Source organism: Gossypium hirsutum, chromosome D01 (genome assembly GCF_007990345.1).
Source record: "Gossypium hirsutum isolate 1008001.06 chromosome D01, Gossypium_hirsutum_v2.1, whole genome shotgun sequence".
In the NCBI taxonomy this organism is placed as follows: Eukaryota; Viridiplantae; Streptophyta; class Magnoliopsida; order Malvales; family Malvaceae; genus Gossypium; species Gossypium hirsutum.
The window spans coordinates 17,429,819-17,501,907 of NC_053437.1; the positions used below are offsets into that span (position 1 = coordinate 17,429,819).

The 72,089-nt window shown below is 32.0% G+C and overlaps 3 protein-coding genes and 1 long non-coding RNA gene across 5 annotated transcripts; 2 read left to right on the forward strand and 2 right to left on the reverse strand.

The window, feature by feature from the left end:
• The first annotated feature begins 308 nt into the window (after nucleotides 1-308).
• On the forward strand, nucleotides 309-3,971 carry LOC121213888 (tubulin beta chain). The gene is made up of 3 exons (XM_041087231.1): nucleotides 309-920; nucleotides 2,704-2,973; nucleotides 3,068-3,971. Exons 1-3 carry the CDS (start codon nucleotides 518-520, stop codon nucleotides 3,751-3,753), a joined length of 1,359 nt encoding a protein of 452 aa, XP_040943165.1. The 5' UTR covers nucleotides 309-517; the 3' UTR covers nucleotides 3,754-3,971.
• A 2,598-nt stretch (nucleotides 3,972-6,569) lies between these two features.
• LOC107917953 (probable alkaline/neutral invertase B) lies at nucleotides 6,570-8,535 on the forward strand. The gene is made up of 4 exons (XM_016847394.2): nucleotides 6,570-6,935; nucleotides 7,015-7,446; nucleotides 7,534-8,092; nucleotides 8,173-8,535. The coding sequence occupies exons 1-4, from the start codon at nucleotides 6,570-6,572 to the stop codon at nucleotides 8,466-8,468; spliced, it is 1,653 nt and encodes a 550-aa protein (XP_016702883.2). The 3' UTR covers nucleotides 8,469-8,535.
• A 2,801-nt stretch (nucleotides 8,536-11,336) lies between these two features.
• LOC121213889 (uncharacterized) lies at nucleotides 11,337-13,002 on the reverse strand. Its single transcript, XR_005909401.1, has 4 exons — nucleotides 12,920-13,002; nucleotides 12,372-12,459; nucleotides 12,150-12,209; nucleotides 11,337-11,549 (listed from the first exon to the last, which is right to left on the reverse strand). It is a non-coding gene; the product is annotated as an uncharacterized lncRNA (long non-coding RNA).
• A 30,197-nt stretch (nucleotides 13,003-43,199) lies between these two features.
• LOC107917172 (uncharacterized) lies at nucleotides 43,200-45,226 on the reverse strand. Of its 2 annotated transcripts, XM_041087232.1 has the most exons (4): nucleotides 44,631-45,202; nucleotides 44,444-44,544; nucleotides 43,461-44,173; nucleotides 43,200-43,307 (listed from the first exon to the last, which is right to left on the reverse strand). In XM_041087232.1, exons 1-3 carry the CDS (start codon nucleotides 45,128-45,130, stop codon nucleotides 43,494-43,496), a joined length of 1,281 nt encoding a protein of 426 aa, XP_040943166.1. In that variant the 5' UTR covers nucleotides 45,131-45,202; the 3' UTR covers nucleotides 43,200-43,307; nucleotides 43,461-43,493. The 2 variants fall into 2 exon arrangements, with proteins under 2 accessions (XP_040943166.1, XP_016702037.2); XM_016846548.2 differs by having other exon boundaries at nucleotides 43,200-44,173; nucleotides 44,631-45,226.
• Nucleotides 45,227-72,089: the final 26,863 nt, after the last annotated feature.

The window sequence follows — 72,089 nt, forward strand, 5'->3', positions numbered from 1 at the left end:
ATACTTTAATTTTCATATTAGTCCTTAAACATTTTTATATCTAAAGTCATCCTTAAACTATTAATTTGGTCTCATTTTACTTAAAAAATTAAACAAGATTCAAAAAGAATGTTCCACATGTCACATTTTTATTGGTTGATATCATATTTTGGTAAATTGGGACAGAATTGATAGTTTAGGACCATTTTGGGAAAAAAGCTCTAAAGATTAATAAGAAAATTAGGATATAATTTAGGGGCAATTTACTAATAAAGCCAAAAAATATATACACGTTGTAATAAAAACGCCAATTTTGGAAAAACGCGCCCAACGTCCCTAACTAACGTAACGCATCCTTCATTTGGATGGGCGGTTAGTTGGTGTCCGTACATTCTCTCTCTCAATTCAAATGTCATCCTCTCTTCTTATATTATTACCATTTCCACCTTAACCTTATACTACCCATTTCACTTTATTTCCTTCCATTTTCCTCTGCCAACCCAAACAAAACCTCTCTAATTCCCTTTCCTTTTCGACGATGAGAGAAATCCTTCACGTTCAAGGAGGCCAATGTGGGAACCAAATTGGATCCAAGTTTTGGGAAGTGATCTGCGGGGAACACGGCGTTGATCCTACTGGAAGGTACAATGCTGATGGTGAATCATCCGATAACCACCTGGAGCGGATCAATGTGTATTATAACGAGTCTTCCGGTGGAAGGTACGTTCCTCGTGCGGTTCTCATGGATCTTGAACCCGGTACTATGGATAGTATCAGATCTGGTCCCTACGGCCAGATCTTTAGGCCTGATAATTTCGTCTTTGGACAATCTGGCGCTGGAAACAATTGGGCCAAGGGTCATTACACTGAAGGTGCCGAGTTGATTGATGCTGTTCTTGATGTTGTTCGTCAAGAGGCTGAGAATTGTGATTGCTTGCAAGGTATACGCATTATTCCCCTACTTTTACATTTTCATACTAATCGAAATCTATTTTCCAAAGATTCTTTTCTTAGAAATTTGGATTTGATTTTCGTAGAATTGATTCTAGCAGTATTCTTTTAATTGCAGTTTACTTGATCCATTCCATCATAATTACTCTTCCTTTTTTACCTCAGTGCTTGAAACTTTTTATCTATTTTATTGCCATAGCACTATTGCGATAATGATATAGAATTGCTTTTGATGTTTATCGTTTGATTTCCTTACGACGATGACCATATCAAGCTGAAATCATCTCAATTTCAGTTTCACCTATCCCAACAATCTGTAAACAATAGCAAAATCTTCAAAATTATAAAAGACAATTTACTTTGAAAATTACATGAAATGACTGCTTATTTGTTCCATTATCAACCTTCTCTTTAGTTGGCTAATGGTTAGGAGTAATATTTAGTTAACCAAACTGCGGTGTTATTAGTAAGCTTCTTTTTGTCTGGTGTGGAGGCAAAAGAGGCCATAGTTCTTAATCTACCTTTTGTTACATATATAAATATACATATATAAGCAGAATTATTTATCTGTAGTTTTTTTTATTTTCTTTTCATGTTACGACTTTGATTGCCCAACAACATTTCATTTTGTCTTTAATACTACCGACAACTTTGGTGGAGCCTTGATAAACCTTTTAATGCATTTGGTGGAGCATTGGGGATCCTTACCAACTCACCGTCATATGAATGCAGTCTTTACATTATTATTATTATGGCTTGGCCAATATTTTTACATCTGAATCTTGAAGAACAAGAAAAATGAAAGTATCTAAATGAGCATGGAGAATCATAACTAACATGCATAAATGCACACACCATGTGACTGTTGTATCAATCAAATGGTAAATTGTAACATTGGCATGAGTATCAGATCTCGTGTTATGCAAAATTTTGAAGAGTAGTAAGTTTAAAATATAAAGAGATAACCATCTTTCTAGATCTAGATCTATCTGAAAGGGACAAATGTTGTCATTATCTGATAATGGTTTGACTGCTGTGAAAGATTTGGTTTGTTGCTATTATAACTGTAGTAACATTAGATCATGATAATGGTGGATTATTGAATTAATCCATATTAAGGGCCGTTGTTGATTCCGTTTAGGGTTTTAAAAGTGTTTTTCATCGCAGAAGCAATGAATAACACCTAGTATTTTGGGTTAAAATTGCGGTGGAAATATGTTTTTTCATTCAAATGTAAAAATTGATATTTAAGTGTTTTAGACTTATGGCTTTTACTTTTGAAAAATTATGAAAATACTTTTATTTATATAAATTATTTAAATGATATATAAAAAATTAGATTAATTTATATTTAATGTATCAATATTTAAATTATTTAAATAATTTACATATCATTATATTAAATTATTTAAATATCATTTATCATTATATTAAATTTTTAAATATAATTTATTATTATATTTGTTTTTAAAATATTTTATATATCATTAATTTAAAAAATAATTTATATTAATTAATTAATTAAAAGATATTTAAAATTTATACTTTATATATTACCATGTTAAATTATTTCAATATCATATACCTTAAATAAACTTTTAAAAACAATAGTTTGGAGCGTGATACTTTTATCTTTCGGGTAAATTCTTTCGCTTTTAGATAAGGGTTAGTTTAAAAAGTCACTTAGTGTTCATATTATCGGCTAAATAACATGAAAATTTTCCCTTTGAATTGTCTGATGAAGCGAACTTGTTTATATTACTTCTGGAACAGGCTTTCAGGTATGCCATTCGCTTGGAGGAGGCACAGGCTCAGGCATGGGAACTCTCCTGATATCGAAAATCAGAGAGGAATATCCTGACAGGATGATGATGACATTCTCTGTTTTCCCTTCACCTAAAGTCTCCGATACAGTTGTGGAGCCGTATAATGCCACCCTCTCTGTGCATCAATTGGTTGAGAATGCTGATGAATGCATGGTTCTTGACAACGAGGCACTTTATGATATTTGCTTCAGGACATTGAAGCTCACTACTCCAAGCTGTGAGTGATAACATATTCATCTTGATGAATGGCTTGCTATAAAGGTGAAACGATTTAAATTAGTGAAGCTAACTGTGAACTTTTAATCTTGCAGTTGGGGATCTGAACCACTTGATATCTGGAACAATGAGTGGTGTAACATGCTGCCTAAGGTTCCCTGGACAGCTGAACTCAGACCTCCGGAAGTTGGCTGTGAACCTGATCCCATTCCCACGTCTTCACTTCTTTATGGTCGGGTTTGCACCACTTACATCCCGTGGTTCCCAGCAATACATTTCGCTCACTGTTCCGGAGTTGACACAGCAGATGTGGGATGCCAAGAACATGATGTGTGCTGCTGACCCTCGCCATGGTCGCTACCTAACAGCCTCAGCTATGTTCCGAGGCAAGATGAGCACCAAAGAGGTTGATGAACAGATGATCAACGTTCAGAACAAGAATTCATCTTACTTCGTGGAGTGGATTCCCAATAATGTGAAGTCCAGTGTTTGTGATATTCCACCAAAGAACCTAAGGATGGCATCGACTTTTGTGGGGAACTCAACATCAATCCAGGAGATGTTTAGGAGGGTAAGTGAACAATTCACAGCAATGTTCCGTCGCAAGGCGTTTTTGCATTGGTACACTGGTGAAGGGATGGATGAGATGGAGTTCACAGAAGCAGAAAGCAATATGAATGACTTGGTTGCAGAGTATCAGCAATACCAGGATGCGGCCGTGGATGATGAAGGGGAGTACGAGGATGATGTCGATGGTGTGGAGGACGATTATGAGTCCTAAATGAAACTCCAACGATAGACCTTTTCTAGCTTGTATTGTAATAATACTATTACTACTACGTGGCTGATAGTGTTTGTATAACTTTTCTGGTTTGCTCGTATATTGTATTTCTCACGATGATGGCTTGTATTGTAATAATACTATTACTACTACGTGGCTGATAGTGTTTGTATAACTTTTCTGGTTTGCTCGTATATTGATGATGATGATGATGATGATGATGATGTTTCTTTTTGCTTCTTTCCGACTCAAATAAAGAAAATTTATCAATTTAAACCTTTCATTCTTCAATTCAACACCCACTATAATCCCCATTTTAAATATTGCTTTATATATATATATTAATTTATTAACAAATTATTATAACACATCTATAAGTTTATTTATTAATTAATGTAAATTTTCATATTTTAAATAAATATTTAAAAAATTATGAAAAATTCAAAATATGAAAATAAAAAATATATATAAAATTTGATGTTATTTAAACCGGACTGGATCAGCCAGTTGGATTGAGAACTGATTAGGGTATCGATTTGATGACAGGTAAATAATCATTAACCATAAACCAGTACGAATTTATTGAACCGAGCTAAAAAATCAATTGAACCTAACATTCTAATCGATTTCGAACTGGTCTAACCAATTGGTTCCCAGAATGACCACTTCGTCCAGTTCAAAGCAAATAAATTATTAAAAAAAATTGGTTCAATTGCTAGTTTAATTGATTTTTAGCGTAGTTTAATTAGCCCATACCTGTTTTTGGGTCAATCTAATTTTAAAATTTTTAAACTTTTTTAGTTCTCAACATTTACATTTTTTTGTCAATTTCGTTCACACCCTTTAAAAGAACGTAAATTTATTTTGAAAATTTAAAATTTATTTTTTCTTCTTTTAAAGAAAAAAATAAAAATATATTCTTTAAAAAATAAAAAATATTTAAAATAAAAAATAAAAATATTTTTCAAAAAAATATTTTAAAAATATAAAAATTAAATTTTATCTAAATTGGACCGGATCAATTGGATTAAGAAACAACTAGGTATCGATTCAATGAGAAGTAAAAAACTAATTGACCGACGAATCAATACGAACTTGTTGAACTGAGCTAAAAAATCAATTGAATTCGTAGTTGAACCAAATTTTATACTTTTTAATATTTTATTTTTTATTTTTAATAATTTATTTGCTTTGAACCAGTTAGATCAGTTGTTCTAGGAATCAATTGGTCAGGCTAGTTGAAATCAGTTCAACAACTATTTTATTATATTTTTTAACTCAGTTCAACCCATCTAAACCAATTTGCATGTCAACTAGAGGTGCTCATGGGCCGGGTCGGGCTTAGAAAAAAATTTGGCCCGTGTCCTAGGTCTGGGCCCGGCCCGAAATATGGGCCTAAAATTTTGTCCAGGCCCGGCCTGGGAAGAAAATCATAAACCCGAGCCCGGCCCGGCCCGACCCATTTTTTAAATAAACACCAAAAAATTTAAAAAAATAAAAAAGTATTTTAAAAATAAAAAATAAATATTTTTATTATATTCGGGCCGGGCCGAGCCCGGGCCAAAAAAGTGTTGCTCGAGGCTCGGCCCGTTTTCTAAACGGGCCTCATTTTTTTGCCCAAACCTATATTTCGGGCCTATATTTTTACCCGAACCCTCTCATATTTCGGGCGGGCCGGGCCAGGCCGCCCAACCCATGAGCAGCTCTAGTGCAACCAATTTTTACCTATTGTTAGACTAATAACCCAGTCGGTTCTCCATCCAACTAGTTGGTCTGATCCAGTTTAGATGATAATGAAATTTGAGATTTTTTTGTATTTTTAAAATAATATTTATTTTTTTATTTTTTTAATTTGAAGTGTTTTTATATGTTTTTATAATTTTTTTATGTTTTTATTTAAAAATATGAAAAAAGTAATTTTTAAATTTTTTATGTACTTTTAAAGGGTAAGGACCAAATTGATAAAAGAATGTTAATGTTAAAGGTTAAATTTTTTTTTAGCTTCAACAATTTAAAATTGACAGTAAAATTAGATGGTGGGACCAAAATTTTTAAATAAAAAATACAAGAACTCAATGTCTGAAAATTAAAATATATGAAATAAAATTTTAAATTTAAAAAATTATGAAGTAAAAGAATATTGAGATTAAATGAGAGCTGAAGATATGTATTATATAGATATAAAATTGCATGTACATGTTTATAATAAAATGTAGGGAATTTTATAAATAAATCTTACATGCCAACATTTAACAAGGACAGCACCATCGAATTATATTGAATCTTTAAATTATTACATAAATTTTGTTTAATGTTTTCACATTTATGAACTAACCTAAAAATATATGTCAACTCAACAGTTGATAGCTTGAAACAGAGGCCACGTGTCAGTCGGGGGTCTATTCTCTGTATCTACGACTCCATTAATATACCTTCCAAACAGATGAATGCTGCCAAGGTTATGCGTTCGTTTATAACAAAGTCCAGTGTTTCTTTTTTATCTCGATTTTTCCACATGCAAAACAGTTTTATCAACTTTGATTTCTTTAATTTAGATACGAGAGTTTTAAATAGAAAAAGAAAGATTCTTAGGGGGAATATCCCAAGCTTCCATCTGAGCTTCCAAGATATTTGTGGTTGTTCCATAGCAGAGGTACACCAGTTCAGCAGGTCACCTGGCAATAGCAGGTGCTTTCGACTTCCTGCACTTCCGAGGTTTAAGCTTCGCTTATATGTTCTTCACTCTAAATGATCCTTCGCATTGGGCTGTTTTTTGTTTCATTTTCATCCTTCACATTGATCCTAATTCATTAACAATGTGTCCACTACGCATCAATGGCTCTCCAAATGGAAACGTCAAAACGTTGGGGTCAGCCGGAACCATATTCGAGGCTGAAGATTCCGATATCCTCCTGAGGATTATGGAAAGACCCAGAGCGATAAATGTATCCTTTGAAGAAAGGCCTTCCAATGAACTTTTGAGTAACCACTTTGAATGCCTGTCTCCACATGGTAGAAGGTCAGGGTTTAACTCCCCTAGATCATATACAAGCTTTGAGGCTCACGCCATGGTAGGTGAGGCATGGGAGAATATGAAGCGCTCCATTGTTTACTATCGTAGACAACCTGTTGGAACTGTTGCTGCAATGGACCATTCTGTTGAAGAACTCAATTATGATCAGGTTTTTATTTTATTAAAAACTTTGTTGTAGGGAATTAAGCTGAATTTTGTTCATAACTAAAAGAAACTCTGTTTTGCAGGTTTTTGTTAGAGATTTTGTTCCAAGTGCTTTGGCTTTTTTGATGAATGGGGAGGAAGAGGTAGTGAAGAATTTTCTTCTGAAAACTCTTCATTTACAGTCGTGGGAGAAAATGATAGACCAGTTCAAGCTAGGAGAAGGAGTAATGCCAGCAAGTTTCAAAGTGATCCACAACCCCGTGAGGAACAGGGAGATCTTAATAGCAGACTTCGGTGAGAGTGCGATAGGGAGAGTAGCGCCTGTTGATTCTGGGTTTTGGTGGATTATATTGCTTCGTGCATATACAAGGCATACGGGAGACTCATCATTGGCCGAAATGCCGGAGTGCCAAAGGGGTATGCGACTTATACTCACTTTGTGTCTTTCAGAAGCCTTTGATACTTTCCCAACTCTTCTCTGTGCCGATGGATGCTGCATGATTGACCGCAGAATGGTTGGTTTGTTTTTCTTACCCTCACTTTATATCTAATTTATATGGGTTTCAAGACCGAATTTATATCTAATTTCAGTGCAAATCCAGGGTGTTTATGGCTATCCAATCGAGATCCAAGCGCTGTTCTTCATGGCCCTAAGATGTGCATTGCTTTTATTAAAACAAGACCAAGAGGGGAAAGAATTCATAGAACGTATAGTTAAACGCCTCCATGCTTTAAGCTTTCACATGAGGAATTACTTTTGGCTGGATTTGAAGCAGCTAAATGACATATACCGCTATAAAACAGAGGAATACTCTCATACAGCGGTGAACAAGTTCAATGTGATGCCTGATTCACTTCCAGACTGGGTGTTCGATTTTATGCCAACTCGAGGTGGCTACTTCATTGGAAATGTCAGCCCTGCAAGAATGGATTTCCGTTGGTTCTGTTTAGGCAATTGTGTGGCGATTTTGTCATCTTTGGCAACTCCAGAGCAAGCTTCAGCCATAATGGATCTTATCGAGTCGCGTTGGGATGAGTTGGTGGGAGAAATGCCATTGAAGATATGTTATCCAGCTCTTGAAAGCCATGAATGGAGAATCGTAACGGGATGTGACCCCAAGAATACCAGATGGAGTTATCACAATGGAGGATCCTGGCCTGGTAATGAAGTTTCTTGTTACAAACAATAATGGTATATTTTGAATTGCATTATGATTTGGTCAGAAGCTTTGTATTTGCAGTGCTTCTATGGCTGCTCACAGCCGCTTGTATAAAGACAGGGCGCCCACAAATTGCGAGACGTGCCATAGAACTTGCTGAAAACCGGTTGTCGAAAGACCACTGGCCTGAGTACTATGATGGAAAGACGGGGCGATATATCGGGAAGCAAGCTCGTAAGTTTCAGACATGGTCAATTTCAGGGTATTTGGTAGCCAAAATGATGCTGGAAGACCCATCTCATCTGGGTATGATTTCACTGGAGGAAGACAAACAGATGAAGCCCCTCATGAAAAGATCTACTTCCTGGACTTGTTGATACTTGCTTGTTTCTTTAAAATATGCTCTCACTTACTCTAATAAAATTTGAAATTCAGATCCATTAGAACAAGGTTAAAAATTGAATTCTAGAATTTGGTTTGATTATCTTTTTTCTTTAAAAAAATTTATCATTTATCTCTTTTTCTTTTAAGTATTTATTTTTTAAATACTTTATTATGGGTAATTATTTGATACATACTCCGTGAAAATTTTTTTATTCCATAAGTAAATTTGAGATTTTGTCATATGTCTTATTTATTTTATATTTTCTTTTTAAATATAACTTAAGGACACATGATAAAATTGCAACCCACTTGTGGAGTTAAAACTTTCCACCGCCAATGTACTAAATAATTATAATTTTACTATAATCTATAGGACACTTGTCAACCCCTTGACTTTTCTTGTATAGATCATACTAACTCGGTTAGGGGTTTTATAACAAGTATAAATAATACTAGAAATTCTATCACATGCGTATGCGTGCATAAACTATGTATTTAAAATATAAATGTACTTTTAAAATAACATATAATAAATAATGAAGCATATGATTCGAAACTAAATAATAATTAAAAATTTTATCACAAGCGTATGCGTGTGGAAATTACTACTCAAAACATAAATAAGTGTTTAATAATAACATATAATAAATGATGAAATATATGATTTGAAACAAATTAAGAATAGCATATGAAATATGCATGATATTAAAATAGAAAAAGTAGATTAATTTCTGAATAAAATGAAATTTAAGCACGTAAATACACCATATTAATAATACTAAATGTACTACAATTATTTATCATGATGTTGTCATTAATCCTGAGTTAGTATCGAGTTGTCTCGTAACACCAACTCAATCAACAACATTATCAATATAGAAATTATATCACATACATATGCGTGTGGAACCATATTTAGAATATAAAGATGAATTTAAAAATGATAAATATGGTTTTACTAACCCCAAAGTTGAAACGAATAAGAAAAATCAATATAAAATTTTGGTTGAGTAGTAAATTTTAAGTTTTATTAATCCAATAAATAATATGGGTTCAAATACCACCTAAAATAAAAGACTAAACTACACTCAAATAATATAATTGATTTAAAATATGAACGAACATCAAGGTAATTTTTTCAATCGTATTGGTGTCTTAATTATTTATGACACCAACTCAAGAAAAAATTTAAATAATAATATAAATATTTAATAATATTATTAATAATTTAAGTTAAGTGAACTAAATTTTCAAAAACCTTTTAACCGATACTGGATTCAATGATCAACAAATTCAAGTGTATTAATCAAACTTTGCATACCACTTAATTGTCCCTCTCTTTGGAGAGAGATTTTCCAAGTAAAATAAGCCCAATTAACCCATTGAAATGTTTGGGGTCCTATTTAGCCTCTTGCAAATCGAAACAAATGAAAATATTTCCTTTCAAAGTTAAATTATGAACCCGAAATTTAGTTTGTTCAATGAAACCTAAACTATCTCCTTTATTTGTAATAAATAATAATTAATTTTTATATGGGGTTCAACCTATTGTGCAAAATATTTTAGACTAATATTATAGTCGAGCAAATAGCTTTGTAATACATTCCTTGTAGGTATACTACACCGAATTAATATTGGTAATTAGGCTACTTAATGGATAATTACGATACTTTCCCATATATCTATTCCATATATATAGCTTTCTAATACATCTTCCCTATATGTATGAGAAATTATTTTATGGATCCTTCTCACCACATCATTCATGGTCCATTTTCAATTATTTAATGACATTCAATAATTTTTCCATGTCATTGATACATAATTTTAGTAATTTTTTTACCCTAAACCTTGAACCTCAAATCTTGAACCTTGAACCCTAAACATCAAACCCCGAACTCAGAATCCAAAACTTAAACCCAAACCTTAAACTTTAAACCTTAAACCTTGTTCAGGGTTTAAGGTCAGGGTTACAGGTTTAGGGTTTAAGGTTCAGGATTCTAAGTTTTGAGTTTGGGGTTCAAGATTTAGGGTTTAGAGTGTAACACCTCTCATTTGTCCCCGTCGTCGAAATCGAGTTACAGGATGCTACAATATAAAATGGAACAATTAGAAACAATTAACAACCAAAATTCAATTTCTTTAATCACTTTAATCATGTAATACCATTTAAAACTTTTCTTGAGTCTTATATGAGCTTACGTGAGCTCTAGAGTTGACTCGAGAACAAACAAGGATCAAACTATAACATTTTCAAAAGATAAAGGCAATCATGAAAAACAGGGGTCACATAGTGGACAAATGGGAACCGTGTGATTCTAACACTTCCTATATATTAGTGGACAAATGGTCGTGTCACCAACTCGTGTGTGACACATGACCGTGTGGACAAAATTTGACCACTTTGTTCCCTATTCAAAACCATTCAAGCTTTTAACCTATATGCACATAATTGTACACTCATACCAGCATCAAAACCTTTCCAAAACATGCACCAAACATTTATTTAACTAAACACAAAACCATTCAAACCATTCTACATGAAATTGACACTTTGCTTAATATAAAAACCTATGTATTCATCAACTAAACAAACATAGCTTATCATTCATATTTACGTTTCAAACTTAACCAATTCATAATCAAAATATACCATTCATGCTTCATCTTTTAATACAAATAATGCCAAAGTAACCACTTCCCTGTATAATACATATATCAATCAATTAAACACCAAATTAACATGCCTCATTTGACACCACCAAGCATTTCACCTATTTGAGCATCTTATGCCATACCAGACAACCACATCAATATCACCACATAAACTTAATCAACTACATTAAAAAATAGCCATTCAATAAGCTCCAAACTTAACTTACTATATTGCCAATATGCAAACACACTTTTATGCGTCATACTTCAACATTTAACTTCCAAAATAACATATATACAATATGACTCCTATTTACATGCCACATAAATGAGTTTTGAACAATTAAAATACTATCGAGATAGAAGTTCGATAGTGTGAGCTTTGGAGCAATCCGATAGTCGAGTTTCGCAAAAGACAACTACAAAACAGAAACATAACTGAGTAAGCATTTCAATGCTTAGTAAGTTCATAGATTAGAACATTAACTCACCTTGATATATATTAACAAAATGAAATAGCTAGATACATAATTTTCTTGTTTTCACAATTCACAAATATACGGTGAGTTTATCATTTGCAATTCATATAACATTTCAATCGAATCAATATAACACATACTAGTACCATTCACTTCCATTTATCAAACATATCCACAATTGTATCAATTCAATCAATGTAACATTTTCCATTCACAACATATACATATCAACAATCATATAAGTTCTCATCTGTACCATTAAACCTAATGAACTATAATAAACAGATACAAATACACGGGTAACCATCGAAACACACTTGATTGCTCAAATGAGCTAAACCACCAAGACACATTTGGGCACCAAAGCGCTAAGCCTATAGGCTACACATCCCTTCAAAACAGACATGGATCTCCATAGAGATAATCAACAACAATAGTCTCTGCAGAGACAAACTCGGTAATCTGCAACAAATGCTGGATTCTGATAACAGTAACTTTCTACGTACATTAATCCATTCAATATCATTTCTTTCACATTACCTGTTCGACGCACGAATAACCCTATTGTCATTCCAATAGTATCCTATCCTATCATTCATCCTGGCACAATTACAGAATAATATCATTTATTACAATTCAGTCTATTCTTCACCTTTTTGTACCAATTCGTATATAACATCAAAGTATATTCAAATAACACATATATAAATTTCAATCACAAACATCTCACTTACATATATATACTACATCATATGAACTTACCTGGAAAACGATATTAAACAAGGTGTCAATGACTAGTTTGCAATTTTCCCTTTTCCTCGATTAAGTTCCAATTGATTCGATTCTTAATCTATATGACAATTCATTTCAAAATATTAGTGCTAATTACCTTATAATATTTTATTTAATGCATATGATATCCTATTATAATTTTTAAAATTTTCCTAAAGTTTTGCAGTTTTTTCAATTTAGTCCTTAAAACCAAAACTATCATATCTTTCACATTTGGCCTCGTTTCACAATCCGATTCAAATACATCCTTTTATAGTCTCTAAAATCAATAATTATAGAAATTTTATGTGAATTTTGAAAAGTTTACAAGTTAGTCCCTATACTCAAAACTAACAACTTTTACTTTACAAATTAGTCCTTAATCATATCTAAGCTTAAAATCAAACCACTTAAAACCAAAAAAATTAAAAAACATCAATGGTAACATTTCAAAACTTTAATAGTTCCTCAATTAATCCCTGGGTTAGCTAAATCGAGCTACAACAATCTTAAAAGCATAAAATTTATGAAAAACTGACCTGAATTTACATACCATGAAAGGCCGAATGTTAATGGAATTTTTGAAGCTTTCATTCCTTTGCTTACATTGTGAAAACGGTGAAGATGGATGAGAATGAAGGTACTTTCTCTTTCCATCCACCTATTGTTTTGTTTATTAATTCTTAACTTTTATTTAATCAACATAATAATTAACAAAACTAAGCTAAAAACACATGCTCAACCGACTATGTCTTATAAAAATGGCTAATTTGCCACTTAAAACCTCTATGTTATACTATTTAATCATTTCAAATAATAAAAATCAATAATGGTTAATTTTTACGATTGTTATAACTTAGTCCTTATACTTTAATTACTAACCGTTTGTTAAAAGTCACCAGCCAAAAATCAATATAATTCTACAATAGACTAGTAAATATTAATAAATAATATTTATTTACTCGACCATCGAAAAATGGGGTTCCAGAACTGCTATTTTTGGTACCACTAAAAATTAGGATATTACATAGGGTTTGAGTTTAGGGTTTGAGGTTCGAGGTTTGAGTTTGAGGTTCGGAATTCGAGATTTGGGTTTATGGTTTGGGGTTTGGGGTTCAAGGTTTAGGATTCAAGGTTCTGGGTTTGGGATAAAAAATTACCAAAATTATGTATCAATGACTTGAAAAAATTTGTTGAAATGTCATTAAATAATTGGAAAGGAATCATAGATGATGTGGTAGAAAATGTCAATAAAGTAATTTCTCCTATTTGTATACATATTAACCATGTATTTAGGCTATTTTAACGAGTTAATATTTAAAAAAAAAAACCTTACTTTAATGGATGATGCAATTTTAACAAACAAAAATATATTGTTGTAACAACATAAATTTATCATTTTATTTAATTTGCATAATTTTTCTAATATGTAAATTTATAGGTTAATATTTTTCATTTAAATGTTAATGTGACATGAGTGACACATATAAAAAGGAAACTATTACTTCCCTTATTTGTGTCAATATACTACTTTAAAATACATATATATGATAATTTTACTATAATAAAATTTTTAATTGAGTTGGTTTTATAAGTCAACCAATTTTTAATTAAGTGGAGAAACTATAAAAAATATATTATTTTTACAAAACAAGTCATATTATTACGTAAGTATTTTGTTTTTTTTAATATTTTTATAAAAGTTATATGCCATAAGTCTTAATACTCTTCACAAATTTAAAATTTAGTCCATGTATTTTTATTTTCAGGAATTTGGTTTATTTTCTTTTCAAATTTCAAAATTCAAGTCCAATAATTAACATCATTAAGATTTTTGGTAAAATTTGTTGGTGTTACATTTTGAAATAAAAAAAATACTCACTTGATAACCATGGAACTAGAAATGACATTATAATGAACGTAAATTTAACAAAATAATTTTAACAATATTAATAGTTGGACTTGAATTTTGAAACCTGAAAAGTAAAGGTAAAAAAAGGGATTATATTACTAGAAATAAAAGTACATGGACTAAATTCTAAATTTACAAAGAGTACAAAGACTTATGGCACATTTTAACCTTTTATAAATGGTTGAATACCTAATTTGGTACATGAGTTTGACACTTTTTTTTCCCTAATATGATACCTGTGTTATTTTTTGGTTCGATTTGATACCTGTATTTGAAATATATATTTTGATACCTAAAGGTAACAATGTGAACTTTTTAGTCTTTAATTCGGGGTTTAGAGTTGATTTGATGAAAATACATAATTAACTAATAATATTAGCAATTAAATTTCATCAAATCAACCCCATAACTCAAGTTAAATCACATCCATGAAACTATATTTGACAAATTAAATGCAAAGTTAAACAAATTTACAATTAACACTGAATTTATTTATTAACAAAATCATAAAAAAAATCAAACCTAAAAACATTAGCAATTAACATTCATGAAATCAACTTAAAACCCCAAATTAAACAATAAAAGGTTACATTGCTACTTTTGGATACAAAAAAATATAACTTTTGTCAAACACAGGTACTAGATTGGACCAACAAACAACACAAGTACCACATTAGAAAAAAAATGTCAAACTTGGGCACCAAATGATATATTAAGCCATTATAAATCAATAAAAATTTACGTACAATGATATTTGAACTAAGGACACTATAAAATATCAAACCTTCAACTTTATCATTTTTTTAAACATATATAGCAACATTTTATTTTTATGTAAAATTTTAATTGTTACATAATTTCTTTTCACTCGTATTGTGATTGTGCTTAGAATAATAATAATTAAACAATAATTAGTATAGATATACCAATAAGTGTCAGTGCAGTGGAACGGTGCATTGAACTCCCAATTAGTGAATACATATTCAAATATTTAAGACGATATTATTCCAAACATGAATAGAACAAACCCGAAACATACAAAAGATAATATATATATATATATATATATATATATATATATGAGAATAAAACAATCATAAAATGTTTCATTTCAGTCTTTCTTCAAGGTTTGCTTTTCCTTTAATTCTGCCTTCAGTTATTTTTAAAACTTAATCAATTTAAGAAGCTAGCTTAAGTAGTTAAGCATCAAACTAGTTGAATCTGCTTTCTTTCTTTAACAATGTTGAACTAATTTTAATAATAATAATTATAATATCATCTCTAAAATTAAAATTATATATATCTAAAATTTTTACCTTTTTCAATGCGATGCAATATTGATAGCTTTCGGACGTTGAAATTCTCTATCCATATGTATAAATTTATGCAGCAGGTTGTAGGGACTGAGCCATCCTTGATTAAAATAAAATAATTCATTTTAATTATTGGCAAAATTAGTTGAAAATAATTCTAAATCATAAGGGTGCCTATCTGTTTGATAATTATATCATTTGCAGGAGCAACACCAAAACTAGAATTAAGCAAAAGATCAAATTAATTACTTATTCTATTTAAGTATTGAATGAAACTAATGGTAGCTCTCTTCAACAACTTTAATTAGGACTAACCATGCCCACCTTACCCTCACTACTTGATTTTTATTTACCCTTTTAAATTCTATCTTTTATTTAATTATGTATTTCACCCCTTTTTTTTATGAAAAATTAAAAATTAATCATATAATCATCACCGTCGCGTAAACTATCAACGGCACCTTGTCATGTCAGATATTGTGATTGGCCTAAAACTTGGTCGGGATGCATGCTTGAATTTTCGGATTGATGTATGACATCCTTTCAAACTATAGTACAAAATTATAAATTTTATTATCTATAAAATATTAAATTTCGAATCCTCATGTAAATATTATATAATTGAAAAATTCAAAAACTAACATTGACATTCAATTGTTGATCTACTAGTAGCCGGATATCTTCGATTTCGTTCGCTAGTCCCATATGACTCTTGTGATTGTTCCACCTATTCAAATAATATGTTATTTCAAAAATATGATAATGAAAAAAATATTATGCTAACTGTATTATCAAATGAATTTCACCTTATCACGAGTGGAAAGTATAAGGGGCGTCGACTCAGGGATGTAAAAATAGTAGTTGATACCATGCCTGTGACTGCAGAAAGAATATGCAACTATCGATTTTAATTTTTTGTGGTTGTGTTGCCCGACACATCTCTCGATACAACGTGGCAAACATACTTGGTCCCCAATTGAGGCGCGTCACTTCTTTCAAGTCGACGAGTTGTAGTAACGACCTTAAATGTACCAGAGTTTGAGATTTATCAAGCATTAGAACACTCCTGATTAACCTCAGGATGTATGCTTAGGCATATTGTTCTTTTTTAAGGGCACTCGCGGAGTTGTTGAGATAATTTAAATTTTGTTCTAATCATTTCATCTCTATCTGGCTAGCAAAAAACCTCTCAAACATCTTACCTAATAGTTGCTCGCAAATATTGCTCCGACCGCCAATGACTGGCTTACCTATTGATAAATCAAGTTGTATTATTATTTTAATTATATTATCATATTGACAAAATTAGTTGAAAGTATTTCGAAATCATAAGGCTCCCTATATGTTTGATACCAAAACTAGAATTAAGCAAAGGATCAAATTAATCACTTATTCTATAAGTATTGAATGAAACTAATGGTAGCTCTCTTCAACAACTTTGATTAGGACTAACCATGCCCACCTTACCCTCGTTTCTTAATTACTCAAACTTGATTTTTATTTACCTTATTAAATCTCATCTTTTATTTAATTATGTATTTCACCCATTTATTTAATGAAAAATTAAAAAATTAATCACTTTAAATTATAAAATATAATCATTGTACTTTATAAAAGATAAATATTAATCCAATTAGATAATATTATTAAATTTTCCTATTAAATCGTTGTCTTAAAAATTAATTGTTCGACGATTTATATGCAAAAAAAATTAACAATAATTAACTGTTTAAAAATTTATATCAATAAATTAATAAAAAGATAGCAATTCAAGTTCATTTGTTTACTAGCAATTGAATTAACTAACATTGGCTTTCAATTGTTGATCTACCAGTAGCTGGATATCTTCGATCTGGTCCGCTAGTCCCACATGACTCGTGTGATTGTTCCACCTATTTAAATAATATGTTATTTCAAAAATATGATAATGAAAAAAAATATTATGCTAACTGTATTATCAAATGAATTTTACCTTATTACGAGTGTAAAGTATAAGGGGCATCGACTCGGGGACGTAAAAATGGTAGTCGATACCATGCCTGTGACTGCAAAAGGAGTATGCAACTATCGATTTTAATTTTTTGCGGTTGTATTGCCTGACACATCTCTCGATACAACATGGCAAACATAGTTGATCCTCAATTGAGTCGAGTCGGGTCGCGTCGCTTCTTTCAAGTCGACGAGTTGTAGTAGCAACCTTAAATGTATCATAGTTTGAGATTTATTAGGCATTAGAACATCCCCAATTAACCTCAAGATGTATGCTCAGGCGTGTTGTTATTTTTTAAGGGCACTCGTGGAGTTGTCGAGATAATTGAAATTTTTTTCCAACCATTTCATCTCTATCTGGCTAGCAAAAAACCTCTCAGGCATCTTACCTAATAGTTACTCGCAAATGTTGCTCCAAACGCCAATGACTGGCTTATCTACCGATAAACTGAGTTGTATTATTATTTTAGTTATATTATCATATTGGCAAAATTAGTTGAAAATAATTCTAAATCATAAGGCTGCCTATCTGTTTAATAATTATATCATTTGCAGAAGCAATACCAAAACTAGAATTAAGCAAAGGATCAAATTATTCACTTATTCTATTTAAGTATTGAATAAAACTAATGGTAGCTCTCTTCAACAACTTTGATTAGGCTAACCATGCCCACCTTACCCTCATTACTTAATTACTCAAACTTGATTTTTATTTACCTTCTTAAATTCCATCTTTTATTTAATTATGTAACTTGAAATTTTCTTTCTTATTCGTTGATGTAAATGTCTATCTTTGTATAACATATTTTCTGATGGCGTACATTGTAAGGTTACTTTTACATTTCACCTGTGCACAAATGACTATCATGGCTACTATAGATTTTCTTGTAAAAATACAATGTATGACTATTATTTCGGCTCAATAAAATTTCAGACTTTTCTAATTTATCTTTTAGACTATTGAATATATTGTGAGATGTTACTTTAATAACTTCAGCATAAGTGTACACACCAGTTGGTTTTTTTTTGTATGCATAACAGCCCAGCGCGTCACTTCCTTGGCGTAGCCTTGGCATCGTCTCTCAGCATACATTCCTTTACAGACCTAAAAACAGAAACAAATTTTATAAGTTCGTAAGAACTTAGTGAGCTAAACCTTAAGATACCTTTTTCATTCATTCTACATTGCATATGATGTTTTGCGTATCCTTTTTTCAAAACCATTTCTTGACCTTTTTCATTCATTCATTCATTCATTCTACATTTCTTGACCTTTTTTCTTCTTTAGCGAATACAATATCGAGGCTTCCATATTTCTTTCTTTAGAACCATTTTCCTTCTCTTGTGTGTATTATACTTAGCATCTCTTTTACTTTTATATTCTTTCTTAAATATTATCTTTGCATAATCCTTACCCTCTTCACTTACCTTATTATCAGACTTAATAACTTCTTTCATACTCACTAGTATTATCATTATCTTCGGGCAAGGTAGAATGCACCCAATACTTAACTCAGAATTCACTCATATCTTCCTTACTTTAGTGCACTCTCTATTCTTAGTCTTTACTCATATCTTTGCCTTGCCGCGTACTTTGGCATACACTAGCCTTTCTGTTCATCCCTTGTAACTATACGAGGCTCATCATTCTTTTGGTGTCCACCTAAAAATGTTGTCTTTAGATGGTCATCATGAGATCCGTTCTTCAGATTCCACCACGAAGGCGTTCCTTTCCAAAGATAGCTACAAAGGCTTTCCTTTTAGAGTCTCGCCACGAAGACATCCTTTTAACAGAGTTTGCCACAAGGTATTCATTTGGTGTCCGCCCAAAGGCATTGTCTTCAGATGGTCATCATGAGAACCGTTCTTCAGATTATGTCACGAAGGCATTCATTTCCAAAGATAGGTACAAAAGTTTTCCTTTTAGAGTCTCGCCATGAAGACATCCTTTTTAACAGAGATAGCCACAAGGCATTCCTTTAACTGAGATAGTCACCAAGGCATCCTTTTAACAGAGAAAACCGAAAAGGCATCCTTTTAACAGAGATAGCCATAAAGGCTTCTTTTTCAGAGATCGCCACAAAGACTTCCTTTTAATAGAGATAGCCACAAAGGCATCATTTTAATAGAGATAGCCACAAAGTCATCTTTTTAACTGAGATAGCCACAAAGGCATCCTTTTAACAGAGATAGCCATAAAGACATCCTTTTTTAGAGATCTCCATAAAGACATCTTTTTAACAGAGATAGCCATAAAGGTATCCTTTTTCAAAGATCACCACAAAGGCTTTCTTTTTCAAATTGTAATCAAGTCATTTATAACAAAGAAAAATGACTCACAGTCGCGTTTACTTTTCATCTATAACATAATGTTGATGAGAGGATATCATTTATCCTTTGTTTGGGCTATGAATTCCACTATTGTGGAATAATGCTATATACTGTAGAAGTCGTATTCCCAACGCACCAGCTTTTTGTTCCTTATCTATTTGAACTCAGACTTTTACTTACATCAAAGTATACCAGTCTCGCATACATAGTCCACCATCCACTCGGGATTAAGGTATGACTCACTATGAATGTCACTAGTGAATAAGTTCGCAAATGGATCTAGGATCTATTCTACTTAGGTCCTGTCTGATATACTGTTAGTCCAGTCAATCACATTCATGTCTATCTTTTAGGAGTCATCTGCTATGATACTCAAACCAAAGCATCTACCTAATTGGACTTGATAGACGACATATTAGTCTTTCAATTGGTTTCCTTGTTTTTGATTAGACAAAGGACATGTTTAGGTTATCTACTAATTCAAGCCCTCTTTCCGTATTATGATATGACTGTGTAATACTGCTTAATATTAGTTAAACGTTAGATAATTATTAAGCCAAAATTTTCTTCTTGATGCGTCACAAGACTGACTAAAAAATTTGACTAACGCAAGTGCACCTATCAATTAATAGTATAGTTACGGTAAGTAAATATATCGTTCCCACGAAGACTATAAGTACTAGTATTTATGTCTTTATATTATTTAATCGAATAATTTGAGTGATTGATTTAAAAATGAAAAATAACTAATTTAATTAACTAACGAACACGACAAATAATAAATCAGGAAAATAATCAATTAACAATCAAGAAGGGAAACAATACCCAGGAAAGAATTTGCCTAGATTTTATCTGTCACTACCAATCTAAATTACGCAAATTATTTACTTAGCACCTTGATCCGTAAAAATTCCTAAATTTTACTAATATCTCTTTCGAGCATAAGAGCAACTGACTCTAGGTTGATTAATTGAAATTTCCTTCTTATTAAAACCCTTATTATCACATTAATTCATGCTATGGATTCCCCTATTAGATTTGACTCTAATCCGATAGATTTATGTCGTCCTATTTCTTGGATTGCATGCAACTCCACTCAATTAAGCAAGATCTAATATTAAACATAGTCTATTCAACCACTGATTTAAATGGATTAATAATTTAGAAATATCAAACCAAGAATTAAGCATACATAATTGAAAATAAGAAACTAAGTATTTATTGCGTAAAATAAAAATCAAACGACAGAATCCATCATAGGCTCCATCTCCCCTAGGTATTTAGAAAATTAGTTCATACCTGAAAATAAAAACATCCAAGAGACAATATAACCTAAAGAAATAAAGAAACTCATGATAACTTCCTAAGAAATCAATTGGGAATCTTCAATCTTAACGGAAATCTGCTTCAAAGTTGACTTCACACTGCACCAGAACAGGTTTTTAGCGGCGTTTTTTTAGGCCTTTAGCTGCGCTTTTTAGCGGAAGCGCCGCAAAAAATGCCGCTAACGACAACGTCGCTAACGTTTGTGGCGTTTATAGAAAAAAATGCCGCTAAAGGTCATATTCTTTAGCGGCGCTTCAAAAAAACTCCGCTAAAGGTCATGTTCTTTAGCGGCGCTTAAAAAAAAGACGCCACTAAAGATCATGAAAAAAGACGCCGCTAAAGATCATGTTCTTTAGCAGCGCTTAAAAAAAGATGCCGCTAAAGATCAAGATCATGTTCTTTAGCGGCGCTTAAATAAAAACGTCGCTAAAGATCATGTTCTTTAGCGGCGCTTGATTCACAAACGACGCGAAAAGAAATGTTCTTTAGCGGCGCTTTCTTCACAAACGCCGCTATAGAGCATGACTTTTAGCGGCGCTTTTATAAAAAACGCCACTAATTTTGGGATTTTTGTAAAATAAAATTTCCTATTTTTTTCAGCCCTCCTGCAACAACAAATCAAAAGCAACCAGATCTAAACCAGCCAAAAACAATAGATTTATATAAACGAATAAAATAATATTAATATCAATAAATAAAAGTGAATTCATACTTTTCTTTACAAAAATGTTAAAAGTTAAAATGATAAAAATATTTATACAATATACACTAAGACGGCAGAAGTTGCGACTGCTGAAACATCTTCATCATAATCTGAAGCTGCTGTTGAAGTTCGTCGTACTTTTTGCTCTGCTCTGCTTCTCTCGATGCCGCATCTGCTTTAAGTCGTAGCTGGAGTTCTTCATATTTCTTTTGAACCTCTGTTTCTCTCGCTGCAGCCTCTGCTTCTCTCGCTGTAGCCTCTGCTTCCCTCGCTGTATCCTTTACTTCCCTCACTGCCGCCTCTGCTTTAAGTTGCAGTTGGAGTTCTTCATATTTCCTTTGAACCTCAAATGCGGTCGCTTGCATCTGAGCCATCTGGTCTTTTAACCTCTGAACATCAGCTTGAGCCTGACTCCCTGACGTCATGTATTGCTGCGAGCTGGATCCAAAATATTGGGTTGGGCTAACAAAAGATCCTTGAAATTGAACCCGACCATACCTTTCAGGACCCAAAACTTCAGTAATAATCCGGTTATCAATGTCTTCAGGATGAACAGAACTATCACTAGAAGCAATCACTTCATACTCCACATTTTTATCCTTTAGTTTTTCCTAATAAATAAATCACATAGTTAGGAATGCAATATATATTAAAAAAACAAATGCAACATAACAATAGTCGCATTACAAGCAATGAATTAAACCATTAGAAAATAAACACTATAAATAACTAAAACAAGTCAAATCGTATTAAGTAAACGTACCATAATTTCACCAGCTTTAGGAGTCATAACAGATCCATCTTTCTTCATATGTGTTATTTCAAAAAGTTGAAGGCGTCTAACTTTTTGACCGGACGACCGTTCTTACAATATAGTAGTAAAAATATTATTTAATGGAAAGTTATACATATTTGAGAATATTAAAAAATTAAAAATACCTCCGCCTCAACTACACAAGCAAAACTTCTCGACCCGGCTGTGTGAGTGAATTTTTGTTTCTGCCTGCTGCTTTTTCCAACTCGTTCACGATCCTACGTTATAAAATTTTTAGTACGTAAATAATAAATACTATAAACCAAAATAATTACAATAGTTTGGAAGTACGTCGTACCTCACCTTTCTTCGAATGCCAAAATCTAACCGCATCTTCCCATTGGTACCTCAGCATACCCGGCAGGACATTTTGCAATTTTTCATCGAGGGTTGTTTTTGTCTTATAATAATATTTCTTCAAAGTGCTTTTATGGTCTCTCCATATTTTTCCCAATGCCTTCTTTACATAAGCATCCGAGACCTCTAAAGCAAACCTCGCCTACAAAAAACACAAGTTAATAAAGTAAATATAAATGAAACTATTTCCCAAGCATTATAGATGACATTAACATTTTGTTACCTTAATATTATCGATGGCTTGGTTTTTGTTGCTACTGGGCATTTGATGCCATGACTCGTAGTTGATTGACAACATATTCGCATTTCGTGCTAAAATGCCCGTGTATCCTGCTAAAAGTCGAGCTTTTGATCCAACAGGCTGACCAAAACTATTTCTGCATACCTTGACACGCTCGACTGGATCTAACTCGTATAAATCTCTAAGTAGCGTACGTCCTCGACCTCTGCGTGTCCCACCATTTTCAGCTGCAAGTGGTATATTATAATATAAGAATTTGAGAAATAAATCAATTATAAGTCAACACGTATGTAAATTAAATGTAAAATTACTTTGAACTTCTGTAGGATCCTCAGGTGTAATCGGAACATTTGAAGATCCAATTACTGTCTATTGTTCAGTACTATTTGTTTCTGTCGAGTTTGGATCATTTTGAACAATGCTTCCCCTTGGAATTTTTCTTCTAGGTATTTTATCTGCAATACACATAAAATAGTTGAAAACTTAATAACTAATTACAACAATAACAGCACATATAAAATAGTTGAAATATATAATAAGACCAAGATTTAAATTATGATATTACATATAATTAAACAATCGTAAAATCTTACTACATCATTATTCGTAAATATCTTCATCTGTATCCTGACGAACCCATTGAAATTGTGCACTAGTACTAGGGACATTATCGTTTAAGTTTTGTTCTGGAAAGGGCAAAGTTTCTGATCTGTCGTTGATGTTATCTCTACTTCCACTGCCCATGTTAAACAAGTCTCTAGGGATGTTACGGAGTACAACGTACCAACCCTCATCAGTTGGATCTTTTGAGTAAAAAACTTGTTTGACTTGAGATGAGAATACATACGGCTCATCTATCAGTTGTTGTCCTGTGTGAATCAATCGGGCGAAGTTCACCATTGTAAAACCAAATTGATCTTACTTAATTCCACGAGCAGTATTAACATCGGCCCAATCACCTCGAAATAAGACAAATTTCCATTTGCCGTAGTAATCCAACTCAATTATATCAGTAAGAAGTCCGAAATATTCCAAATTTTCCTCGACAGGATTATTGTCCCTAGCACTAGCATAACTTGTAATTGGGGAATTAACAACTATTCCACAATTTTGCGTTCTTCTCAACCTCTCGCGATATTTTGTATGAAATCTGAATCCGTTGATGAGGAACACATTATATCTTTTAACCACTCGATTTGGAATTTAACTTCGTCGTTTACGTTCTTCCCACTCCAAACATATTGAATGGAAAGTAAATTGAGTAATTAAAAATTTTATGAGAAAACATTATTATTTGTAAGCGGAAGATCCAACTACATACCGTTTGGCTTAACCATTCATAAAAAGATTCTGTAAACAACTTATTGATATCTCGATGTTGTGTTCTTCGAGAGCGCGAACGAGATCTCAATATTTGTTTGTACTCACTATGTTAAAAATGTTCACTTTGTTAGAAGATAAATAATTTGTAGTTTGATAAATATTTATCAAATTAGTAGAACTTACTTCCGTAAAGGTTTCATTGATTCGTGGTGAAACAGAACATATCGATGTGCTTGCACCCACGATAAATGATCTGATTCTGCAATTTCAACTTTGCCGATTGGTTCTCCAAAACTTTGGAACAAATAAGTATCGGTGAAGTTATAGTCCGTGAGTCCAGCATTCCTATTTGGTCTGTTCAACCTTGTTTCAACATCTTCCAAATATCTTGAGCAGAAGGTCATACATTCCTCTGTCAAGTAGCCTTCAGCAATCGATCCTTCTAGATATCACTTGTTACGGTAGTAAGACTTTAATTTGGATAGGAACCTAAACACGATATACAACATTATCAAAAGTTGTTACTAAAGGCATAGAGGTGAATGAAGGAAAATTTTAAAAATTTTAATTAACACCTTTCTATGGGATACATCCATCGATAGAAAACGGGTCCACCAAGAATTGCTTCGTGCAGGAGATGGATTAACAAGTGAACCATAATGGTGAAGAAGGAAGGTGAGAAGATTTTTTTTATGTTGCATAAAGTCAAAGTGGCTCGATCCTGTACCTTTTGAAGTTCTTGAACATCCAAAACTTTTCCATAAATAGCTTTCATTATATTGGATAGTTCAATTATACAAGACGTCACCTTCTTGGACATACAACATTGTAGAGCAACTGGCAGTAAATCTTGCATCAAGATGTGATAGTCATGTGATTTTAGCGAATATAATCTTTGATCTTTAACACTAACACATCGAGATATATTTGATGCATACGCATCTGGAACCTTAATATCCTTCAACACCATGCAAAATAGTTCTTTCTCCGTATTGGACATTGAGAAAATAGAAGGCGGCAACTGATATTTCCCATTCGAAAGTGGATTCGGATGAAGATCAGGTCGAATTCCCATCTAAACTAAATCAAGTCGACTCTGAAGATTGTCTTTTGATTTTCTGTCTACATTCAAAATTGTACCGACAATATTCTTGCAGACAATTTTCTTAATATGCATAACATCAAGATTGTGTCGTAATAGGTGGTGCTCCCAATAAGGCAACTCAAAAAAAATACTTTATTTTTTCCACAAGTCCGCCTCATTAGGATCATCCTCTTCATCAGAGTCATCATCAGCTTCATCATTTGATCTTTTATTCCTTTGCGTGTTTGTCGGTTGGTTCATCTTCCCATAACTGAAATTCATATCTTCCAACATTAACAAGATTTCAAATCCACTTGTCTGCGAAGGAGCTTCTCTAAACTCTTCAGTACCGTCAAATGCTGAACTCTAAAATCTAAATCTATGATTTTCCGGTAACCACCAACGGTTCCCCATGTAAGAAAACTTATTCCCATTGTATAACCATTGCGAACATGTTTGTGCAGCACAACAAGGACACGCATAATGACCCTTGGTACTCCAACTGGATAAATTGGCATAAGCGGGGAAGTCATTAATGGTCTACATCAAAGCTGCACGTAAATTAAAGTTCTCCTTTCTCAGCACATCGTATGTCTCGACACCAACCCATAATTGTTTTAACTCTTCAGTAAGTGGCTGTAAATAAATGTCGATATCATTCTCGGGCTCTTTCTCTCCAGGGATAATCATAGATAAGATAAAGGAAGATTGCTTCATGCAAATCCACGGAGGCAGATTGTAAGGAACAATCACTACTGGCCAAGTACTGTACGCAGTACTCATGATCTTGTAAGGATTAAATCCATCAGATGCTAAGCCAAGCCTCACACTCCTAGGATCGCTTGTAAAGCTTGGAAATTTATTGTCAAATGATTTCCAAGCTAAAAAATCTGTCGGATGCCTTAATAATCCATCATCCGTTCGTCCATCATGGTGCCACGTCATAGACTCCGCTGTCTTCGACGACATGAAAATCCTTTGAAGCTTTGGTATCAGCGGAAAATACCGCAAAATCTTAACCGAATTCTTTCTTAGTTGTGCACCATTTTCATCATCGTTCCTATCTTCTGTGTTTCTATTTATCCAACGTGATTGGCCGCACATATGATAGCACTGTTGGTTTCTCCGATCGCCCCAATATAACATGCAGTCATTCGGGCAACTATGGATTTTGGTGTACCCAAGACCTAAATATTTTATCATTTTCTTCATATCTTTGCATGATTGAGAGATTTTTGCAAACGGAAACATCTCTCTCAAAAACGCTAACAGCATTGTCAAAGAGTTCCCGGTCCACCATCCCAAACATTTTAACTGAAAAAGACGAATATAGAAAGACAATTTTGAGAATTTTGATCCCTCATACAGTTCTTCGTTCATGTCATTAAGAAGCGCGTAGAACTTCGCCGCTTCTCCATTCGGCTCTTCATGATATACACTTCTTCCGGGTTCGGTAAAAGCATTTCCATCGAGATTACAATCATCAGATGCCACAAAGTTGATTGGGAACGACTGTAAACCATGATTGTGAATATTAAATGCTTCCCACAACATCCCTTCCATGTCATCCCCTCTAACAGACTGATGGTAAGTAGTACTATCATAAGATACATCTATCCTTGAAGAGGAAGTACTAGGCGGGCATTCTCCATGAAAAAGCCATTGTTTATAACCTCGAACAAACCCATCAACAATTAGATGCTCGTATACAACTTCACGATAATGCCAGTTTATGTTGACACACTTCTTACACGGGCAAAGAATCATGTTCTCTTGGCTTGCATATTGAAATGCAAAATTTAGAAAATTCTGTACTCGATTTCGATAACCGTCGCTTACCCTTGACAAATTCATCCAAGACCGGTCCATTTCTTATTTCTTGAAGTCTGATTTTCACCAGAAATCACAAGGGTAAGTTGTTCAGTGGTAAGTATAAATGAGTTATGTAAGTATATCATATGATATATAATTATGTATTAAGTAAATAATGTAAGTTATGTACGTGTATAAGTTATGTAAGTTATGTATTAAGTAAGCTATGTAAGTTGTCAAAGTAATGTATGTTATGTAAGTTGTAAGTTATTATGTATTATGTAAGTTATGTAAGTTATTTAAGTTATGTAAGTTAAATGTATTATGTAGGTTATGTAAGTTGTGTAAGATATTTAAGTTATGTAAGTTTTGCATTATGTAAGTTATGTAAGTTATGTAAGTTAAATGTATTATGTAGGTTATGTAAGTTGTGTAAGATATTTAAGTTATGTGAGTTTTGTATTATGTAAGTTATGTATGCTATGTATTATGTAAGTTGTTATGTTATTACGTAAGTTATGCAAGTTTATATATAAGCTTGTAGATAAGTTATGTAACTTAATATGTAAGTAATGTATTATGTAAGTTAATATAAATTTTTTTTATAAGTGATGTATTATGTAAGTTATGTATTATGTAAGTTTACATATAAGTTTATGTGATAGTTATGTGAGTTTATATAAATATTAATAAGTTATATAAGTTCTTGTACATACAAATTTTGGTTATGTAAGATATGTATGATGTAAGTATATCACTTTTATGTATCTTATTTATAATTATTTTTAAAATTATAATATATTTTAACAAGTTATGTAAGTAATTTAATATATACTTAAATCTTAGTAAGTAATGTATTTAAGTAACATATTTAAGTAATAAATTTAAACAAATTTTAGTAAGTAATGTATTTAAGTAACATATTTAAGTAATAAATTTAACCAAATTTTAGTAAGTAATGTATTTAAGTAATATATTCAAGTAATATATTAAAGTAAATTTTAGTAAAAAATATGTTCTAGTAAGTAATGTAAGTCATGTAAAATATACTTAAAAATTGTTATTTAAGTAATGTAAGATATAAATTATGTAAGTCATGTAAAATATTTAAGTAATGTAAGTTATGTAAGTTGTAAGTTTTGTAAGTTGTGTATTATGTGAGTTATGCAATTTATGTAGGCTATATATTATGTAAGTTATTAAGTAAGTTTTGCAAGTTTAATTATATATAAGTTTCTATATAATTAAGTTTATTTTACTTACAACATTATATAGTCATTTATTTTACTTACTTATATAATTAAGTTTATATATAAGTTTCTTTATAATTAAGTTTATTTTACTTACAACATTATATAGTTATTTATAAAATTTTTCTGACACTTACATAATGGCCCAAGTGTAAAATGAAACTTATCATTCAAAATTGGGTCGAGCTCAAAGCCCATGATAACTAATCTAGTCCAAGTGTTGGATGAATTTTTTGATGGGCCTAATTCAACCAGTCGACTACTTTAAGACTTTTAATCTTTTCAAGCTTTTTATTTAAATTTAATAAGTTTGCATTTTAGTTTAATTCACATATTTTATCATGTGTTTTAATTAAGTGTTTCATATGTCATTGTGTGTTTAAGTTAATAAGTATGTTTACTATTATTGTCATATGCGTGAAAGTCACTTTATCATGATGTTAAGTTTTGTGTCAAGTGTGTTTGTTATTTGTGTAAGTCACTTGTCATGTTAAGAGTCTAGTTTTAGCTTAAGTGAATTGGTTGAGTCTTTGCCGAATTCATGAGTGTGATTATTTGCAATGTTCTAATTCCTATTTATATGTGTTTGTAAGAGGCATGTGCAATATGTATTATTATCATGACTACGAGGAAATATAGCCATATAATAGCCATATAATTAAGTTTATTTTACTTGCAAATATTTCCATGACTACTGAACATATACAAATTTTTATTATCTTTATGCTTTTGTATTATATAGTATTATTATCATCATATAAGGTATCAATATCCTATTTCCTACTCCCAATTATCGAAAAAATGATTTTCAAGTAAATTAAAAAAATAGAAAAGAGCAGTGTACTAAATAAAGAGAATAGAAAGAATAGCAAAACAAAAAAGAGCAGTGTACCGGTTTGAAGGGTTAGTGTTGCTGCAAACTAACAACACCCAATTACTTCATGCATTGTTTGGGGACGGTCGCAAAAGAAGACAATATCAATGTAAGTTTACAAGCAAGCAGACCAGGCATAAAGTCAAAAAAAATTTATAATTTTTTCCCACACTAAAAATATAACTTACTGGTGGTTACGGGAGCAGAGAGCAACGGTGACGGTGACGGTGACGGTGATGCAGTAGATGAGACGGCAATGGTGATGAAGTAGGCGACGGTCACCGTCACGGCGAAGGTGGTCGGGTTTGGGGGGATTAGGAGCTGAGGAAGCTAGGGATTTTAGCTTTAGGATTGGGGGAAAGTGAAGAAGAATCGAGTTTTTGCCTGGCTAAAAAGGCTGGAAAGAAAACGACGCTGTTTCCACAGATAAATGAACCCACTGCCAGCGGCGTTTATAAACAAGCGCCACAAAATGTCCATAGAAACGAAGTCGTTTCAAGAACAGACAGCCTTATTTCTGGCGTTTTGGCATAAAACGCCACTCACAACATTGAAAAACGACGACGTTTTTAATGGTTTTGCGGCGTTTCTAGATAAGCGCCACTAAATAACCCAAAAACGATGACGTTTCCCAAACAGTTATGACAAAATTAACCCATTTACGGCGTTTATTCCAAAGCGCCACAAAATAAAAGTAGAAACGATGTCGTTCCGCAGCCAGTTAGTCAAACTTGTGGCGTTTAGGCATAAGCGCCACTAAATTAACAGTGACTAAACGAAGAACTTTGCGGCGTTTACACAAAAGCGCCACTAAATTAACCGTGCAAACAAAGTCGTTTCCCAAAAAATTATGACAAGTTTCTGACGTTTTGGCACAAAACGCCACTAAGAATATGGAAAAACGACGACGTATTCATGACTAAATGAACCTATATGCAGCGTTTATAACCTTGCGCCACTAAGTAACCGTAGAAACGACGTCGTTTTCCACGAAATAAAAATGAAACGCAGTCGTTTTCCTGATAATTAGGATAATTTTGCGGCATTTTTTCGTAAAATGCCACTAAGAACATGGAAATTTTGAAAAAATTAAGTTAATTATATCAATATTTTTTTATATTTTTATATTTTTATTTTTAATAAATATAAATATTTATGTATATATGTCGTATTAAATAAAAAAAATTGATGTTAATTATATCAAAAACATGTGTTAATATTTTACAAGCTATGGATCAAATTAAACTTCACGTATACAATTGAACATTAAATCATTATTCATGTACGCTTTTGGGATTTAACCCATTTTGATATATATTTATATTTTTAAATTGATAATTTATATATATCTTATTTAGATTCAAAAAATATAAAAAACTTAAATTTAACCCTAAACCCTAAATTAACCATAATTAATCCTAAACTATATTTTCAAGAATTCGTGTTGCTAATGTGAGTGTGTAGTACAAAACATATATTTTATATTATTATATTAAATAATATGGGTGTAGTACAAAATGGCATGTCCTACTAAAATCCAAATGTTCTTCAATTTTAAATTAGTATCCTCAAACCCTAATTAAACCCTAAACTCAAACTCTAACACATTAACCCTTAATCCAAAATAAAAAATTATACAATACCATAAACCCTAAAACTATAAACAATAGACATTAAATCTTAAATTCAAAATCCTAAACCCTAAAATAAAATACATTTTGCAGCGTTAACCAAAAAAGTCATTAAACCCTAAATTGCCTAAACCCCAAAACCATGCATTGTAAACCTTAAATTATAAACTGCAAATCGTTAACCACAAGCATCAAGCCCTAAAACACTAATTAACCTCTTAACATGACTAAAGTGGCCTAAACCCTAAACCCCAAACCCAAACTTTTAAACCCTAAACCCAAAACACCAAGACCTATATCATAAACCCTAAACTCAAAACTCTAATATTCACAAAATAATAAACATTATATAATGATTAACCCTAAAACCCAAAACTATATACAATAAACTTTTTAACTTATAATAATCACTAAACCTTAATCACCAAACTCTCAAACCCTAAACCAAAAACACTAAACCTATATCATAAATTGTAAACCCTAAATTGTAATCCAAAAATAATAAACATTATATAATGAACCCTAATACCCTAAACCTAAACCAAATATGAAAAACTAAATATATAATAAACTACATTATATAGTAACCCAGCGACACTTCCCAAAACGTGCCGCTAATAATATGTTTTACCGGCGTTTTCCCGTAAGCGCCACTACTACTAATATACATCAAGACCAAAGCGCTGCGTTTTTGTTAAGATATTTTACGGTGCTTTTCACCAAGCACCGCTAATACTATGCGTTAGCGGCGTTTTCCCATAAGCGCCACTAATTCTAATATACCTCAAGACCAAACTCTGCGTTTTGGTTAAGATATTTTGTGGCGCTTTTGACTATTCGCCGCTAATACTATGCGTTAGCGGCGTTTTCCCATAAGCGCCACTAATTCTAATATACCTCAAAACCAAACTCTGCACTTTGGTTAAGATATTTTGCGGCGCTTCTGACGACGCGCCGCTAATACTATGCGTTAGCGACGTTTTCCAATAAGCGCCGCTAATTCTAATATATCTCAAGACCAAACTCTGCATTTTGGTTAAGATATGTTGCGGCGCTTTTGACGACGTGCCGCTAATACTATGCTTTAGCGGCGTTTTCCAATAAGCGTCACTAATTCTAATATACCTCAAGACCAAACTCTGCATTTTGGTTAAGATATGTTGCGGCGCTTTTGACAACGCGCCGCTAATACTTTCCTTTAGCGGCGTTTTCCAATAAGCGCCACTAATTCTAATATACCTCAAGACCAAACTCTGCGTTTTGGTTTATATATTTTGCGGCGCTTTTCACAAATCGCCGCTAATACTTGCTTTAGCGGCATTTTTTTCGTATGCGCCACTAATTCTAATATACATAAAGACCAAAAAGATGTGTTTTCGTTAAGACTTTTTGCGGCGCTGTTCATGATCGCCGCTAGTACTTTCTTTAACGGCGTTTTCCCATAATCGCCACTAATTCTAGTATACATCTAGACCAAAACGCTGCGTTTTGATTAAGAGATTTTGCGGCGGTTGATTGTAAACGCCGCTAATGATGTTCTTTTACGGCGTTTATTTAGAAAACGCCACTGTATGTCCGACTTTTAGTGGCGTTTTCTGAGGATCGCCGCTAATGCTAGATCTTTAGCGGCGTTTTATGCTTTGCGCCGCTAATGCTCGATTTTTAACGGCGTTTGTCATCCAAACGCCACAAAAGATGCAGCTAAAAGCCTATTTTGGTGTAGTGTCAATTGTGTTTTTCAAGTTGTTTTCTTGAATATTCTCTGACGACTCCCTCCTATCTTCTTATTTTTGTCATATATATGTCTTAGAATGCTTGAAAAACCTAAAAATTGTGATTTTATATTATTCGATGCACAATTCGACGAAATTGACATGGCCTACCACACACTCGTGTGGGTCACACGACCGTGTGGTCTACTCGTTTGGAATGGTTCAGGTCATGTGGCTCATGTAGCTTACTTCAACGATCCAATTTTTGCTTGTTTTATGCTCCTTTTTCTCCCAAGTGCTCTATTAAGCATTAAAACATGAATTTAAAGGATTAGAAGTATAAAATTAAAAAGTAACATCGGATAATAATCCAAAAACGTATTAAGAATGAGGTTAAAATATGTTACTTTTAGCTCTTATCACTTCTATTTTGCTTTGCATGCAAAAATCGTTAAGGACAATATACGAAGAATATTAATGTAATCAATGGATATTTTATTAGACCAATTTGTTCGAAAAATACAAGTATACATAGACGAAAATACTACACTTAGGGCACTAGATCCAACAGTAGCATCATTCCACAACAGTGGAATTCATAACCCAATTAAAGGGTAAATAATGTCTTCTTATTGGCATTCCATGATAGATGAAAGTAACATGGCCATGGGCCATTTATCTTATTGATAAATGATTTAATTACTATTTGTTAGTAATTTGCTTTTCATGAAAGAAAATGTAATGGTTACTATGAAATATAATAGATCATATTGGGAAAAAGATTTATCCCAAAGAGATTAAGGATATCCTATAAGGGTAACACACTTATGACAAATTCATTGGACTTGATAAGTATCTTTTGTAATGTTATATAATAAAGAAGAGCTCAGTTATTATACTTTAGGGGAATGACTTTATGAAACACATACACTAGCATATTTTAAAAAAAAATTAGCATAATTTTTTTGGGTAAACTACACCAACTGTCCCTAAACTTTGTTTAAAATTATATTTCTGTTACCAAACTTTCAAAAGATATAAAATAGTCACTAATGTGGTCAAATTGTTATATTTTTTTCACTTAGTTGATAACTTCCAACGTTGCACCTTAATTCAAAGGGTTAATAACCAATTTGTTAACCGGGTTATAGTTGAAAAATTATTTTGATATTTTTGAAATTTTCTTAACAATAAAAAATTTAAAAATCTTAGACTAAAAATTATTAGAAAATCTAAAAAAATAATTAAAAAAGAATAATTCTTTGAAAAATATATAAATATGTATAAATCTAAAAAATTCTTAAAATTAAACCTAAAATTTTTTTAAACTAATATTTCTTGCAAATTTTTATTATATAAAAAATCTTAAAAATTTCAAACTAAATTCCAATTGTTTTCCACCGTTGATGAACACCTTCAATCACATCAACTTCATGATGTTTTACCTTAAATTGTTTTGAAAATTTTATTTTGTATTTTTTCTCAAAGTACTAAAAGCCCTAGAAAAATACATCTCCATGCAAGATTCAAATACCACTATTAGACTGGTTGTTTCTACTCGAGTTTTCAATAAACAAAATATAAGTTGTAGGATTCTTCTGATAATTACGAAAAAAAAGATTAAAAAATTAAGAAAGAAAAGGGCAAGAGAGAGAGCAAAATGTTTGTATGAGTTTTTTGGTAAGTTTCGATTTTTTGAAAGTTGAGATTTTTTTCTTTTAATTTATAATACAAAGTATCCTACTTCTTTTCTAAACTCATCATTTCTTTTTTGAAATTCCATTTACTAAATTGATTGAGTATTTGAGTAACTTTCAGTTTTGAAATTTTGAATTTTTTAAATTTATAATACAAAGTGTTCTTCTTATTCTTCTTCTCTAAACCCACCATGTCTTCTCTCAAATTTTAAGTCAAGATTTTATTTTCAGCTATAAATAAAACATATATATGTATTTTTAATGATGTGGGAAGAGCGGAGCCGAGTCCAATGTGCATGGAAAAAGAGAAGAAAAAAAGCAAAGAAAGATGAAAATGAAGAGAGTGTAAAACAACAAAGCAAATGAAAAATGAGTAGGATTAAAGTAAATGGGTATTTAATGTTTTTTTTGTGTGTGTGTGTGTGACCGTTCAAAAACTTTGATTTTTGATAAGATTGGATTTGGAAAAATTAGCTTCAAAATTCTCGATTATTCATCGCTGCAATTGATTTCTTATATGAATTGTTTATTTATTTTTAAGAATTTTTTAAAAAATTTACAATTATTGTTAAAAAATTTTAAAAATATCAAAATGATTTTTTTAACTATAGCTCAGGGACCAAATTAGCTATTAACCTTTGAATTAAGGTGCAACGTTACTCTTTAAACAGAAGTTAACAGCCGAGTGACAAAAAATGTAACAATTTGATAACGTTAGTGACTATTATGTAACTTTTGAAAGTTGAATGACCATAATGTAATTTTAAATAAAATTAAGGGAAACTGATGTAGTTTACCCAAAAATAATTTCGAACAGATGCGATTTTTTAAACACGTGAAATATTTGGACAATTCTCGTGAAATCTTAAGGCACAATGATTGGTACATTATTGAATGTTTTGTGATATCATTCCACCGCAAATACATATGGTGATCACCTCTTTCTATCCACCACCCTTCCAAACATCAGTTCTATCTTACTGTGATTTTACTAATGACCCATCTCATTCTTGTTTTGGTGGCAGTTTTTTGCATCCGTCTCTTCAAATTTGCATATAACAGCATATGGATCCCTTTCAGAATCCAAAACCATTTCAAGAAGCAAGGAGTAACCGGTCCCGGCTACCGTCCCATCTTCGGAAACATGCCTGAGATCCGCCGTCTGTTCGAAGAAGCAATATCGAAGCCATCTCCACTTCAAGACGGCGACCACGATGTCCTTCCGCGGGTGGCTCCCTTCTACGACAAGTGTTCCAACATGTATGGGAAACCATTTTTTTATTGGTCTGGTTCACAACCCAGGCTAGCAATATCTGACCCGGATCTGATCAAGGAGGTCACCATGAACACAGGAGGCGGCTCATTTGATAAAACCGGGTTCGATCCTAAGGGCAGGATTCTCTTCGGACAGGGACTTATTGCTTTGTTTGGTCAACAATGGGCACTTCACAAGAGGATTTTAAACCATCCCTTTCGCATGGAAAGAGTCCAGGTAAAACCAAACAGAATTCAACCTGAACAATGATATTTGGTAATCCACTTGATTTATATATAAAAATATTATGCGTAATACTCGGTGTATTTTGCATATATTATAAGATATTTAAAATTATATTTTTAATATATTGTTTTATATTTATAAATCACTTATCAACACCTTAATTCTACTCGTGGAATAAAAAAACTTCAATTATACTATACCAAATATTTTCCATAAAATATTTATAAAAATATAATTTAAGTAGAGTTTGGAAATTGAAAATTAAATTTGGATTTTAAAATTTTAATTTTAAAATTTATGATTATAAAGTAATTATTTCCAAATTCTTTATTTGAGAATTAAAGGTAAATATACTAAGGAAGCCCTTGTGAGTAAATTACATTTCAAGACGTGTAAATTAGTCCATTCGTTAAATTTATCTGTTAAATAATGATGTTAAACATTAAATCCATGTTGAAAATTATTTTTATGGGTAAATTCTAAAAGTTGTCATCCAACTATGTCTTTTGTTCTATTTTGGTCACCTAACTATTTTTTTTTCAATTTGGTTACTGAACTTTTCAAAATTAAATATTTTAATCACTCTGAGTTGATGTGAGTTTTTTTTATTGGTCTAGTAATAAAATTAGGTCTCTAATATTTACACGTTCTATCAATTTGATCCTAAATATAAAAAAAATCAACAAATTTAGCCCTCAATGTTTACAAAATGTCATTTTAGTTCTAATTTTAAAAAAGTCAATAAATTTAGCCCTCAGCATTTGCAAAAGTTGTCAATTTAGTCTTAACTCTAAAATAAAAAAAACATTTAAAAGAAACCATTTTTAAAATTTATAACTCATCGAGTAACGCATATGAGAGCTGAATTATTAGAAAATGCCCATTTTTTTCAAAATAACGGAAATAGATCACTTTTTTTTAAAATTGACGGATATGGGCTGATTTTACTAAAACACGCCCAATTGGTGCTATTTTCAGGAAAAACTCAAAAAAGCGTGTCTAGCTGGAAACGTTTTTCCCCTCTTACCACTAAAACGCTTCCAACTTGCCACATCAACACTAAAATTGGCAAGACCATTTTTTTTTGTGTCACCTATTAAGGTGGAAATAAAACTTGCAAAACATGTCTTTATACCCAAAGTCTCATTTCCCTTGTTTTCTTAAGCAATGTGAGGTATGAGATATGTGTAGATATAGACTTATAAATAGGTTTTTGTAGCTTATTCCTAGAAAATGTGGGATTGTTTCCTTAAATTGTGATATATAGACTCATGAATATGTTTAATTATAAAAATTAAATTTAAGATAATTGTTCAATATAAATTGTGATTTTTTTTTCTTGAAGACATATAGATTATGAAATTTAAGTTGTCAAAATGTGAATTGATTTTTTCTTAAAATATATTTCTTAAAAATTATAAAGTGATTAACAATAAACTCGATGTCTTTTTTAATGTTTAACTATTGTATTTAACTTTCAATAATTTTTTTTTTGCCATTAAAAACTGTTTTGACAATTGCTGGCCAAGGAAAGATGTGATTTTGTGAAAGGCATAATGACTTATTTGGCCTTCTAATTATAAAATTATTTTTAAAAAATAAAAATCATTAAAATTATTAAAAATTATAAAATATATAAATATATTTTTTAAATTAAAAAATGATGATGTGTCATCTACGTGGCAATTCATGTGTATGCCACATTAGCAAAGTTAACAAACGTCAACTTTTTCATCTATTTTTGGAGTGATTTAACAAAAAAATGCAAGTTCAAGAGTTAAAAAGATGAAAAATAAAAGGGAAGACTAAAATAACTTTTTTTTTTTTATAAAGTTGGAGGGGTGAAAGAAATTATTATTATTATTTTTCAATTTGTTAGAGAAAATGTAGGCAATAAATAAATAATTAAATCTAAGGATGGAAAAAAGTTAAGAAGAGGAAATAAGATATTGATGGGTAGAAAGAAAGGTAGGATAAGATTTTTGAGATTTTTGCTTTAAGGTTATTATTCTATTCATAATTGAATAAGAAATGAAGAAAAGATTTCTTATCTAATCGCTTTGGGTTGAATGAAGGAAAAAAACATGAATTTTAGGTTGTAATATAAAGAATTAGACAAATTTTGATGAAGCATATGAAGGAGTAGGCTATATTAGATTGGGGGTTGGGTGGGAAAAGGAAAGAAAAGAGAAGGGTGTTTTGTTGGGATAAAATTAATAATTTAAATTAGGAAAAATAAATGCTTTTCTTTCAAACTTCAATTTTTTTATTTACCTCAATTTGGGGGAAAGTTTGTGAAAAGAAAATAAAACAAAATCTCAAGCTGTAGAATGTCTTTTTTGTCCTTTATTTCTTTTATAAATAGTTTTATGGAAATGTTATAATTATAAAAAATCATTATACTTAACTATTTTCTATTTTTTTCATTGTTTATCCAAACAAAAATTGTTAAATTTATGTAACTTTACTTTCTTTTATTATTTTTAACTAGTTTTTTTTACCCTTTTTTTTCATTAATTTTAACCCTTTTTTTTACTCGTGCAATGCACAAGCTCATCGTATGAATTAATTAGAATATATTAAACTATTTTTAATAAAATTTTATAAAAATATATAATAACATAAATTGTTTCTTTCATTACTTTGGATTAGACCTGTTCATGGTTGACCGCGCAAAAAGTGAAAGGGTTTGAGTAAAAATATAGGTCCGAAAAATAGGTTTGGACAAAAAAATAAGACCCATTTAGAAAATGGGTCCGGCATCGGGTAATATTTTTTTGGCCCGAGCCCAGCCTAGCCTGAATATACAAAAAAAAACTGTTGCTTTTTTTTTTACTGTTCTTGCTTCTTTTTTTTTTTTTACTTTTTTTTCCTATTTTTTTGTTTTGTTTTCACTATTTTGCTACCATTCCGCTACCATGTTATTACTATTTTGTTGTTATTGTTTGGATATTGTATAAATTTTATTTTATTGTTAATTTTGTTACTATTTTAGAGGCATTTGCTTGTTAAGTTGCACCTATCTTAATGTTATTTAAATATACATATTATTTTTTAATTTATTTTCAATTTGTTGGGAAACATTTATTTTAATATTTTTAATATTTTTGATGTATTATATTTTTAAATATATATAAAATAATATAAAAAAATTAATACGGGCGGGTCGGGTTCAAGTTTCAACAATTTTATCCGAGCCGAGCTTATGCAAAATTTTAGGCCTATTTTTCAGGTCGGGCCTAACAAACGGGCTCAGAACTAAAAGTTTTCATATATGCTTGTGTTCTTTCTTTTATGTATGTATACTAGATTGCATACTCGTGTAATGCACAACATGTAAATGGGTGACAAATGCCTTAGAACTAGACCTGCTCATGGGTCGAGCCACCTGCCCAGGCTCGAGGGCCCACCCAAAAAATGAGAGGGTTTGGACAAAAATATGAGGCACGAAAAATGAGCTTGAGTAAAATTTAAAACCTGTTTTTTACATGGATCGGGCATTAGGCGAGATTTTTTGTTCAAGCTCGGTCCAACCAGGCCCGAATATATTATGTTATAAAAATATTATATTAATTAAATATGTTAAATAATAATTATATATTTTTATTTTTATTTATATTAAATAACTAACTCAATAACAATTAAACTCATTACCCAAAAGGCCAAAACCTAAAAAAAAAAAACCTTATCCAATTAAATAACCCAACCCAAAATATAAAATTTTAAAAATATATTTAATACAATAAAATATTTATTATATTTATTTGTGTTTTTTAAATATAATAAATATTTTATTATATTTATAGTAGTGTTTTTAATATAAATACTTTTAAAGTATTTTTAATATGTTAAAAAATTATTTTAACGCTTTTAGTGCATTTAGTATATTATATTTTAAAAAATATCATATATATAATAAACAAAAAAATAAAACAAGATTACTTCTTTTTCCATTTCTAACTCGATGAATTCGATAAAAAATAAAATGTTATATTTATATATGATTCCAAAATCAATTTAAATTAAATTATATATGATGTGATTGATAGTGAGGTATCTAATATGTTAATTAAATTAGATTAATAAGTATATATTCTTGATATCAAATATATTGTGGATGGAAAAAATGGTATGCAATACAACTTAAAAGTTAATAAAGTAAACGATGATTTACATAACAAAATTTTTAAAAAAATCGTTGGCATCGTCAAGCCAAATTTGTGCCACAACCCGATGGGTGTTGGTTGCAAGGCGATTTTCTTCGTACAAGTTGAGGTTTCGGCTCCTCATCTTCTTCCTCTTCGTCTTCAACTCGAGCTCCATCTTCAGCTTCATCTCCTTCCTCCGTGGTTGTGTGCGGTGTCGTCCTAGGTTGCCATTGTATGTCCTTCGTTTTACTAATAGATGGTTGCGAAGATTAGCCACCTCAGTAGAACAATGACACCGGGGGTGTTTACGACACTAGCCGCGGATAAGTGTATAGTGTCGCATAACTTGGTTACGGATAAAATATTGGAATGGTCAAAGATGGCAGATACGTCGGTGTTGTTGTCGGCATTGGCATGTAATATGGTGTTGGGGATGGAGGTGGTGCAAAAAACATACCTGCAGAAGGTGTTGATACAGGGAACGGTGGTGCATAGTGTGGTGCTTGTGTAAAAATAACAGGGTTAGTGAATACACTAGAATAATATGAAGGACACTGGTGGGGAGGTGGTGCAACCATCGGTGCCTCGTGTTGGGTTAGAGCTGATGATGACTTCGTCGCAGCATGTACTTTTGACCTAGGATTCTGGCAGGGTCGTCTTGGCCACCTTGTACGATGTTGCCTAGTTTTTTGCTCCTCTAACAGTATATATGGCTTGCCATGATGTCTAAACCATGACATGTAGTTTGGAGAGGTCGCCAATTCTGATACGAGAATTGGTTTACGCATAGGTATGAAATCATACATATGCTCCAAAATGTTGATATATTGCTCGTAGAATTTAGGTCAATCTTCGTTGGTTCTCCCTCGTAAGTCAATACCATGCCCATGACTACAGAAGGAGTATGTAACCACTGATTTTAATTTTTTGTGGTTGTGTTGCTTGACACATCTCTCGATACAACATGTCAAACACAGTTAATCCCCAATTGAGTCGTGTCGCTTCTTTCAAGTTGACGAGTTATAGTAGCGACCCTAAATGTACTAGAGTTTGAGATTTATCAAGCATTAGAACACCCCTGATTAACCTCGGGATTTATGCTTAGGCGTATTGTTCTTTTTTAAGGGCACTCGCAGAGTTGTCGAGATAATTGAAACTTTGTTCCAACCATTTCATCTCTATCTGGCTAGCAAAAAACCTCTCTGGCATCTTACCTAATAGTTGCTTGCAAATATTGCTCCAACTGCCAATGACTGGCTTATCCATTGATAAACCGAGTTGTATTTTTATTCTAATTGTATTAACATATTGGCAAAATTAGTTGAAAATAATTCTAAATCATAAGGCTACCTATCTGTTTGATAATTATGTCATTTGGAGAAGCAATACCAAAACTAGAATTAAGCAAAGGATCAAATTAATTACTTATTCTATTTAAGTATTGAATGAAACTAATGGTAGCTCTCTTCAACAACTTTGATTAGGACCCTTACCCTCACTGCTTGATTTTTATTTACCTTCTTAAATTCCATCTTTTATTTAATTATGTATTTCACCCAAAAATTTAAAAATTAATCACTTTAATTTATAAAATATAATCATTATACTTTGTAAAAGATAATATATTAATCCAATTAGATAATACTATTAAAATCATTGTCTTAAAAATTAATTATTCCACGATTTATATGCAAAAAATTTAACAACAATTAAGGGTTAAAAAATTTAAATCAAGCAATTCAAGTTCAGTAACAATTGTGAATATTAATTTATAAAAAAAGATTACACACTTAAATCCTTCCCCACCGCCCCTGATTTCAAATGGGTTTTATCATAAATATTTTAAAAATGATGACACGAGTCCAATATTAAAGAATAGTTTAGGGAGATTTCAGTAATTAAAGTTTTATAGGAAAATTACAAAAAGCACATAAAACAAGAAGAACGCCGCCATTTCTTCATTCACCTCGTTTTCTCAATCCTTTGCAATTCTTCCAAGACAATCTCACGTGCCTCTTAATTATGCTGCTCTTCTCAATTATCTCAGGTTTATACATGGGAAATCATTACTCAAATAAAGTTATAAAGGACAATTGTTGAATTTTTTAATATTTTTTTAAAACCAAATATGTGACAATTTTTTGAAAAAAAATTATTTATCGGTATATATTATATAATAATTCTAATTTATTTTTGGTACCTTCAACCCATAAAAAATGCAGAGTGGGTAGGTTAGTGAATTAAGGCTGTGAAAGGAGACGATTCAATGGCTGCATTTTACCATTATTTAGTTCTATCAATTTTAGTCCCTTTTTAAATAATTTTTATACTTTTAGTTCTGATCTATTGATTTAGTTAAATTTAATTATTAGTCCTATACTATGCGTTTAACTGTAGATTTAATCTACATTCTTCAATTGAATCATTGTAAGTTCTTAAACTTTTCAATTTTTAAAATTTTAATCTTAAAATAAATAAAAATTGTTAATCCATTAACTAAAATCTTAGAGAGTAATATGTAAAAATAATAAACTAACGTGACATTACATATATGATAATATATTTAACACATCAAAATTTAAAAATAGCAAAATTTAAAAATTTAATGTCACAAAAAAAAACTTAATGAATTTGACGGAAGATTAAAATTTTAAATTTAAAATAGTCAAATCATAAAATATAGAGACTCAGTAGCAGAAGAGGAGGAAAATTTTGGCGTTGCTTTGTCTATTTATTACACAGAAATATTTAATTTGGCGCAACAGGAATCAGCTGCCACGCATGCGGTTAAGCAGTTGAGCTAACAAACATTATAATTCAATTCCAAAAAAAAAGGGGGGTTTGATCCCGTGTGCCACAACGTAAGATCAAAGTTTATGTACACTGTTAATGAGCATCGTTTGATTAGACTAAGGTTTTATTTGGAAGGGCGATTGACTGCGGTGCGGTGCGTTTAACTTACTTTTTGTCTCACGCTACAGTATCGCTACAGTATCTAATCTCACCGCCACCACTATTTTTACACTAACCGCAGCTAAACACACCGCCCATCCAAACTCACCCTAATTCTATGAAAGTAAAGATATTTTGAGTTTTCATATCAGTCCACATTCAAGTGCTTTGTAAATGACTACGAAACAAGGAAGGATAGCCCTTGCATTAAAGACAACTAGCTCCTCCAGATTGGAGTAAACCCCGGCGTACGCAGCTACAGAGTCGTACGAACCAGCCGAGGAAGATACGCCGCTGCTATTCTCGTCCTCCAACGGCGGCGCTTCATCCGCCACTCGCTTCACCCTTCCCGCGATCACACGGCAAACCAGCATGGCCCTACGTCCGTCCGTACGCTTAATTGAGTCGTGGGCCCTACCGCTACTGGCCGTTGTGACGACACCCTTGAATTCTGCGGCTGGCGCGGTCCCTCCGCCTTTGTTTTGGAACCCTTGTCTGATAATGGTGCAGACGCCGCAGCCGGGGATGGAGCCGCACAAGCTGGAGGAGCCGCGCGCGCCGAGGGAGCAGGACAAGGTTGTGCAATGGAAACGGAGGAGTTCGTTGCCGTCAGCGGCACACCTGGGGTTCTTTCTGGTGCTATTAATGGCGCGCGTTTTCACTGCGTCGCGGCAGTCCTCGAACCGTTGGATGGTGCGTTGGTTGTTGTGGACTTTCAATATCCGTTCGATCTTACAGATCGGATTGTCCTTCTTTAGCCAGCTGGATTTGAAAATAATTTCCACAATGTTCCGGCCCGAATCTTCTGGACCCAACTCCGAAACTAAACCAACAAAAGACTGGGATCAAATTAAAAGAAAATAATAAACATTAATTTCACTTGTCGGTGGGGTACGGTCCTCACAAAACCCTGCAAATTTAGCGTTACCATTACACACTACTTGCCACGTCATATGCCTCAGTCATTTCCGAAATGGGTGGTGGGCAATTTAACCCACTGATTTGTCCAAGTTGCAAAGTTTTCATTTTAATTTCTGTAACTTTGGATAAACAATTTTAATGACTTAAGTAATAGGTATAGAAATTACAGTACCTGCATGGCGAACTGCTTGATGAAGTTCCAAGCTTTCAATTTTTGGGAACACCTCTCCGCACTGTGAGCAGGCACAGATACTTGTTCTTGACGATGGATACCTGCAATTTTTCACATTTTCTAAATTAAGTTCTGGAAAATGAGAAAAAAATTTCAAATTATTTTATTCTATATTTATATAGTATACCTGCTGGGGTCAACGATCGTATGACATTCATAACACCCAGAAAGCTTCCTGAATTGAATAGCTCTTGAAGAAGACGAGGTGGTGGTGCTGTTATTGGATCTTGTTGACCCCGACAAGGACCGCGACGACGACCCATTAACAGCTTTGCGTCTGAGCAGCGCAGTTTCTTGACCTATTGTGCTACTCTCAGGTGAGTTATCAGCTCTGTGAACAACCCTCGTGTTGCCATGAACGACGTCCCTGAAGCTGCAGATGGAGCTACAAGAGGAACCCAGCTTTGAGTAGCCATGTTGATGATGATGAGGCGGCGCCGGGTTATTGTTCTTCGAAGGGTCGTGGACTTTGGACCCTTCCATCTGTTTGCAAGTGAGCAAGTTCTTGATTTGATCCCAAGAAGACGTGGTGGGTTGCTTTTGCTTTTTCACTTGCTTTCTCCGGCGCTTCGGCTGTTGTTTCATGGGCTCCGCCGCCGCCTCCGGCAAGAAAGTCAGCAGAGCCATAATAAATAATAATACAAGTGTAGATTCAGCTCTTTCTCTTTTCTTATAACTTTTGTGGGCAAATGGGGTGGGATCTGAGAGTGGTAATAAGGAGGAAAATTGAGGAGGGTGGGAGTGGGGTCGCTGCATATTTATTGCATTAATGTTATTATTATTATTATTATTATTATTATTATTATATAACTCTCTCCTTTATCTGTGTACAAGTGCTTAAGTTTTGGACCACTTGATACAAGTCACGACGTGACGGTCCATCTAATGATTTTGGACTCCATCAATGGAGAAGTCATCCGATCGAACGGTTCTCCACTGTTTTAGTGAATCGCCGGCACTTTATTTATGGTTTTCAGACGGCTATGAGGGCCTTCGTCTAATATTTACGTTGTAAGTTTTTAGAAAAATTGAAGTTGAAAATATAATAAATTTGATTGAAACTTAGTCGATATTTGTTTTGATGCTAATTTTCTTAAAAGTTCTGGCAAGGGTTGAATTTAGGAAGCTAATGTTCTTATCATGCATTGTTAATTAGAGGTTTGGAATTCTTAAGAGAAAATTTATCAATTTATCTTTATTTTTTTACTAAAATATTTGACTAAAATTTTATTTTATTTTTAATGATGTTAGTGTGCTAATACTTTCGTGTTGACATAACACAAATAATTTTAAAAATTTTTGTATGTCAAAAAAACACCCATAAAAAAAAGAAAAAAATCAATTAAGTCATTTCACACCAAATTAAGCCCTACTATTAATTAAAATAATCAATTAAGAACCTCATTTAATGAAATTTGTGAATTTGTGGTTGATCACGTTGACCATTAAAATAAATTGATAAACCAATCAAATGGTGATATATAGTAACTTTTGGCTTACTATACTATTTTTCTCATAAAAAATGATTAAAAATTACTAAAAATTAGTAAAATATTATAAAATATTAAAATATTGATATAAATTTATAAAATTATAAAAAATAATAATAACTTATAAATATTATAAAATTCTAATAAGTTATAAAAATTTTATAAAATTAATAAAATTTATTTAAAATTTTATAAAAATGTATAAGAATTCTTAAAAAATTTTAAAAATATTAAAATTGATATAAACTTATAAAAATTATAAAAAAATTATAAAAACTTTTTTAAAAATTATAAAAATCTAATAATTATAAAAAACTATAAAATTAATAAAATATATTTAAAATTCTATAAAAATTAATAAAAAATTATAAATAATATAAAATTTTTAATAAACTATAAAAAATTATAAAAATATTAAAAATATAAAATTTTAAATTTTAAAAAATAATTCATTTAAACCCTAAAAACACATGACATCATACCCATTGTTGGATAATGAGAATAGTCATCAGATGTTAGACTCATTTTCATGTTGAATAAAATCTTCTCGATCTTTCACAAATAAAGCGATAGTTATGGGGCCCGCTCCTTATTATTGACAAATTATTATTATTTTTTAAAATTTTATCTCCAATTTTTTAAGTACTGGATAATATAAAGCATTTTTGGTACATTTAGATATTATCAAACAAAAATGTGCTTATCCAACTATTAACATATGCCAATAGGAAATATTTTGACCATAGCTTTTAGAACTAAATCGGTGGTTGAATAAGTCAGGCCACCGATTTGTCGGTTCGACCAGTTTAATTGGTCAATCCAATTAAATTAAATAAAACATTAAAAAGTATTAAAAATAAATAATTAGTTCCATCGTCCAGTTCTCAAGTCAATTGGTCTAATGACTTTTTTTAGACCATACCTTTCTAATTTTTGTGGTTGTATGAGAAATAAAAAAGCTATTAAATGCAAAAGTTACTTTCAATCTCGATCTCAAAGTGGTAAATAAAAAAACTAAAGAAAATCTGTACTCCATGAACAAATTAACATTGCTTTTGGTAGTAGGCATCCATTTAATTTGATTCTCTGATGTCATTATGGAGCAAATGGTTGGCGGAAGCGGTTCTTCTGTATTTTTCTTATCTTTATAATTTCTAATGTTCAAGACGTTGGACAATATATATAAAGAAAGGAAGAAAGAACAGGGATGTGGAGTAGTAGGTTAGATAGTGTAGCATAATGATGTAGAAAAATAAGGGACCAGATTCCAAAAATTGGCAAAAAGATAAAAGAGCATGAGCCAAAGACCACGTCATATAAGACACGCAGAAAGGGAAAAAAAGGATCCCCTGTGCCAATGTGCGTATTCCAAAGCCTCTTGTGCCTAACTAATCGCTATCAATAGCGGGAGTGCATGCACTCAAATTTCAACGACAACCAGCTCCCCATACTCCCCAGATGCCCTACCTTATAACTTTGGCCCTATACATTCCTCACAACCTGCTTGTAGGCCTCACATTTTGACTCACTCGCTCCAAGTTTTGGTTCATGGTGGCATAAATGGATTTTGGGATATTAACTGAAGCCTGTCTGGCTTTAGTACGTAGTGATGTTCACTTTATTCAAATTTATGTTTACGGGACGTGTTGGATTGGATGGAATGGGTTATTACTTTCAATGAATGTTTAAGAGAATATATATATATTTAATTTCCAAAGAGTTGTTGAAACTCCGATACGGATTTGGCCAACCATTGGATCAAAAAAGTAAAGCATTGTCCCCTTGTCTTGAGCCACTACAGGAACCAAATCACTCCCTAACTGATCCATTATGGAACCACTAATTAAACAAAATAAACTAACGAATCCCACAAAAATGTTATTACTAAATTATTGCATTACCTGTATAAAAGCCAATCCATTGATAGCTTCGTCTATAATAATATCATATTAACCACATACATACATATTGCTCGTACAAGCTATGGTGAGATACATATATATTAATTATAATTGGCATAGTAGAGGCAAGAAAGAGGGGTTCGTGAGTGTAGCAGAAAAACCAGCCATGTGCAGCTTTGGCTCATATTAGTTGGCGGACCATGTTCCTCTTTATCTTATCATCACATTTGGAGCTGCATAAAACGGGGACTGAAACTTATAATGTTTTGCGGTTGTCGTGATGTTTTATGGACTGTTTATATATTGTACAAGCTTACCTAACAGCTGACCTCCCATGTGTTCTGTGGCTCTACCATGCCACTTTTGGAAATTAGAATAATTCAATCAGATTTCTCAAATTTGATCCCATTTATAATTACTTGAATGTCAAACTCGTATCATACAAATTTGAAATTACTTGGATCGGTATTAGGCCCAGTCCAGTAAAATGTTCCTTAATTGATTTCATGGTCGTTCTAAAGGATACTTTTCGCAGAGAATGATGTTGAGGATGAAGGAGGTTGTGGTGTGCCATAGCTTCTCTTCTTAATCATTTTCCTTTGGCATAATGATTATTTTGGCTTTCCAATTTTACAAAAAAAAAAAAAAATTAGTTTTTCATTTAAATTTTTGTCTTTTTTAATTATTAAATTTGTATTTTTTGTCAATCCACCCCAAGAAGGATGAAAAAATTTACGGTTGTTAACTTTGCAATGTGGCATACATGTGGACTGTCACGTGGATGATATGTCAGCATAAAATTAATTTTTTTAAAAATTTAGAAAGTATAAAAATATGTTTTCGTTATAATTTTTATACTTTTTATATAATTTTAATGATTTTTAATTCTTAAAAATAATATTTATATATTTTTTAAATTATAAAATTTTAAAAAAATTAATTAAATGCTAATGTGTCATCCACATGGCAATCCATATGTATACCACATCAGCAAAGTTAAAAAACATTAACCTTTTCATCTATTTTGGGATGATTTGATAAAAAAAATACAAATTTAAAGGCTAAAAAAAGGAAAAAAATTAAATGCATGGCTAAAATGACTTTTTATGTAAAGTTAAAAGGCCAAAAAAGTCATTATACATTTTTTCCTATTCAGAGTGGAAACAAGGTCACGAATTGGGTTGCTAGGGTTAGTTTAGTAGATTCCACTAATGGAGCTTTACTCTTTACTTCCATGTAATCAGAAGTTTTTATGGGTTGGGTTGGGTATATGCATGATATTAACACATTTTATATTTATCCAAACTTAGCTTGACTCGAATTATGAATATAATATTTTGTCCAAATCCGTCCATATTTATAAGTGGCTAACCCAAGCTCATTTTAGTCTCGTCCATATTTTTTTTTAATTTTTAAAAAATATATTTTTAATTATTAAAGTTTTATATATAGTCACCTTAACAATTGTTAATGTTTACATCATAATAGTAGTATATATACTACTATAGATTTATTTTTATGTGTTATAAATTACATAAATAACACAACATAAAACATTATTAACTTAAAAATGGGCCGAGCCGAGCCAGGCTCAGGCATTGGATGTTTAAGCCCAAGCTCGACCCATATTTTTGTTTAAACCCTCTCCAAATTTCGAATAGGCTTTTGAGCTTAGACGGATAACCTAACCCATTAACATGTAATTTATATTTAACTAGTGATATTTTGAATAATATTTGAGCCCTAAATGTGGTGCCAACGCCACTTTTTAACCACTACATCAATGTGGCTATCGGCAATAATAAATTTTTATTATTATCTTTTGTGTAAAAGACCATGGCCTGTACGGCAATGTTTATCTCAACAGAAGTCATACAAGCTTTGAACTTTTCTTTAAATGGAATTATTTGTTTTCAATATAATGTAATCCCTCTAAAATATTTAATGAAAGGAAAAGAAGTTTACTTTGTAAGGGTGGAAAGTAGGGCGAACAAAAGCGGTTAATGATGAATGTGTAAATGGATTTCCTAGTTTTTGTTGAAATTAGTCTTTTTCGCAACTGAACTATATAATTAATATAATTAATGTCGAAGATTTGATGTGTTTTCTTTCTATTATCGATAAGCCGATAAAGGGACAATAAAGCTAAGTAAACATTCAGTTTTGTTGCATTTATAGTTGAAATTTCTACTATTATTTGATAAGTACTTATGAAACATTGTAATGGTTATCTGCAGTTGAAGCAAATAGCAGAACGAGATAATGGGGAGGTTGATACAAGTGGAAGAGCAGATGTCTATGAAAATGACAAAGTCCATTTACTTGAATCCGGGCACCACTCGGGTGTTAAGAAAAATTACAAAGCAAAAGAGTAAGAAGAATGCCGAGTCCGGAGCTCAGAACTAAAATGCTGGTGTTGTTATTTGATAATCGCGACTGGCATTTAAGAATACATTACTATGTAAAGTTATTTTAATGGCAATGCCTGAGTTTTTCTTCAACTGGTTTACCTTGTAGACTCTCCCAATGCACTAAATGGTGTTGGTAACTATCGGTATGATAGTTCATTAGGTTGGTTTTGGTTTATTTTTGTTTTATAGCTCCCCTACAACGTCGTTGCTTATAATAATGATGGTCCTTACCATTGTTGATTGATGACTTCATCTTTGTTGGTAGGTTTGATTTGTGTTATAGAATTATAGTAAAATATATCATAACCAGACCCGAAGTCCGACAAGCTTTGGTCACCAGGAATCCGACCTGAAAAAAACACCATTTATATACATTTCTAATTACCCTCTTTAGGGGTGTCTGCTCTCAAGACTCTTCACTTTTTCTATCTCCTTATCCACCAGAAGACCCATTCCTCCATACTCTAACCATCTCACTAGGAAGAAGATGAACTAACCAATTGGAGTTACCAACTAAATCCTGTATCAACAAAGGTGCGGTGAGCATGGATCGAACTCGCAAATAAGGCTAAGGAACTCATAAACTTTAGAGGGACCAGAAATCACTTTTAGAAAATGGAGGACCAAAAGAAAGAAACAATGGAATCATCAAACAATAGCAACATGTGAGTTTGTAAAAGGTTCATCTATTTCATTTCTGATCTTGAATTTGCAGGCCTCTACCTTTCAATATCACCCTTATGCATTTTAATCAACGCTAAGCCACTCCAAAAATCTTGAAAGAGGCTCCACTTATCTCGCGTTTATGCTAATCGTGCAAGTTTCTAGGTCTCCAAACTCAACTTTACACCCAAATCTAATGTACCCACTTAAGATATTTTTTATATAGTGCATGCAATGGTTTGCTTTGTTTAGTTCGACCCTTAATCTTTCTTATAACCTAAATTCTACATGTTCTGTACGTCAAATCTCTGCATAAAAAACAATAGTGAAAAGTGATCAAGTTAGAGGTAATTTTACTTTTCTATATCCTTTTTTGCATGTTGGTGTTGATGACAATATTTCATTTGTTGTATTGAGAGGTAGGTTATCTCCTACTATTGGCCACCTTACAAAGCTTATAGTTTTGACACTTGGGTTAAATGAATTCTTTGTTGAGTTGCCTTTAGAAATGGGAAAGATTAATCTTTTGGGAGTTCTTAATTTAGGTTTTAATGCTTTTCATGGTCCTATACCAGCCGTCTTAGAGAAGTGCACTTCATTGAGGGTTATTAATTTATCTAGGAATCAATTGAGTGGAACTATTCCTGCAATTTTTGAGCTGATTACAAGGAACATTTGGTGAGAATCCACCTGATACAAATGCAGAATCATGCCAATATACCAATGAAGTTATCTCTCAAACTAAATTAAATAGGCAAAGTAGTTTAGCAAATTTTGTTTGATCATTAATACGTGAGACATTCTTTGGTACTGAAAAGTATATGGACAATTGTAGTGATACTTCAGGGGAAACTATTCTTGGAAAACATGATTATACTTCTAAGTCATCTGAGGAGACTTTAAGGCTTATTGTAAAGTCATTGAAGGCTCTAGATGATGAATTTACACAAATTACAATAGAGAAATCAATTTTGTTACATTGTTTTTGTGATGCTGAAGCTACTTCTCTTCACCATACGTTTACAACGAGGCTTGAAATGGATCGATCTACTACAAAAATGAAACTATCTAAAAAGCTTTAGCTGATTTACGATCACGACCTCCTACTTACAAGATTTTACGAATCTCACGGTTCGTTGATTTATGATCACAACTATCATTTTTAAAGCCTGTTGATTTATGATCACAACTTCAGTTTATTTATTTATGATCATGAACACTTCATTAAGAATTTTCCAATTTACAATCGTAACTCCACTTAAACAGTTCGCTGATTTACGATCACAATTGTCATTTTTAAAGCTCGCTGATTTATAATCACGATTTCAGTTCAATGATTTACGATCATGAACACTTCTTGGTTTACAAGGAATATAAATTTGTTGAACTAGTTCTAAGCATGGCTAGAGATGATTTTCAACTAGCTAATTTTGACCTCTCTACCCTTCAGAGCAAGTTAGATGCTAGATATGATAAATATAGGCGTGTTGAGGAAGAACTCAAAACTGACCTTGAAAGAATGAAAATAGAGGAATCAATTTTGTTAGATTGTCTTTGTGCGGCTGAAGCTTCTTGTCTTCACCGTACGTCTAAAAATAGGCTTGAAATAGATTGATCTGCTAAAAAAAAAAACAATGAACTTTTTGAAAAGCTTCAACTGATTTAAGATCACAAACTTCTGCTTACAAGATTTTACAAATCTCACGGTCCACTAATTTAAGACCAAAACTATCATTTTTAAAGCTCGCTAATTTATGATCACTACTTCAGTTCATTGATTTACGATCATAAACACGTCATTAAGTGTTCATCGAGTTACGATCGCTACTTCACTTAAATAGTTCGCTAATTTATAATCATAACTTTTATTTTTAAAGCTCGTTAAGTTACAATCACAACTCCAATTGATTGATTTACGATCATGAACATTTCATTAAGAGTTCGTCGATTTATGATCGTAACTCCATTGAAGCAGGTCATTGATTTAGGATCACAATTGTCATTTTTAAAGTTCACTGATTTACAATCACGACTTTAGTTCAATGATTTATGGTAATGAACACTTCTTGATTTACAAGGAATATAAATTTGCTAAACTAGTTCCAAGCAAGGGTAGAGATGATTTTCAACTACTTAATTCTGACCTCTCTGCCTTTCAGAGCAAGTTAGATGCTAGAGATGATAAATATAGACGTGTCGAGGAAGAACTCTAAACTGACCTTGAAAGAAAGAGAATAGAGGAACCAATTTTGTTACATTGTCTTTATGATGCTGAAGCTACTTCTCTTCACAATATGTCTGAAACGAGGCTTAAAATGGATCAATTTGCTAAAAAAAAGGAACTTTCTAAAAAGCTTTAATTGATTTACGATCACGACTTTCTACTTACAGGATTTTATTAATCTCATGGTCTACTGATTTACAATCAAAATTTTTATTTTTAAAGTTCGTTAATTTATGATCACGACTTCAATTAATTGATTTATGATCGTGAACCCTTCATTAAATGTTCACCATTTTACGATCGTAACTCCACTTAAATAGTTCGTTGATTTATTATTATAACTGTCATTTTTAAAGCTCGCTGATTAACAATCACAGCTTCAATTCATTGATTTATGATCATGAACACTTCTTGGTTCAAAAGGAATATAAATTTGCTGAACTAGTTCCAAGCATGGTCAGAGATGATTTTCAACTAGCTAATTTGTCCTCTTTGCCCTTCAGAGCAAGTTAGATGTTAGAGATGATAAATAAAGGCGTGTTAAGGAAGAACTAAAAACTAACCTTGAAAGAAGAAGGATAGAGGAATCAATTTTGTTACATTGTCTTTATGAGGTTGAAACTACTTTTCTAAAATAGACGTTTGAAACGAGGCTCGAAATGGACTGATTTTTTCAAAAAACAAGGAACTTTTTGAAAAGCTTTAGCTGATTTACGATCACGACCTTGTACTTACAAGATTTTACGAATCTCATGGTCCATGGATTTACACGATCAAAACTGTCTTTTTTACTGCTTGCTAATTTACGTTTACAGCTTCAGTTCATTAATTTACAATTAAGAACACTTCATTAAGGGTTCGCCGATTTACGATCGCTACTCCACTTAAATAGTTCGTTGATTTACGATCATAATTGTCAATTTTAAAGCTCACTTATTTACAATCATGACTTCATTTCATTTATTTACGATCACGAACACTTCTTGGTTCATAAGGAACGTAAATTTGCTGAACTAGTTCCAAGTGTGGCCAGAGATGATTTTTTACTAGCTAATTTTGACCTCTCTACCCTTTAAAGCAAGCTCAATGCTAGAGATGATAAATATAGACGTGTTGAGGAAGAACTTAAAACTAACATTGAAAGAGGGAGGATAGAGGAATCAATTTTGTTAAATTGTCTTTGTGATGCTGAAGCTACATCTCTTCACCATATGTTTCAAATGAGGCTTGCAATGGATCGATCTTTTGAAAAAAACAAGGAACTATTTGAAAAACTTCAACTGATTTATGATCACAACCTTCTACTTACAGGATTTTACGAATCTCACGGTTTGCGAGTTTACGATCATAATAGTCAATTGTCAAGCTCGTTGATTTACGTATACAACTTTAGTTCTCTTATTTATGATAATGAACACTTAATTAAGAGTTCACCGATTTACGATCACAACTCCATTTAAATAGTTCTTTGATTTATAATCACAACTGTCATTTTTAAAGCTCGTTGATTTACAATCACGGCTTCAATTCATCAATTTACGATAATTAACAGGTCCTAGTTTACAAAGAAAGTAAATTTGCTGAACTAGTTCCAAGCGTGACCAGAGATGATTTTCAACTAGCTAATTCTGACCTCTCTACCGTTCAAAACAAGTTAGATGCTAGACATGATTAATAAAGGCGTGTTGAGGAAGAACTCAAAACTGACATTGAAAAAAGGAAGATAGGGTAATAAATTTTGTTACTTTGTCTTTATGAGGCTGAAGCTACTTCTCTTCACAGTCCATCTGAAACAAGGCTTGAAATGGATTAATTTGCCAAAAAAACAAGGAACTTCCTCAAATTTTAGCTGATTTACGATCATGACCTTGTACTTATAGGATTATACAAATCTGTGGATCCACTGATTTACTATCTTAACTGTCTTTTTTACATCTTGTTGATTTACATTTACAGCTTCAGTTCATTGATTTACAATCATGAACACTTCATTAGGAGTTCACCAATTTACGATCACAACTCCACTTAAATAGTTCATTGATTTACGATCACAACTGAGATTTTTAAAGCTCGTTGATTACAATCACGGCTCCAGTTCATTGATTTACGATCATGAACACTTTCGGGTTCATAAGAAATTTAAATTTGCTGAACTAGTTCCAAGCGTGGTTAGAGATGATTTTCAACTAGCTAATTTTGACCTCTCTGTCCTTCAAAGCAAGTGAGATGTTGGAGATGATGAATATAGACGTATTGAGGAAGAACTCAAAACTGACTTTGAAAGAAGGGCGATAGATGAATCAATTTTGTTACATTGTTTTTGTGATGCTGAAGCTATTTCTCTTCATCATACATCTAAAACGAGGCTGAAAATGGATCGATCTACTCAAAAAAAAAAGGAAATTTTTGAAAAGCTTCAGTTGATTTATGGTCATGACCTTCTACTTACAAGATTTTATGAATCTCACGGTCCGTTGATTTACGATCAAAACTGTCATTTTTAAAACTCACTAATTTACGATCACGACTTCAATTCATTGATTTACAATCATGAATCTTTCATTAAGAGTTCACCGATTTACAATCGTAACTCCACTTAAATAGTTTGTTTATTAACTATCACAACTGTTATTTTTAAAGTTTGTTGATTTACAATCACAACTTCAATTCATTGATTTACGATCATGAACACTTCTTGGTTTACAAGGAATATAAATTTTTTGAACTAGTTTAAGCATTGCCGGAGATGATTTTCAACTAGCTAATTCTGGCCTCTCTACCCTTCAGAGTAAGTTAGATGCTAGAGATAATGAATATAGACGTGCTGTAAAAGAACTCAAAACTAACCTTGAAAGGAGGATAGAGGAATCAATTTTTTTAAATTGTATTTGTGATACTAAAGCTACATCTCTTCACCATACGTTTGAAATGAGGTTTGAAATGGATCGATCTTCTCAAAATAGAAAGGAACTATCTAAAAAGCTTCAACTAATTTACGATCATGACCTTCTACTTACAGGATTTTACGAATCTCATGGTCTGCGAATTTACTATCATAATTGTCATTTGTAAAGCTCACTGATTTATGTATACAACTTCAGTTCATTTATTTATAATTATGAACACTTAATTAAGAGTCGCGACTACACTTAAACAGTTTGTTGATTTATGATCACAACTATCAGTTTTAAAGCTTACTGATTTACAATCACGACTTCAATTCATTGATTTACGATCATGAACACTTCTTGGTCCACAAGGAATGTAAATTTTCTAAACTGGTTTCAAGCGTGGTCAGAGATGATTTTCAACTAGCTAGTTCTGTCATCTCTACCCTTCAGAGCAAGTTAGATGCTAGACATGATAAATAAAGGCATGTTTAGGAAGAACTCAAAACTGACCTTGAAAGAAGGAGGATAGAGGAATCAATTTTGTTACATTGTCTTTATGAGGTTGAAGCTACTTCTTTTCACCGTCCGTCTAAAACGAGGCTTAAAATGAATCGATTTTCTAAAAAAGACAAGGAACTTTTTGAAAAGCTTTAACTAATTTACGATCATGACCTTATACTTATAGGATTATACGAATCTAACGGTCCGCAGATTTACGATCATAAGTGTCTTTTTTACAGCTTGTTTATTTACGTTTACAACTTTAGTTCTTTGATTTACAATCATGAACACTTCATTAAGAGTTCACCAATTTACAATTGCAACTCCACTTAAATAGTTCGTTGAGTTACAATCACAACTATTATTTTTAAAGCTCACTGATTCACAATCACGGCTTCAGTTCATTAATTTACGATCATGAACACTCTTTGGTTCACAAGGAATGTAAATTTGCTGAACTAGTTCCAAGCATGGCTAGAGATGATTTTCAGCTAGCTAACTCTGACTTCTCTGCCCTTCAAAGCAAGTTAGATGCTAGAGATGATAAATAAAGGCGTGTTGAGGAAGAACTCAAAACTGACATTAAAAGGAGGATAGAGGAATCAATTTTGTTACATTGTCTTTATGAGGTTGAAGCTACTTTTTGGAACCGTACGTCTAAAACGAGGCTCAAAATTGATCGATTTGCTCAATAAACAAGGAATTTTTTGAAAAGCTTCAGTTGATTTACGATCACGACCTTGTACTTACAGGGTTTTACGAATCTCACTGATTTATGATCGCAACTACACTTAAACAGTTTGTTGATTTATGATCAAACTGTCATTTTCAAAGCTCACTGATTTACAATTTGGCTTCAGTTCATTGATTTATGATCATGAACACTTGTTGGTTCACTAGGAATGTAAATTTGCTGAACTAGTTCTAAGCGTGGTCAGAGATGATTTTCAACTAGCTAATTCTGACCTCTTTTCCCTTCATAGCAAGTTAAATTCTAGAGATGATAAATAAAGACGTGTTGAGGAAGAACTCAAAACTAACCTTGAAAGGCAGAGGATAGAGGAATCAATTTTGTTAAATTTTTCTTTATTAGGCTGAAGCTACTTCTCTTCACCTTCCGTCTGAAACAAGGCTTGAAATGGATCGACCTGTTCAAAAGAAGAAGAAATTGTTCTAAAAGTTTTAATTGATTTACAATCACAACCTTCTACTTATAGGATTTTACGAATCTCACGGTCCGCAGATTTACGATCATAACAGTCAATTGTAAAGCTCGCTGATTTATGTATACAAATTTAGTTCATTTATTTACGACCATGAACATTTAATTAAGAGTTCACCGATTTACGATCGCAACTCCTTTTAAACAGTTCGTTGATTTACGATTATAACTGTTATTTTTAAAGTTCAATGATTTATAATCACGACTTTAGTTTATTGATTTATAATCATGAACACTCCTTGTTACATGAGGAATGTAAATTTACTAAACTAGTTCAAGCGTGGCCAGAAATAATTTTCAACTAATTAATTCTGACCTCTCTGCCCTTCAAAGTAAGTTAGATACTAGAGATAATAAATAAATGCGTGTTGAGGAAGAACTTAAAACTCACCTTGAAAGAAGTATGATATAGGAATCAATTTTGTTACATTGTCTTTATTAGCCCGAAGCTATTTTTCTGAATCGTATGTCTGAAATGAGGCTTGAAATGGATCGATTTGCTAAAAAAAGAACTTTCTGAAAAGCTTCAGTTGATTTACGATCACGACCTTTTACTTACAGGATTTTATGAATTTCATGGTCTGCAGATTTACAATCAAAATTATCTTTTTTATAGCTCATTAATTTACGTTTACATCTTCAATTCATTGATTTACAGTCATAAACACTTCATTAAGAGTTCTTCGATTTACAATTGCAACTCTACTTAAACATTTCATTGATTTATGATCACAACTGTCAGTTTTAAAGCTCGCTGAGTTACAATCATGGCTTCAGTTCATTGATTTACAATCATGAACACTTAATTGTTCTCAAGGAATGCAAATTTACTGAAGTAGTTCCAAGCGTGGATAGAGATGACTTTCAGCTAGCTAATTCTAACCTCTCTTCCCTTTAGAGCAAGTTAGATGCTAGAGATGATAAATAAAGACGTGTTGAGGAAGAACTCAAAACTGACCTTGACAGAAGGAGGATAAAGAAATCAAAATTTTTTAAATTGTCTTTGTGATGTAGAAGTTACATCTATTCACCATACGTCTAAAACGAGGCTTGAATGGGTCGATCTTCTCAAATAAACAATGAACTATCTGAAAAGCTTTAGCTGATTTACAATCACGACCTTTTACTTATAGGATTTTATGAATCTCATGGTTTACAGATTTATGATCATAACTATCATTTTTAAAGCTCGTTGATTTACGTATACAGTTTTAGTTCATTGATTTACAGTCATGAACCCTTCATTAAGAGTTCGCAGATTTACGATCGTAACTCCACTTAATAATTCATTGTTTAACTATCACAAACTGTTATTTTTAAAGCTCACTTAGTTACAATCATGACTTCAATTCATTGATTTATGATTATGAACACTTATTGGTTCATAAGGAATGTAAATTTGCTGAACTAGTTCAACGAGTGGCCAGAGATGATTTTCAACTAGCTACTTTTCTTATATTGTCTTTGTGATGCTGAAGCTACTTTTCCTCACCGTACATCTGAAACGAGCTTGAAATGGATTGATCTGCTAAAAAACAAAACTTTCTAAAAAGCTTCAGCTGATTAGCGATCACGACCTTCAACTTACAGGATTTTACGAATCTCACGGTTTGCTGATTTACTATTTGAACTGTAATTTTTATAGCTCGCTGATTTACAATCACGAATTTAGTTAATTGGTTTATTATCATGCACACTTCTTGGTTCACAAGGAATGCAAATTTGCTGAACTAATTCCAGGCGTAGCCAGAGATGATTTTTAGCTAGCAAATTTTGACCTCTCCGCCCTTTAAAGCAAGTTAGATGCAAGATATGACGAATATAGACCTATTGAGGAAGAACTCAAAACAGACCTTGAAAGAATTAGGATAGAGGAATCAATTTCCTTACATTATCTTTTTTAGGCTGATGTTACTTTTCTTCACTATAAGTTTGAAACGATGCTTGAAATGGGTCGAGCTGCTCAAAAAAATAAGGATCTTTCCTACAAGCTTCAACTGATTTACGATCACGACCTTCAACTCACAAGATTTTACGAATCTCACTATCTGCTAATTTATTATCACAATTGTTAATTTATGATCACAACTTAAGTTCATTGATTTACAATCGCGACTCCAGTTAAAAAGTTCAATTATTTACGATCACAACTGTCATTTTTAAAGCTCGCTAAATTGCAATCATGGCTTCAATTGATTGATTTACGATCTTGAACACTTCATTAAAAGTTTGTCGATTTACGATCGCAACTGCACTTAAGCAGTTTATTGATTTACGATCACAACTGTCATTTTTAAAGCTCGCTGAATTACAGTCACAGCTTCAATTAATTGATTTACGATCATGAATAGTTCTTGGTTCACAAGGAATGTAAATTTGTTGAACTAGTTCCAGCGTGGCCAGAGATGATTTTCAACTAGCTAATTCTGAACTTTCTATCCTTGAGATCAAGTTAGATGCTAGAGATGATGAATATAGAAGTGTTGAGGAAGAACTCAAAAGTGACCTTGAAAGAAAGAGGCTAGAGGAATCAATTTCCTTACATTGTTTTTGTTAGACTGATGCTACTTCTCTTTACCGTACGTTTGAAACAAGTCTTAAATGGATTGATCTGCTCAAAAAATAAGGAAATTTCTGAAAAAATAAGGAACTTTCTAAAAAGATTCACCTGATTTAAGATATTAACCTTCTACTTATAGGATTTATGAATCTCACGGTCTGCTTCAACTAGCAAATTTTGACCTCTCTTCTCATTAGAGCAAGTTAAATGCTAAAGATGACGAATATAGGCATGTTGAGGAAGAACTAAAAATTGACCTTGAAAGAAGGAGGATAGAGGAATCAATTTCCTTACATTGTTTTTGTTAGACTGATGCTACTTCTCTTTACCGTACGTTTGAAACAAGTCTTAAATGGATTGATCTGCTCAAAAAAATAAGGAAATTTCTGAAAAAATAAGGAACTTTCTGAAAAGATTCACCTGATTTACGATATTAACCTTCTACTTATAGGATTTATGAATCTCATGGTCTGCTTCAACTAGCAAATTTTGACCTCTCTTCTCATTAGAGCAAGTTAAATGCTAAAGATGACGAATATAGGCATGTTGAGGAAGAACTCAAAACTGACCTTGAAAGAAGGAGGATAGAGGAATCAATTTCCTTACATTATTTTTGTTAGGCTGATGATACTTCTCTTTACCATATGTTTGAAACGAGGCTTGAAATGGATCGATTTACCCCAAAAAAAAAAGATCTTTTTGAAAAGCTTCAGCTGATTTATAATCATGACTTTCTACTTACAAGATTTTATGAACTTTACTTTCCGCTGATTTACTATCCCAACTACCATTTCTGAAGCTCGTTGAGTTATGAACACAACTTAAGTTTATTGATTTATGATCATTAACACTTCATTAAGAGTTCAACGATTTACGATCGTGACTCCATTTAAACAGTTCAATTATTTACAATCACAATTGTCATTTTTAAAGCTCGCTGAATTACAATCATGACTTCAATTGATTGATTTACGATCATGAACACGACTTGGTTCACAAGATATGTTTATTTGCTGAACTAGTTCCAAGCATTGCCAGAGATGATTTTCAACTAGCTAATTCTAACCTCTTTACTGACCAGAACAAGCTAGATGCTAGAAATGATAAATATATGCGTGTTGAGGAAGAACTCAAAACTAACCTTAAAAGAAAGAGGATAGAGGAATCAATTTTGTTACATTGTCTCTATGAGGCTGAAGCTACTTCTCTTCACTATACATTTGAAATGAGGCTACAAATGGAACGATTTACTTAAAAACATAAGGAACTTTTTAAAAAGCTTTAGCTTTTAATGATATTGAACTGCTACTTACACGATTTTTTGAATATCACGATCCACTGATTTACGATCACAACTGTTATTTTTAAAGCACGCTGATTTAGGATCACAACTTCAGTTCATTAATTTATGATCATGAACACTTCATTAAGAGTTCACAAGTTTAGGATCACAACTCCACTTAAATAGTTCACTGATTTATGATCACAAGTGTTAGTTTTAAAGCTCGTTGTTTTACAATCATGGCTTCAGATAATTGATTTAAGATCATGAATAGTTCTTTGTCCAGAAGTAATGTTAATTTCCTAAATTAGTTCTAAGCATAGCCAAAGATCATTTTCAAATAGTTAATTTTGACCTATCTGCACTTTGGAGCAAGTTAGATGTCACAGATGATGAATATATATGTGTTGAGAAAGAGCTCAAAACTAATCTTGAAAGAAGAAGGATAGAGGGATCAATTTTGTTACATTGTCTTTGTGAGGCTAAAGCTACTTCTCTTAACTGCACGTTTGAAATGAGGCTTGAAATGGATTGATTTGCCAAAAAAACAAGGAACTTTCTGAAAAGTGTCAGCTAATTTACGATCATGACCTTCTACTTACAAGATTTTACGAATCTCACGGTCCACTGATTTACAATCACAACTATCTTTTTTAAAACTCGTTGATTTATGATCATAGCTTCAGTTCATTGATTTAGGATCATGAACACTTCATTAAGAGTTCATCGATTTACGATCACAACTCCACTTAAACAATTCGCTGGTTTATGATTGGAACTTTCATTTTTAAAGCTCGTTGATTTATAATCACTACTTCAGTTAATTGATTTACGATCATGAAAATTTATTGGTTCACAAGCAATGTAAATTTGCTGAACTAATTCCAAGCATGGCTAGAGACGACTTTCAACTAGCTAATTTTTCCCTCTCTGCCTTTTAGAGCGAGTTAGATGCTAAAGATGATGAATTTAGACGTGTTAAGGAAGAACTTAAAATTGACCTTTAAAGAAGGAGGATAGAGGAATCAATTTTGATACATTGCCTTTGTAAGGCTGAAGCTACTTCTCTTAACTACATGTTCGAAATGAGGCTTGAAATGGACCGATCTGCTAAAAAAAACAAGGAACTTTTTGAAAAGCTTAAATTGATTTACAATCACGACCTTTTACTTACAGGATTTTACGAATCTCATGGTCCGCTAATTTACAATCACAACTGTAACTTTTCAAACTCGTTGCTTTACAACCATATCTTCAGTTCATTGATTTACGATCATGAACCCTTAATTAAGAGTTCACCGATTTACAATCACTACTTCACTTAAACAATTCCTTGATTTATGATCACAACTGTCATTTTTAAAGCCCGCTGATTTAAAATGACGACTTCAGTTAATTGATTTACCATTCTGAAAACTTCTTGTTTCAAAAGGAATGTAAATTTGCAGATCTAGTTCTTACCGTGGCCAAATATGATTTTCTGTAACACCCCTAACCTGTATCCATCTCCAGAATAGGGTTATAAAGTATTACCGGAGTTTACAAATTAATTTACAGACATTTCATTTCATCAAGCATTCATATTTAAAATCAATCAAAATCAAAACATTAATGAGCTAACGTTGGCCAATTTATCTCATACATGTCATTATAACCAGAATCAAAACATCCAAAATTACTGATAGAATTAATGGATAGTGTGATAAACATTCATACATTCTTTCAATGCATTATTCCCCTTTTTATCAAATATATCAATGTTTCATCAATTTTCATACAATGAACATTCAAATCATATTCACATCAATAACATACATTTCAAGCATTTAAGAATATAATTCAAGTTACACGAACTTACTAGACTAAATTGCAGAAATACAAAAAATTCAGGGACATTTTGGTAATTTTTTATTTTCCTCGAATTTCCACCCAATCATGATCTAAATTAATATTTCATTCAATTTATTAATTTAAATAATAAAACAATTCATTTCACGCAATTTGATCACTTTTTGACATTTTTACCAATTTACCCTTAAAATATTACTTTTATTCAATTTAGTCCTTGAACCTAAAACATGCTAATTGGGCATTTTTAATGAAAACTCATGCTAGTTGAATAATCATTTATTTTCCTCCTCCTCTCCATTCTACATCCTTAATGTATAATATGCTTATATGTAACATTATCTATAATTCCATCATTTATTTACATATTAATTCAAAGCTGTCCACTTGATTCATAGTCACTAAATTATTTATATCTTGAGCTACGGAACTCCGAATTAAGATCTGCTAAATTCATATGAAACTAGACTCATATATATTTTTACCATAAAATTTTCAGAATTTTTGGCTTAGCCAATAAGTACAGTTTATTCTTTAAAGTTTTCCCTGTTTCACCATTTCACAGTTCTAACCCCTCTTCACTAAAAATTAATTATCTCTTTGTACAGAATTTGGATGATGTTTATATTTGTTTCTATTAAAAATAGACTCATTCAGTATTTTAAACATATAAATTTAAGTCTCTAATTATTTTTATTCAATTTTTTATGATTTTCCAAAGTCAGAATAGGGGAACCCGAATTCATTCTAACCTTGTCTCACAAAATTTATTATTTCCATTACTTACATCGTTTCTTCTATGAGAAACTAGACTTAATAAGATTTAATTCCATATTTTTTCATCCTCTAATTCGATTTCCACAATTTATGGTGATTTTTCAAAATTAACCTACTGCTGCTGTCTAAAACTGTTTTAGTGCAAGATGTTGATTACTAAATTTATAACTCCCTTATTCCCTTTCTCTATAATATTTCCCATCATTTTCACTTATTTCCCTTCACTAATATATCAAGAACATAAGACTTTATTTAAGAAAACTCTACTATAACATCATTTCCATACTTTTTCAACAATAACAAACTTAAAAATATATTGAAATCTTGATGTTCTTACCTTATGCTATTGATTTCAATCTTTAACTTGATTTTCTCTCTCCTAAAGCTTCTATTTCTTGAATCTAACTTGACATTCTAGCTCCCCATTGTCTCCTTATGATTTTTCTCTCTTGGAAGCTATGGAAATTCTTTTGATTTCTAGGTGAAAATAGTGAATTTTTGGTGAAAGGACCAAATTGTAAATAAAGCAAATCTTTCTTTCTTCTCTTCTCTTCTAACGTTGGTTGCATGGAAAGATTATGATTTTTCATCATATTTCCTCCCTTTTATATTAATCATTTAATAATAAAATAATACTAAAAATCTTAATAAAATATTAATTAAATAACATTTATCTAATTAATTAATTAAAAATATCACAAACATCATCATTACCTTCTAGAATTATCTCTCTATTTGACCATTTTGCCCTTTATAATATTTTGAAATTCCATCCTTGAGTCATCACTTAATTTGGTAAAATTGCAATTTAGTCCCTCAAAATTCTTCACCTTTTCAATTTGGTCCTAATTCATCCATTTTCCTTAGTTTCTAAATTATTCCACCCTTAAATATTTACACTATTGGTCCTTCAACTTTTTCATATTTACACTTTAACCCCTTAAATTTTGAGTATTTACTCTTGGGTAACAAAACTTTTTTCACTTTTGCAATTTAATCCTTTCTTGAATTAATATGTCATAATATACTTCCCAATGTTGACATAACTCAATATTACCCTTTTTATCACTTTATTTTCTTATTTTACTATATCAAGGATATTATCTTACTTTCTTACTGTTGTAATTTTTGGGGTATTACATTTTCAACTAGACAAATCTAACCTCTCTACTCTTCAAAGTAAGTTAGATGCTCGAGATGATCAATATAGACATGTTGATAAATATAGAGGAATTAATTTTGTTTATTGTCTTTGTGAGGTTAAATTTACTATTTTCATCACGACTTCATTTAATTGATTTATGATCATGAACATTTCTTTGATCACAAGGAATTTAAATTTGCTAAACTAGTACCAAGTGTGGCCAGATATGATTTTCAACTAGCTAATTCTGACCTCTCTGCCCTTTAGAGTAAGTTAGATGCTAGAGATGATGAATATAGGCGTTTTGAGAAAGAACTCAAAACTGACCTTGAAATAAAGAGGATAAAGGAATCAATTTTGTTTCATTATCTTTGTGAGGCTAAAGCTACTTCTCTTCACCATACGTTTGAAACAAGGCTTGAAATGGATCGATATTCAAAAAAAAAAACAAAGAACTTACTGAAAAGATTTAGCTAATTTACAATCACGACCTAGTTATAAGATTTTACGAATCTCACGATCTACTGATTTACAATCACAACTATCATTTTTAAAGCTCGCTGATTTACGATCACTGCTTCAGTTCATTGATTTACGATCATGAACACTTCATTAAGAGTTCACCGATTTACGATCACAACACCACTTAAACAGTTTGCTGATTTGCGATCATAATTTTCATTTTTAAACCTCGTTTATTTACAACCACATCTTCAGTTAATTGATTTACTATCATGAAAACTTCTTTTCTCACAAGAAATGTACATATGCTGGCCAATTTCCAAGCGTGGCTAGAGATGATTTTCAACTAGCTAATTCTAACCTCTCTGTCCTTTAGAGCAAGTTAGATGCTAGAGATGATGAATATAGGCGTGTTGAGAAAGAACTTAAACTGAGCTTGAAAGATGGAGGGTAGATGAATCAATTTGTTTCATTGTCATTATGAGATGAAGCTACTTCTCTTCACCGTATGTTTGAAACTAGGCTTTAAATGGAAGATTTACTCAAAAAGAAATGAACTGCCATTTTTAAAGCTCGCTGATTTACAATAACAGCTTTAGTTAATTTATTTATGATTATGAACTCTTCTTGGTTCACAAGGAATGTAAATTTGCTGAACTAGTTCTAAGCATTGCCAGAGATGGTTTTCAACTAGATAAGTTTGACCTCTTTGCCTTTCAGAACAAGTTAGATGCTAGAGATGATGAATATAAGCGTGTTGAGAAAGAACTCAAAGCTGACCTTGAAAGGAGAATAGATGAATCAATTTTGTTACATTGTCATTGTGAGACTGAAGCTACTACACTTAACTGTATGCTTGAAATAAGGCTTGAAATGAGGCTTTACTTATAATCACGACCTTTTACTTACAGGATTTTACAAATCTCACGGTCCGTTGATTTACGACCACAACTTTCATTTTTAAAACTCGTTTATTTGCGATCATGGCTTCAATTCATTGATTTACGATCATAAGCACTTTGTTAAGTGTTCCTCGATTTACGATCTTAACTCCACTTAACCAGTTCACTGATTTATGATCACAGCTTTAGTTCATTGATTTACGATCATGAACACTTCTTGGTTCACAAGGAATGTAAATTTGCTAAACTAGTTTTATGCATGGCCAAAGATGATTTTTAACTCGCTAATTTGGACCTCTCTGCCCTTCAGAGCAAGTTAGATGTTAGAGATGATGAATATAGGCGTGTTGAGTAAGAACTCAAAACTAACCTTGAAAGAAGGAAGATAGAGGAATCAATTTTGTTACATTGTGTTTGTGAGGCTGAAGCTACTTCTCTTCACCGTACATCTGAAATGAGTGTTGAAATGGATCGATCTGCTAAAAAAACAAAAAAAATTTGAAAATTGACCTTTTACTTATAGTATTTTTTGAATCTCACGAGTCATTGATTTTTAAAGCTCGTTGATTTATGATTACAATTATGAGTTCAGTTCATTGATTTATGATCATGAACACTTCATTAGGAGTTTATCGATTTATGATCGCAACTCCACATGAATAGTTCACTAAATTACGATCACAACTGTCATTTTTAATGCTCGCTGGTTTATAACTATGACTTCTACTCATTAATATACAAGCATGAAAACTTTATTAAGAGTGTGCCAATTTAATATCGCAACTCCACTTAAGCAGTTAGCTGATTTACGATCACAACTATCATTTTTAAAACTCGTTGATTTAGAATCATGGCTTTAGTTCATTGATTTATGATCATGAACACTTTTTGGTTCACAAGGAATGTAATTTTTCAAAACTAGTTCTAAGCCTAACCAGAGATGATTTTTAACTAGCAAATTCTGACCTCTCTGTCCTTCAAAGCAAGTTAGATGCTCAATTTTGTTACATTGTTTTTGTGAGGCTAAAACTACTACTCTTAACCGTATGCTTGAAATGAGCTTGACTGGATTAATCTACTAAAAACAAACAAGGATCTTTCTGAAAAGTTTCAGTTAATTTACAATCATGACCTTCTACTTATAAGATTTCACGTATCTCATAATCCGCAGATTGACGATCATAACTATCATTTTTAAAGCTTGCTGATTTATTATCACGGCTTTAGTTTATAGATTTACGATCATGAACATTTCATCAAGAGTTCAGCGATTTACAATCACAACTCAACTTAAACAGTTTGTTGATTTACAATCACAACTTTCATTTTTAAATTTGCTGATTTATAATCACAACTTCAGTTCATTAATTTATCATCATGAACGCTTCTTGGTTCACAAGGAATGTAAATTTGCTGAACTAATTCGAAGCTTGGCCAGAGATAATTTTCAACTAACTAATTCTGACCTCTATGCCTTTTAGAGCAAGTTAAATGTTAAACATGATGATTATAAGCGTGTTGAGGATGAAATCAAAATTGAACTTAAAAGGAGGATAGAGGAATCAATTTTTTACATTATCTTCATGAGGCTGAAACTACTTTACAAAACCGTACGTCTAAAATGAGGCTTGAATTGGATCGAACTGTTCCAAAAATAAGGAACCTTCCTAAAAGCTTCAGCTAAATTACGATCACGACCTCCTACTTACAGGATTTTATGAATCTCACGGTCTACAGATTTATGATCAAAACTGTCATTTTTAAACCTCACTAATTTACAATCACGGCTTCTATTCATTGACTTACGATCATGAAAACTTTATTAAATGTTTTCCAATTTATGATTGCAACTCCACTTCAGCAGTTCAAAGATTTACGATCACAACTGTCATTTTTAAAGCTCGGTGATTTACAATCACGACTTCAGTTCATTGATTTGCGATCATGAACATTTCTTAGTTCACAAGGAATGTAAAATTTTCAAACTTGAAATAAGCATGGGTAAAGATGATTTTCAACTAGCTAATTATGACCTCTTTTCCCTTCAAAGCAAGTTAGATGCTAGAGATTATGAATATAGGCATGTTGAGGAAGAACGTAAAACTAAACTTGAAAGAATGAGTATATAGGACTCAATTTTGTTACATTGGCTTTGTGAGGGTGAAGCTACTACTCTCAATTGTATGCCTGATATGAGCTTGAAATGGATCGATCTGCTAAAAAAAAACAAGGATCTTTCTAAAAAGCTTCAGCTAGTTTACAATCACGACTTTAGGATTACAATTGTCATTTTTACTAATGTCACGGTCTGCAGATTTAGTGCAAAACTTGAGTTCTATAAGTTAAAGGGATTTAATAGCTATGAAATTAAATGATTAGAGGGTTTATGTTGTAATTAAACCATTGACATGTTGAGTGGACAAATATGAACACTTTTTAGGTGATTTTAAAAGTTATATATCAAGGTTAATTAAATAAATTAGTAAATAAGTGATTAAAATAAGATAAAGAAAAGAAAGATATCATCTTTCTTCCATCTTCACCACCGATAATCAAAAAATAAAAACATCATGGAAGCATGCTAGGTTTGGCCATAGCATTCTAGCTTGCATGTAAGTCATTTTTGTCCCATTTTTAATAATTTTTATGTTTTTAGAGTCGTTTTAGCTTAATCTAGCTAGCCCAGGGACTAATTTGCAAAATTTTTGAATGTCTAAGGTTTTACCATGGATGCATTTTAATGGTTTGTGATGTTTAATGGAAGAAAATGAATCATTGTTGTTAGATAGACAATTTTTTAAGTGATTTTTGATGAATTTGTAAATTAGGGATTTAATTGAAAAATGTGAAATATTCATGGTGTATTTGTCAAATAATGAAATGTGTGGGATGTTATAAGCTTCTATGATATTCGGCTAGGCTTGATTAGGGATGAAATTGTATGAATTTTATTTTACGAGCCTAAGGACTAAGTTGTAAAGAAATTAAAAGTGTAGAAGCAAACTTGAAATTTTGCTAAAATTTGAATTTGAGTTAAATTGAATAGAATATTATTGAATTGAGTTTAATTTATTTGTTTAGATCAAGATAAACCACATACGACTTTAGATCGAGGCAAAGAAAAAGTTTTGGATTAGTCGACTTTATTTTCCTACGTTTATTGTCGAGGTAAGTTTGTACATTTAAGTTTCATTTTTATTTCATGATTTGAATGCTACTATTGTATAATATTAAATTTAGTGTTGGTGGAAAAATCCAACGGCGTAACGGTGATTATTGATGAATGGAAAGGGATAGCTGTGGCTATCGTATACGAAAAGGGATAGCTTTGGCTATTGATTATGAAAAGGGATGGTGACGACCATCAGCAATGAAAAGGGATGGTGATGACCATTGAACTATGAAAAGGGATGGCTTCGACTATTGATCTATGAAAAGGGATAGCTTCAGCTATCAATTTATGAAAAAGGATGGTGACAACCATCAAACAATGAAAAGGGATGGTGATGACCCTCAAATTATAAAAAAGGTTAGCTTCGACTGTTGAACTATGAAAAGGGATAACTTCGATTATCGAATTACGAAAGGGATGTGTCAACCATCGTATTATTACCTCGTGTGAGCTTTGGTAAGAGCTTTCAATGTAAATTATATTAGTTTGATGAAAGATAAGTAATGTGTACCTTGTGAAAATTAAGAGTATGAATGTACATATATAAGTTTTGAGTTAGTTATTCTCATATTGGATTAGGTTATACATGTTTTGTGATTGTATATTGTATTGACAAGGTTAAACTATATGTGTTACGAACTTACTAAGCATGATATGATTACTTGGTGTTTATTATTTCTGTGTTTTGTAGTTATCGAAAGCTCGTTCGGGTTGGAAAGTCATCGAAGATCTATCACACTATCTAACGGCTCTTTCAGTACTTACGAATGTTTAATTTTGGTCATAATGGCATGTATAGGTATTTTGCTAATGTCGACCTTGTATTTTGGTTGTTGAAGGGCCATTTGGTTTGGCTTGAATCATGACATTTTGTGGTGTAATAAATATAGTTTTGGTATGTAAATATTAACTTTAGAATGGTTGATGTTTGGCTTGTTATGTTTGAAAGATGGTTAAAGGTATGATAGGGTAAATATGCATATTGTAGGTGTTTTATGAGGTATGTGAATGTGGTGAATTGGTGCATTAGTTATAAGTGAATTATATGACTACTTGGAGCTAAATCTTGAATGGTAAATTTCGTACCTTTTTTGTATGTTTTTGGTTGATAAAACAAATGGTACAATATGGTATAAACTTGGTTAAGCATTAGTTAAACAATTGACCAATTTGTGTTATTATTGGTACATGTTTTAAATGTTTTTATTTGAGGTGCCATTGGACATATTGGTTGTATGAAATTATGCCATATGTTTAGAGCTTAATTATGTATGATTTTGCTGCCTTGTTATGGCCTGTGTATATGTGCAACTTTGGTTGTAGGTACATGCATAGTTGAATATGACACGGCCGTGTGAACCCTGAAGCTTTTGAAGAGTTACAAGTCAGGCTGTTACACGGCCTAGCACACGGCCTGGCACACGGGCGTGTGGTTTGGCCGTGTGACCCAGGTCAGTGAGTTACATGGGCACAAACACAAGCTGGGACAGGGCCGTGTGTCCCTACTTTGAATTCCCATACAGCCTGAGACACGGGCGTGTCTTTTAACCGTGTGATTCACACGGTTGGGTGACCCCTGCAGTTTGAAAATTTTTATCTTTTTCTGAAAAAAATTCTATAAGTTTACGATTTGTTCCCGACAAGTTTCTAACGCATATTTAGGGCCTCAAGGGCTCATTTAAGGGACAATATGTATGTTTTGAATTGGTTTTAATGTATTTATTTATATGATTTGAAATTTTTGAAATTTATGTCTAGTTAATTTAAAAACTCTGGTAATGCTCCCTAACCCTATTTCGACGACGGATACGAGTTAAGGGTATTACACTGATTTATGATCACGAACACTTCATTAAGAGTTTCTTGACTTCTAATTTATGATCACAACTTCACTTAATCAGTTCATTGATTTACAATAACCACTTAAGTTCATTGATTTACAATCATGAACACTTCTTGGTTCACAAGGAATGTAAATTTGCTAAACTAGTTCTATTCATGGCAAGAGATAATTTTCAACTAGCTTATTCTGAACTCCCTGCATTTCAGAGCAAGTTAGATACTAGAGATGATGAATATATCCGTGTTGAGGAAGAACTCAAAACTGAACTTGAAAGGAAGATATAAGACTCAATT

Excerpts from the sequence above, each read along its gene's own strand:
- LOC121213888 (XM_041087231.1), top strand. The coding sequence starts at position 518 with ATGAGAGAAATCCTTCACGTTCAAGGAGGCCAATGTGGGAACCAAATT. Across the intron at positions 921-2,703 it reads GAATTGTGATTGCTTGCAAG|GCTTTCAGGTATGCCATTCG; the intron begins GTATACGCATTA and ends CTTCTGGAACAG. Across the intron at positions 2,974-3,067 it reads GAAGCTCACTACTCCAAGCT|TTGGGGATCTGAACCACTTG; the intron begins GTGAGTGATAAC and ends TTAATCTTGCAG.
- LOC107917953 (XM_016847394.2), top strand. The coding sequence starts at position 6,570 with ATGTGTCCACTACGCATCAATGGCTCTCCAAATGGAAACGTCAAAACG. Across the intron at positions 6,936-7,014 it reads AAGAACTCAATTATGATCAG|GTTTTTGTTAGAGATTTTGT; the intron begins GTTTTTATTTTA and ends TCTGTTTTGCAG. Across the intron at positions 7,447-7,533 it reads GCATGATTGACCGCAGAATG|GGTGTTTATGGCTATCCAAT; the intron begins GTTGGTTTGTTT and ends GTGCAAATCCAG.
- LOC107917172 (XM_016846548.2), bottom strand. The coding sequence starts at position 45,130 with ATGGCTCTGCTGACTTTCTTGCCGGAGGCGGCGGCGGAGCCCATGAAA. Across the intron at positions 44,545-44,630 it reads ACGATCGTTGACCCCAGCAG|GTATCCATCGTCAAGAACAA; the intron begins GTATACTATATA and ends GAAAAATTGCAG. Across the intron at positions 44,174-44,443 it reads TCAAGCAGTTCGCCATGCAG|TTTCGGAGTTGGGTCCAGAA; the intron begins GTACTGTAATTT and ends TTGTTGGTTTAG.